At 33.1% G+C, this 72,089-nt stretch overlaps 3 protein-coding genes across 4 annotated transcripts; all 3 read left to right on the top strand.

Annotated features, from left to right (window-relative positions):
• Positions 1 to 33,016: 33,016 nt before the first annotated feature.
• Positions 33,017 to 39,681, top strand: LOC18586954 (zinc ion binding protein). 2 transcript variants are annotated; one of them, XM_018129402.2, is made up of 7 exons: positions 33,017 to 33,396; positions 33,747 to 33,984; positions 34,070 to 34,215; positions 36,422 to 36,512; positions 36,603 to 36,749; positions 38,949 to 39,098; positions 39,177 to 39,681. In XM_018129402.2, exons 1-7 carry the CDS (start codon positions 33,149 to 33,151, stop codon positions 39,258 to 39,260), a joined length of 1,104 nt encoding a protein of 367 aa, XP_017984891.2. In that variant the 5' UTR covers positions 33,017 to 33,148; the 3' UTR covers positions 39,261 to 39,681. The 2 variants fall into 2 exon arrangements, with proteins under 2 accessions (XP_017984891.2, XP_007010628.3); XM_007010566.3 differs by having other exon boundaries at positions 33,020 to 33,396; positions 36,425 to 36,512.
• A 2,912-nt stretch (positions 39,682 to 42,593) lies between these two features.
• Positions 42,594 to 43,515, top strand: LOC18586953 (pre-mRNA-splicing factor cwc-21-like). The gene is made up of 2 exons (XM_007010565.3): positions 42,594 to 43,127; positions 43,215 to 43,515. Exons 1-2 carry the CDS (start codon positions 42,775 to 42,777, stop codon positions 43,336 to 43,338), a joined length of 477 nt encoding a protein of 158 aa, XP_007010627.3. The 5' UTR covers positions 42,594 to 42,774; the 3' UTR covers positions 43,339 to 43,515.
• A 15,708-nt stretch (positions 43,516 to 59,223) lies between these two features.
• Positions 59,224 to 60,136, top strand: LOC18586952 (pre-mRNA-splicing factor cwc-21-like). Its single transcript, XM_007010564.3, has 2 exons — positions 59,224 to 59,743; positions 59,836 to 60,136. Exons 1-2 carry the CDS (start codon positions 59,391 to 59,393, stop codon positions 59,957 to 59,959), a joined length of 477 nt encoding a protein of 158 aa, XP_007010626.1. The 5' UTR covers positions 59,224 to 59,390; the 3' UTR covers positions 59,960 to 60,136.
• Positions 60,137 to 72,089: the final 11,953 nt, after the last annotated feature.

The following is a 72,089-nucleotide window of genomic DNA, read 5'->3' as shown; positions in this document are numbered from 1 at the left end:
GTTATTTCGATATTAAAATCTCATGCAAGTGTTTATAGTATAAAGTTTAATAAAAAGGGAGTTTATCATGATACCGTGATCAGCATTTTGAAAACGATTGGAAATGATCCTTTGAAAACCCACACTGGATTGTTAAAATGGTTTTATTAAGTCGAGAGATTCGATAGTAAGCCGGTTATCACTTCGGTTAAGTGTGACCCTCGTGCATGAGTGAGCTCTAGTTCACCATGCTATTTCGATATTAAAATCTCATGCAAGTGTTTATAGTATAAAGTTTAATAAAAAGGGAGTTTATCATGATATTGTGATCGGCATTTTGAAATGATTGGAAATGATCCTTTGAAAAAACGCACTGGATTTTTAAAATGGTTTTATTAAGCTGAGAGATTCGTGAGTAAGCTGGCTGTCACTTCGGTTAAGTGTGACCCTCATGCACAAGTGAGCTTTAGGTCACTGACAGGCAGTTAGGCATGGCAGGGGCCACGGCCTGTGATATATATACGTGGCTAGGCCACAAGTGATATTCGCGGTTGCGACTACTTGATTTCTCCGATGTCAGCCAACATCGTCGAGACTACCATGGCATGTGGGAATCTGGTGAAAGCAATGCTTTTGGATATTATTACGTGGTAGCAGGACCACGAGCTTTATTTCTATTTCTTACTCGAGAGTGGCATCTCTTTGGGATTTCAAACTCGTATTTCTTTGGATGGTGCAAACTATAAGATTTTCTATAGCTCCCCTATTTATATGATGGTATGAATTTAACTCCTTGTGTACGAAACAATTTGTGACTTGTATATAAGCTTGAAAAATATTTGATTTCGTGGGAGCTTATTCGGTTTTATTTATTCGATTTGAGTAAAACGTCAAATGATTTCAACCGCAAAAATCTTTTACATACACTGGTTTTAATGTGATACTTCAAATGAGTTGATTTGAATAAGGTTATTACTTGTTTCGATGTGGAAACTTTTTGCCTACCCTGATTTAATATACTACTTTAAAAGATTACAACGCATAATAAACTCTCGATTTTTTTTCCCATAAGGCACAAACTTCCTTTGAATTAAATTGTTTATGTAATCTTGCATCTTTAACGTTCAAACTTATCTGCTTTATGCTTGTTTCCCATCTACACTCTACTCACGGAGTCTATGATCACTGAGTCTGTGAGACTCACCCTCTTATTTCTTTTTGCAGATAAGTAAATCGTTCATGTGCACTGTTCAGCACACCAATACTTATTACAGCGTAGGTAATTGCACCTCTTAGCCTTCTATTCTGAGTCCCTCCATTGTTAAAGGTCGAGTCGTAACACTTTGTTATTGATATGTAAATCGAGATTGGTTTTTGATATAAATGACAATTTGGGAGACTTTGATTTCAATGTATATGCTTATTGTTATATGAGTTGAGGATATATTGATCCATTATGCCTATGGTTCAAACCATGACACAAATGTATAGTGATTAAAGGGTATTTCTATTAAGGCTTGTTCGAGACTTGGCGGGTCTCTCTTCTAGAGATCTCGGACGCTGATAACGATCCAAGTGTGGTCATTACACTTCTCCTTCAGTTGAGCTTTTGAACATGTGTTTTTAAGGTTTGGCTCAACTTGTAAAATAGATTTTTAGTTTTTCTTAACAAGTACCCATACCTTGATGGGTCCTTAAAGGTTAGCTGCAATATAGGATCCTTTTGAAACCCAAATCTTTCTTGTTTTCTGCACGCTTCTTTTTTTATAGTAGTCATAAGATAGATGACGAATTCTATCACAATTATAACATCTAAATGAGGCATTATTAGAATTTTTCTTAAAGTATATGTTTCTTCTTGAAGTTTCTTTTCTCACACTCTTAAGAGTAGCATTTTCTTCAATTACTTTTTGTAAAGCCTTAGTTCTACTTTCCAATTCCAATTTTAGAGTCTCAAAATCTATTTTTGAATGTTCTAGTTTCGTTTGAAGAAAATTTCTTTGTTCAAAAACAAAATTAAAATCAAGTCTTATCTTTTCTAAATCTGTCTCAAGAGATACAACCTTTCTCTTTAAAATCTTGTATTTTGAAGCATGTTTTTCGAATTCGTCATAAAGACATTCATACTCTTCTTCGAGTTCATCAATAAAGATATCACAAGGAACTGAAGATACCTTAGATTCATCTTCTCTTGCCATCAGACATAAATTTGCTTTTTCTTCAACTTTTTCTTCTTCAACATTTGAGCTTGAAACATCACTATCTGACCAGGTTACGGCCACCATTGCCTTCTTTGATTTTCTATTTTTCTTGGGTGTTTCTTCCTTTAGCAAGGAACATTTTGACCTGAAGTGTCCATGCTTCTTGCATTCGAAGTATATAACTTCTTCCTTTTTGTTTGACTCATTTTTATTTCTGGTTCTCCATAAACGACCTTGATCTCTTTTGTACCCTTTCTTAGCTACTCTCCTATCTCTTTGCCCATGAGCTTTCTGAATCTTCTTGCAACGATAGCCAGTTCCTCATCATCATCACAAGATAGACTATCCAATTCTTCTTCAAGGATGCTTGCTTTTAAAGCAATGCTTTTTTTCTTTTCTTTAGCTTTTTTCTTGTCTTCTTCTTCCTCTTCCTTAAGTTTCAACTCGTGAGTGAGTAGAGATCCACATATTTCATCGAGGGTGATGACATTTAAGTCCTTAGCTTCACGAATGGTAGTCACCTTTGACTTTGAATTTTTTGATAGGTTTCTAAAAAGTTTTTTGATAATTTCATGTTCGGAAATTGGTTTGCCTAGCTAACTAAATTTGTTAATGATGTTGGTGAATCTGTCTAGCATGCTGGTGATATCTTCTCCAGGTTCCATCTTAAATATAATTATAGGTTAGAAGGGCTATTTTGGACTCCTTAACTTGAGAAGTCCCTTAATGAATAATCTTAAGTTTGTCCCACACTTGTTTAATTGTGGTATAGCTTGACACTTTGTTAAATTTAGTGAGAGTTAAAGCAAAATGCAAAGTGTTTATTATCTTAAAATTTATCTGGGCCTTTTTGGTTTTAGCCTCAGTCCATTTAGACCTTGGCTTAGGAATCATTTCATTGGTCATTACGTTTAAGGTTGAAGGAATGAAGGGTCTATCAGTGATGACATCCCATATCTCCTAGTCTATTGCCTTTATATAGATTAACATTCTAGTACTCCAATAGGGGTAATTTAAGCCATCAAATAAAGGTGGTCTGTTTGTGGACTATCCCTCAACAACTACTAATTTTTGAAGAGCCATTAAGATCTCCCTTAGGATGTTAAGCTTTGAGAAAGAGGGATAGGCTCTGATACCACTTGTTGGTCCCATATAACTGTGCTAGAGGGGGGGTGAATAGCACCTTTTAGCTCTTACTAAAATTAGCTTTAAATTGAGCCCAAGTTTAAGATCAATAATGACTGGTTCGATGCAAAATGAAGGAATGAAAAAAAATTAAAACAGAGCAGATAATACTCAACAATTTGAAGTGGTTTGGTCAAAGATCTACATCCACTACCTTGATTGTTTAACCAAGGATTTTTCAAATCAAATCACTAAAAATGATGGAATTCTCAAACTCTCACCAAGCTTTTACAATGGCTTTTCACAGGCTCAGCCACAACCTTTAACAACGGTTTTTTCCGAGATCAACCCAAACTCAAACTAACTTTTCTAGGCTAAGTTAGAACTTATACACCCAATCAAGCAATTCAAGCTTGAATAGACCCCTTATAGTGACTCGCTCACTCTAAGTATTCAAGGAGAAAAGAAATAAAATAGTATCTATGATCACTAACCTGATCTTAATGGATAGGAGTGAAGTGCAGAAAGAATGCAAAAAGTTTTTGCTATTTTTTTAGGTATTTTTTATCTTGGAAGCCTTGGATCTATTTCTTAGCCGTTGAGAGTGCGTTATATATGTGGAAAATCAACTCTGATGGATGTTTGGTAGTTGCTGATTGTTGGAAACAGTTTGAAGTCAGTTCTAGCCATTAATCTGACTTCTAGCATTCAAGTTCAAGGTGGCAGACAGAGGGCTCTTGGTTTACTAACATACTTCTTAATCGATTAAGTTGATTCTATCTTCTAACCCCAGTTTCAGACAGTGAGCTCTTAGTTGACTAACAATGCTTCTTAGTCGATTAAGTCGTCTTTGTCTTTGAACCTAGTTTCTAGTAGTAAGCTTTTAGTCGACTAACTATGTTTTTTAGTCGATTAAGTTGTCTCTGTTTCTGAACCCGCCAACTTCATTTTTGAATTTTAGTTGACTAACTCCCATTTTTATCCGACTAAGTGGCTTTTGTTTTGTGACTCAATTGTAGCTCCTCATTCTTACGAGATTTGATATTAGCTTTTTAGTGATTAATTTATTATTGGCATACATTTTCATCTTGCACACTCAAGTAGTATAGTTAGACATAAATGAGTGAAAATGTTTTATTATCATCAAAAACTAATGGAGCAATAGCTACAACAATGCACCAAAGGTTGCTTACAAGCAGCATTTAAAATCTCTAGTAAAAATGGAAATAATCTTACTTGGATAGTTTATCTTTCTAATACATGTATATGTCTACTAATCAATGCAAAACTTTAATTTTTGTATTGAAAAAAAAAATAGATCTTAAATCTAGAACCTTTTACAAAATCCTACCTTACAAAAGACCCAAAAGTTATTCCCATGGCTAACCATCCTCCCACAATGACCTTTAATGATGACTTCAGCATCAATGCACCACTCAATAATGCTCCTAATGCACCAAACCTATAGGGCTAAGCTCACAACCACCAGCACCACTGTTAACCTCACCATATAGTTCCATATAAATGCAGCACCAAGCAACGGTATGACAACCCCAATAGCAAAAACAAGCGAAGATGCACCTTACAAAATCATGCTTTGTATATTTTTTTTTATTAATTCCTTTACAAAACCCTTTACAAAATCTCACACAAACTTTAAGTCTCTTAGTTTTCTACTTAAATATAAGGTTCAACAAGGAAATAAACGTATAAAAATTCACACAAACCAAAATCAAAACCAAAACCAAAAATTAAGAACACATAAAAAACCCTAATTGAAAAGATGTATTATAGTACATGAATATATATATATATATAAACTATAAATATTTGGATATTAATATTCAAAAAAAGAGAGTATTTCAAGCCTTGAACATGGATCAAGAGCATCATTTATTGACATACATATTGAAATCCAAATAAACCATAAAAAATTTACTTAAGAATTTTTAATATTCAAGAGAAATACCTAAATGCAGTTTTGAATTTTGGATCTTCTTTTCTCTTAATCTTTGTAAAAACAAAAAAAAAATCCTAAGTTTCACTGTTGCTAGATCTTCTTTTTCTACCTTTAAGAGGTAAATAAGTTGAAAAAAAGTTAAGCCAAACAAACACAAAGTATCTCAAGTTTTTGGATGATTTTGTAGCTATCCCTTTTCTTAGTGTTATTCCCCTTTATTTCAATTGAAATGTCTATTTTACTATTTTAAGATGTTTCAGAATAAAATATATATATTTGTTGTAAAAGAAATAATAGAAATAGGAAGAAAAGAGATATTGAAAGAATGCTCTTTATGCACTACTGAAACAATACTTGGAATGGAAAATAATTGTGATATAAATTGAGGTGGGGTGACTCCCTATTTATAGTTGAAACCCTTTATAGATCAATGGCTATCACAATCTCTTATTAAGATACATTTCTAAATTACATTATCTTTTTGATAAATCCCACATTATCACCTAGATAATATCCATATGTAGATGAATCTTGAATATCTAAAATGTGGATAATACATTTATCATTTATCAGATTTACTCTAATTTAAATTGATCTAATATGGTGTGATACGTCCATATTCCATAACACTCCCCTTTGGACGGAACACTATTATGGTGGCCTAATTGGACGTGCTATTACTACCTTGTTAAAAGCTTTAAGTAGAAAAAACCCAGTGGGACAAAAATTCAAAAAAGGGAAAAGAGTATAGTGTACTAAGTCCATAATTACTCCCCCTCAATTGAGCTATATTGCCACTTCTAGGGTCTATCGCTTCTAAGGCCTACCACTTTTGAGGTAATTGATATTTTTCCACTCCAAGGGTAAATCAATCTTTTGCCACATTTTAATGCAACATACTAATTTCTCAAATGTTGACGTTGGCAATGACTTGGTAAAAAGATCTGCAAGATTAATGGTGGAGTGAATCTATTTAACGTCAACTTGTCGACTTTCCTGGAGTTCGTGAGTATAGAAAAATTTTGACGAGATGTGCTTGGTCTTATCATCTTTAATATATCCTCCCTTGACTTGTGCAACACAAGCAACATTATCTTCATAAATTATGGTGGGAGAATTTGTAATCAATGTTAAATAATAAGAGTTATGAATATACATTATAACGGATCTCAACCAAACACTCTCTGTTCCAACTTCATATAAAGTGATAATCTTGGAATGATTAGAGGATGTAGCTACTAGTGTTTGCTCAGTAGAACACCAAGAAACGGCAATGCCATTATAGCAAAATAAATAATCGATTTGAAAGTAAGCCTTGTGCGAATTAGATTTATATCTTGCATCAACACATCCAACTAAACTAAAGTTAGTGGAATCCTTAAAATAACATAACCCCAAATCTATGATTCCTCAAAGATAACGAAAGATATGTTTTATCTCATTTCGTGTCTCTAGGTTGGCTTAGAACTAAAACATGCCAACAAATTTATTGTAAAAGTGATATTTGGTCTTGTACATTGTGCCAAGTATATCAAAGCCCTAATTGCATTGAGATATGGTACTTCAGGACCAATTATCTCCTCATTAGGTTCTCTAAGACGAAACAAGTCCTTTCGGGGATCAAGGGACCTCAGAACCATAAGGGTGTTCAATGGGGGATCCTTGTCCTTGTTAAAACGTCTAAGCAATCTCTCAATGTATGCTAACTGATGGACAAGTATTCTATGGCTTTGTGCTAAAGCTCTAAACTAAGACAAAGTTTGGTTTTGCCTAAATCTTTAACTTCGAGCTCCTTTTTTAAATATTTAGCAGTTTTAGACGACTTTTCTAGAGTCCCAATCAAATTCATATCATCAGCATAAATTGCTATCATAGCAAATTCAATTTTTGATTTCTTAATAAACATGCATGGGTAGATAGGATCATTCTTGTACACTTACTTAATTAGGTAGTCGCTTAAGTGTTGATACCATATGTGACCAGATTACTTTAACTTGTATAAAGATCTTTGCAACTTTATTAAGAATAAGTTGCAAAGAGCGTATGCTTCAGGCATTTTGAACCCTTCGGGAATTTTTATATAAATATCAGAGTCTAATGAACCATATAGATATGTTGCCATAATGTCCATAAGACACATTTCTAGTTTTTCAAAAATAGCTAGGCTAATAAAAGAATGAAAAGTAATCGTATCCATCACAAATGAGTACATCTCATTATAATTAATCCTAGGTCTCTAAGAGAAGCCTTGGGTTGCAAATTGAACTTGACACCTCACAAACTCTTTTTTTATCTCGTTTTTGGACAAAAACCCCCTTGTATCCAACAAGATTGACATTGTCAAGAGTTCAAGCTATATGTTCGAAAACCTCTTATTTAGCTAAGGAAGCTAATTCAGCCTAGATTACTTCCTCCCATTTAGGCCAATCTTGCCTTTTGATGACATTTGATAATAGATCGTAGTTTATAATCATCGTTCATAATCTCATGAGCCACTGAGAGTGCAAAAGCATCATCGATGATTATCTCATTTTTATCCCAAATCACGTTACAATGTGTAAAGGAAATATCAATATTCCTAAAGTCGGTGATCTTTTCATGGGTTTAAACCCTTTCAAGGGCAATAGGCTCTTTTGAAGCAAGCTTAATACCGAGCTCTTCTGAAGCAATTTCTTGACTTCTACCTCTTTGTTTTCGAAAGGTAATGTCTTGTGATCTTATCAGTCTTCTACGCTTCAAGCGTGGGCCATTTTGATCCATTCCTATTAGCTTTAAAATTATTATAGTTTTGATTATGACAAAATGATCAAATTTGCTTGAACATTATTTGAGAAATCTTTGACAAATTCTTGAAATGATTTAACTCCCATACATTTGTTCTTACATAGACACAAACTTGAATCTTGAAGTTATTGAACTATATCTATAAGCTTGTATAACTTAAGTGTATGAGTGCTTATGATTCTCATCATTAAAGTTTGATTTAAAGATTAAAGGAAAATCTTGATGCACTCATTAAGGAGGAGTTTTGAATATCTTGTTTAATGATGAAAAAGAACAGTGAGAGAAGGAAAACTAAGTTAAAAAGGTCTTCATGTTTAATTTATGTGTGTGATGATCAGTTTTGGTTTTGTTGAATATTATGTAAAGAAAAGTAGATGCATTGACTAAGGGGGAGCACCTCATTATGGATAAAGATTTGAAGCATTCATATTGAACATAGACATTGCATTATTAATCTTGGAGTGTTTTGTGATCATCAAAAATAAGAAATAGAGAATGTTGACTCTATATGTTTTTTATAATAGCAAAATATTCTCATTAATTTGTGTCTAACATTTCTACCTAAGTGTGCAGGACAAAAAGTCATATGGAAATAATAAATCAATCTTCCAATTGTGCACATCAAAGACCATGAAAATAAAGAAAAATGACTGATCAATAAAAATGAAGCTTATATGTAAAACAAGGAAAAATGTTGGCTAACCAAGTTTTAAATTGGAAGAATGGCGGGCTGAAGAGTTTGAGAAACAAAACCAACTTAATTGACCAAGTTAGTCGACTAACTGTTTTCTGCCAAAATCTACAACCTGAAACAGAACCAATTTAGTCGACCAAGTCAGTCGACTAAGAGCTCTCTGTCTGCAACTTGAATCTGAGCACTACAAGACAGATGAACGGCTAGAACTCATCCTTAACTGTTTCCAATGGACATAAAACTGTCAAACTGCCATCAGAGTTGTTTCTCCAAGTATAAAAAGGTCTTCCAACAATTAGAAACAAGTTTTTAGAAGTTTTGGAGGAGATTTGAGCCATATGAGCTAAAAAACCAGAAAATCTTCTCTACACCTCGCTGCATTCAAATGCCAATCTCTTGTATTTGTACTCTACACTCAACCTTGTACCATTTAGATCAACTTGTGATCATAGGTACTTTCTTTTACTTCTCTTTATATTTTTAGAGTGAGGGAGTCACTCTAAGTGTTTGTTTCAAGCTAGGATTGCTTGATTGAGTGTATAGGTTCTAACTTAGCCTTGAAAAGTTAGTGTAGGTTGTGGTTGAGCCTTTGAAAAATCACTTTGGGTTTTGGTTGAGCCCGTGAAAAACTATTATGAAAGGTTGTGGTTGAACCTTTGAAAAACCACTTTGGGTTTTAGTTGATCCCGATAAAAACTATTGTGAAAGGTTTTGGCTAAGTCTAGTAAAAGCCATTGTAAAAGCTTGGTGAAAGCTTGTGAATTTCACCGGTTCATAATGGATTTGTTGTGAAAATCCTTGGTTGAATAATCAAGGTAGTAGATGTAGGTCTTGGACGGAACCACTCTAAATTGTTGTGCATTGTTTACTCTTTTTTTATTTTCTTTGTACTAGAAATTAGTTTCTCATCTTGTCAAGAGCCGATTTGTGCTATTCACCCCCCCTCTAGCACATATAATTGGGACTAATAAGTGGTATCAGAGCTAATTTCTTATTTTTAAGGTCTACCACCCTTTGGAAGGATCCAAATAGCTCTCCAAAAATCCATAGTTGCTAAGGGACAATTAACAAATAGACCATCTCTGTTTGATGGCTCAAATTACCCATATTGGAGTAATAGGATGTCAATATACATTAGGGTAACTGACTATGAGATATGGGATGTCATTACTAATGGTCCTTTCATTCCAATGATTAAAAATTCGGTAAATAGTGAGAAAACTCCCAAACATAAAAGTAGGTGGACAGAAGCTAAAATAAGAAAAGTTCAAATCAACTCTAAGTCCATGCATAGTCTCATTTGTGCACTTGATTATAGAGAATATGATAAAGTGTTCATATGTAAAAGTGCCAAGGAAATTTGACAAAAATTAGGAGAGTTACATGGAAAAATAAATATGGAAAAGGAATTGGAAGACAACTCTTGCGAGAATCAATGCTCAACAAGCAACATGACAAATGGAGACAAGGAATCAAGTGAAAATGTATCCTCAAATCAAATTGAATTATGCTTTATGGCTTTTGAAGAGTTAAAGGTAACTTCTTCATCATGTGAACTTAATTCATGTGCTTTTAATGAATTACATGATGCTTTTAAGGATTTAGCTTTTGAGTTTGAGAAAATGAATATAAAGAACAAGAAAATCATTTCCACACTCGATGTTGAAAATAAATTTTTGATGAAAACAAAAATTGATTTGGAAAAAGAAAATGAAAATTTGGAAAAGGATTTTAAAGCTTACCAAGAGCAAATTGATTTTTTGAGAAAAGGAAATTTTGACATGAAAATAAAATTTGAAGATTTATTAAATGAGAAAGTGGAAGAAAGATCAAACTTGTGCTTGATGGCCAGAGATGATGAATCTGAGGTGTCTTCTACCTCTTGTGATATTTTAATTGATGAGCTGCAAGATGAATATGAATGTCTCTATGATGAGTTTGAAAAGCTTGCACCAAAGTATAAAACTTTGAAAAGAAAAGCTGCATCTCTTGAAAATGATTTGGAAAAGATAAAATATGATTTCAACTCTGTTTTTGAGTAAAGAACTTTTTTGCAAATTGAATTAGAACGTTCAAAAACAGATTTTGAAAATCTACAATTGGAATTGGAAAATAGAACAGATGCTTTACAAGCTGCAGTTGCTAAAAATACTGCTCTTAAGAATTTAAGAAAAGAATCATCAAGAAAGAGCAAAAATTTCATAAGAAATGCTAATGATTTCTCCCTAGATGCTTTGTATGTGATAAAACTGGACATTTATCCTATGATTGCTTTAGGAAAAGAAATGTGCAGAAAATTAGAAAAATTTGGGTTTCAAAAGGAACTTTATGTAACGAGACTAACTTTCAAGGATCCAAAGCAATTTGGATACCAAAGATTAAATGAAAAATGTCTCTTGTAGGTGTGCTAGAGCAAAGAGAAACAATTCTTGAAGAATGAATGCTCTTGAGCCACACATAAAGGAAAATGGGTGATCTCTATTCTAAAACTCTTTTGTTTGTTTAAATGACATTTTTGATTGCTTATTTATTGAATGTTTCATTGATTTAGCTCAATTTCTAAAATTGTTTGCTCTTCTTAATTGAAAACTTTGGTTGCCTATTCTTGCTTGAATATTAAGTGCAAAATTCTTTGAGCTTTATTAATAAATCTTGGTTATGTAACTTGATTTGATATGATACATGCTATAAGTTGCAAGGAAGTATGAATCTAAAGATGGAGTATGTACTTATATTTGATCTTGAATATGTCATTATCCTTATTTTGAGAAAATTGTTTTATTAAGATTGATTGATTATGGAAAATTGTTTCTATAAAATTTCCTCATGAATTATGAAATTGTTTCCATACTACTTCTTTGAGGAAAAATGATTTTTGAGCATAGTTTTGAAACATAAAGGTTGGATAATGTGATAGAAATATGAGCATACTTGATGACTTACACTCACACCTATTCAAGTAGCCTAAAACGAGAAAAATTGAGTTAAAAATAAATTATCCTTGATTTCCTTGTGCCTAACATAGGTTGACCATTTGAACAATCTTGATTTACATTCTAGAACTTACTTGAATAGTTCAAGATGGTTGATAATGAGCTTGAAAGTTTTGACTACTTTGATTGGTACTTTTACAGCAAAATGATCTTACATGAGAAAAATGTTGCCATCCTTTAAGTTTAGAATGATATATGAATTGAACAAGTTTGTTTCATAATGAAAAATACTTATGACTTGTTCTTATTGGATGTGCATGTTTGCTTGTAAGCTTGAATGGTCATAAGTGCATTTTTAGAACATCATTATGAGATATTTGCAAATGACCCTTGACATGCCTAAACATGATTCATTATGGTCATTACACATTTCATAAATCATTTAAAGCATAATTGAACAAAATTGAGTGATATTGAGCTCATGATTTTTCACAAAGCATGTCTAATCTTGAATGTTTCAAGTTGAAAAGTTTGCAAAGAAAGATTAAATCTTTATCAATTAATTTTCTTGCAAAATCTTTTTATCCTTCTTGATTGAAAATGATTTCTTAATTCTTTATTTTTAATGATATAGAATGGTTGAGCAAAATTGATTTGATACATGAATTGCATAAATCCTATTTTGGTTGGTATTTCTCTCATGATTGGTGAAATTGATTGAAAGGGATTTCTTAAGCATGATTTTGAGTGTGATAATTTGGCATTGATGGCATTTTTCAAGCAAAGGAACAAATCTTCTTGTAATGCTTGAGGCTATAATGATTTCAATGATATAAAACTTGATCAAGTGTGCCTTATGTTGAAAATGCTATTATAACTTGATCTTGTTACAAATGATTGCTTGTATAACCTCAAGGGCATTTTTGTCCATATTCTGGAAAATTGTAGAAAATGGTAAATTTGATGCTTATTATGCTTAAACATTGTTTAAATACTTGTTATACATGTTCTAAGTCATAGTCACGTATCATGATGTAAATTGAATATGTTTGAGCATATTAAAGGCATGATTCTTCAAATGAGCATTTCAACTTTTTACACTTGTGAACAATCAGCAATAAAAGCCAAAATTTGAGTTCACATGTTTTTCTTGAAGAATCTTTGATCATACATATCTAAAATGATGTTTTAACATGGTTGAAATGAAATTCTAAATTGTTCTCACACAAATCCATGTTTTGAGATCATTATACCTTAAAATATTGCATGTTTTGCACCTTTCTTTGGATTTTCAATATGTACGAATCAAGCATAATTGACTCTTCAGCATTGCTAGTAGACTATTGTATAACAAAATACAAACAATGCTGCTGGACCCAAGGGATATGTAGTTGACTCTTGAGTGCTCTAAGGCCAAAATGGACAGGTTTTGAGTTCCAAAATGTCTTTTTACTTTACATCTTGTCCATTACAATATTTTCTTCCCTATATTTCCTTTTTCAAAGATGATTCTTGACTCTTAAAAACATGCAACATGAATACTCTCATGATCATTTGGTGCAAGTACATGTTCTTGAAATTGCAAAACTTGCTGAACAATGGGAAATCCTTTTTGATGAAATAAATCTATCTATTCCCAAGCATGACACGAATATTGATTCCATAAATTCTCATGTAGTTGCAATGACAAAATAGAAATATGAGAAATTGTTCATAAATTCTTGAATTTGTTAATTCGATTGGATTTTCATGTGCTTATATAGAAAATATCTTCTCATGAAAATTGAAATGTTCAAATGCTAATCTAGGAACAATTCTTGAAATATATTTTACGTTTGTGCTTAAATAATTGTTTCAAAATTGATTTCTTGATTACGCATACAAACTTGATTAAGATGAACTCATGAAACTTAATCAAAATATTCTTGGTTCATCTACTATATTGGTCAAGACACATGCTTATATGATTTTTCTTTATGCTTGACCTTAAGGTTTGAAATCTAAAACTTGACTTGAGCTATGCATTTGAATATGAATTTAATTGTCAAGTTTGATCATGGCATATATTGTGAGTTGACATAGTTGAAATTTATTTTGAATATGCATTTAAATGTTAACTATGTCTTCATTGAGACTTAACGTTTACATGATCTAAAGATTTTGTGTGAATCCAATTTTAGCTTATAGGTCACCATAAACAACTTGACATGTGAAATAAAATATGGCCTATAGCTTTAGTTAGCAATGAATGCCTAATGTGCTTTGATTAAATATATCTTTTTTTGAATCTTGTTAATTGGTATTCATTAATGATTGAATGTTCACTTTGAATATATTCATGAGTTGAGTGCTTTACTTTCAATATTCTATAACAATTGATATCACTCATGAATTATGAATTATTGAGAAATTGCATGTACCTTGAACTTTAATGGTTGCATATTTTTTCAATGGGTATATGTCTGTATTAAACTCATGCTTGCATTTTGATGAACAAAATTGGAATCATGATTAAGGAAGATAGCCATGTTATTTCTTGTAACCATGTTTTGTGCTTATTTGATGATAACTTTTATACATGATTGCAATAAATGAAAAATGCCTTAGTCATGCTTCATTAATAATGATATGCCTTTTTTTTTTTTAAGTTCTCCTTGCATTGACAATTTCATATATAATTTGGAGAATACATCTTGCTATGCTTGCTTTAAAATGACTTGGATGAATGAACACTTGAAAGTAATTTGGAAGAATACTCACTAAAAATGCTTAATGATGATATTTTTTTTCTCTTTGAGTTGCTATTTTCATATATGAATTAGGGAATTTCTTAGAAATGCTTGAGTGATACTTCTTGGCTAATTGATATTGAGAATAAATAATGAATGTTTGTTGATGATTGATAATACTTGATGATAATTGAGAATGATACTTGAAGACTAATGATACCTTAGAAATGCCTAGGAACTACTTTGCAAATACTTCTTGAAAATATGAGTATTTGATGCATATGTTGAACATCCATTCAAATGCTCATACTTTTTAGTTCCATAAATACTTGAGTATTAGGGAAATATTTGAATATCCATTTGAATGCTTATTTATTCTAAGCTCATGATTTCTCTCTTAATACTTGATTTATTGAGAATCTTTAACAATTTGTGTTGAGCTTATGATTTCTTAAGGAGGAGTCAATCATTGTCCTTGATATCATAAGGAATTAAGATCTTCAACAATAAGGTTTGGTGAGGTTCAACATTTGGTGTTCTTCACTACCGATAACATCTTTCTAAACACCAAAATAGATATTGTGCCTTATATCGCCCCTCACACAAACTTGAATGTTGAAATGCATAATTGGTATCAAGCCTTAAGTTTTCTCAATTGGTATCTAGCTTTAAAATTAGCATCAAGCTTTATAATTGTCTCTTTTCTCTTGAGCTTTAAATTGAACATATCTTTCTTAAATGTTTTGAACCTTGAAGTTGATATGCTTGAAATGCTTAGTGATATAGGAAGTCTTGACTAGTGCTTTACCGATTGATATAATGAGCTTTAAAACGATTCCATCTCTCATAATTGATATTATGTTTTTACAAAAGGGGAGATTTTACTTATATCTATCAATTGGTATATTGAGCTTTAACACTTGGTATTGGAGTTCAAACATGGGTTATGTGCTTATTGAACATCTTTATGATCATCTTTGTTAGACTTCATAATTGTTATGCGCACATTTTGCTTATAGTATATATTCAAGCGGTTAAGTACATATATACGATGACTTGGTGACTATATGGTTACATATTCATGGTCTTAATGCTTATATTCTTGATGGATTTTGCTAACCATTATTTCTTGAGCTTAAATGTTTAATGCTCACTCTTTTTACTCTTTTTGATATAACAAAAAGGGGGAGAAAGTTTATGAGCAAATTTAATTTTATGCATATGTTGAGGGAGATTTTAAAATCATTTCAAATGCAAATTATGCTCATAGTTTTGTCATATCAAAAAGGGGGAGATTGTTAGCTTTCAAATTATTATAGTTTTGATTATGACAAAATGATCAAATTTTCTTGAACACTATTTGAGTAATCTTTGACAAATTCTTGAAATGATTTAACTCCCATACATTTATTCTTACATAGACACAAGCTTGACTCTTGAAGTTATTGAACTATATCTATAAGCTTGTATGACTTAGGTGTATAAGTGCTTATGATTCTCATTCATTAAAGTTGATTTAAAGATTAAAGGAAAATCTTGATGCACTCATTAAGGGGGAGTTTTGAATATCTTGTTTAATGATGAAAAAGAAAAAGAGATAAGAAAGACTAAGTTAAATAGGTCTTCATGTTTAATTTATGTGTGTGATGCTCAGTTTTGGTTTTGTTGAATATTATGTAAAGAAAAGTAGATGCATTGACTAAGGGGGAGCACCTCATTATGCATAAAGATTTGAAACATTCATATTGAACATAGACATTGCATTATTAATCTTGGAGTGTTTTGTGATCATAAAAAATAAGAGATAGAGAATGTTGACTCTATATGTTTTTTAGGGGATTTTTTTTTTAGCCCTTATAAATAACGTGTTTTTGTAAATAACAGTTGGGATACTTTTAACTTTTTTAGCCACCAGAAAAGATTTTGGGATAAAAACGCCCTTAATGAGCCGTCTTCGTTAGTGTGCACTCTCAAACAGGTGAAAATGAGAGAAAATAAATAAATATGCAAAGATTGGTTGTGCAAAATATCCAAATTTTTTTTCGAAGGTTGTGCAAAACAAAATAATGTTGCATGATATAGGTTTTCAGAGATTTGAGACATGGCATTCAGATAATAGGATAAGAGAGATATTAAATCGAACGAGGTCGTCATGAATGGAAAGCTTAGCTAATGATGTGAAACCAGAAATCCTTGATACGGTGGTGAATTGAAAGGAGAAAGATGTGAATCCAAAGCAGGAAATGGTCCTGCTATAGCAGGCCATATGTTAGATGGCTGTCGCAGGGCAGGGTTTAGAGTTTGTGAAACGTCATGTTGGGAATGTGTGACACGGCACCACTCAGAGTTGGTGAGACGCCATGGAGGGAATCTGTGAGACACTAGAGTTAAGAGTTGGTGACATGCCATGGTGGGAATCTATGACATAGCAGCGTTCAGAGTTAGTGAGACGCCATGGAGGGAATCTGTGACACGCCAGATTAAGAGTTGGTGACACAGCATGGAGGGAATCTGTGACACTCAAATGTTCAGAGTTGGTGAGACGCCATGGATTGAATCTGTGAGATGCTAGAGTTAAGAGTTGGTTACACGCCATGGAGAGAATCTGTGACACGCCAGCGTTCAAAGTTGGTGAGACTCCACGGAGGGAATCTGTGACACGCCAGAGTTCAGAGTTGGTGACAATCCATGGTCATGTTTAGAGTGTGTGACACGGCATTGCTTGAAAAGCTGATACGCCATGGTCATGGTTTAGAGTGTGTGACACGACAGTGCTTGAGCAGCTAACACGTCATGGTTTGAAATAGAGAGAGGAAAAAAAATGAGCAGTTAACGTGGTAATCATTTGGACTTCCACTGAATTAATTCCCTTTTTTCAGAATAAATAAGAATATTATAAGGCCATTTTTCATTTTAAACAGTTATTATTCAGAATTCGTAACGTCTGTGTGATTCATTTCTCATTCCCGTCGGTACCGGAGTGTTCGAGAAGGCTCTTTGCAAGCGGAACGAAACCACAGCACCAGTAAAAATGTCGGCCATGAATGAAGAGGTCAGTGAGTCTCAAATTCTCAACATTCTTGTGTTCGTTAATTTTTTGATTTTTTCCTAGGTTTGTTTGATATGTTTGGGTTTTTTGTTTTGCTTTGCAAATGTTTCGATTATGTTTTCTTGCTGGTTTGATGGTTGTTGTGGTTAAGCCGTAGTGGTTTTAGGGGTTTTGGGTGTTTACCATGTGACGCCATTGTTATTATAGTTAGTTATTGGCGTGTGACAGCATTTTACTTGATATGCATAGCGTGTGACAGCATTTTACTTGATATGCATGGCGTGTGACAGCATTTTACTTGATATGCATGTCGTGTCACAGAATTTTACTTGTTATGCATGGCGTGTGACAGCATTTTACTTGATATGCATGGCGTGTTATAACGTTTAACTTGTTATTCATGGCGTGTCACAACATTTTACTTATTATACATGGCGTCTCACAACATTTTGATTGCAATGCATGGCATGTCATAACATTTATTCCTTATTTATGTCTTCAGTGTACCTTGTTGCACATGACTGCTTAACTCACTAGTGCATGTGTGCCATGTTTTGCAGATCCAACGCAAACAATATGAGAATCTTGACAGTTTGTTGATCATGCCAAAGGAGAAGTGGGTGTTCAACGTCTCAATTAACACCCACTGTAAGTGGTCGCAGCTGCATTACATCACAAAAACTCTCCAACAGAAGGGGGAGTACGATCTAGTTAAGCGTACCTGCTTTGGAATGCTCCTAGACGTCTATCCACAAAGGTACTTTTACGTCGGTCTCTTGCACAGCATCATGATTCGCCAAATACTGAGAGCCAGTCAATGGACCACGAGCTATGGTTTGCCATTGGCAAGAGTAAGGCGCGGCTATCAAAGCAGGAGTTCTGCCTCATCACTGGGCTGAAGTTTGGTCCAATGCCCGATGTGTTCAGATGACCATATGAGGTTGCTGCGGAGGGAATTCATGCAAGATACTGAAATGAGTAGGACAACGTTAAGCTACAGGCTTTGCTTAATACCTTTCACGGGGGTAACTTTTAGCCACCAGGAGACGCGACCAAGATGGCATTCATCTTGATCGCGAATAACATTTTATTTGATCAAGACTACCGTAGACGGGTGACGCCTTGGTTGCTGTCATTGGTGGAGGACATCGACGCTTGGAATGTCTTCCCATGGGGGCACTATGTTTGGAAGCTGACCTTGGACTACCTTTTGAAGGGGTTCAAAGTTCTTAACTTGAGCGTGACAAAGGAAACCCGGTTACGCTACAACATTTACGGATTCGCATGGGTGATACAGGTACTATAACGTAACATTTTTCAGTTTCCTTTCGAACAAAAAATTTATGGGTGTAGTCGTTTATGATCGACGGTCTGATAATGGTTACATTTGACATGCAATTCTGGGCAATTGAGGCAATTTCGACCCTCCAAAAAATAGTTGCCCCCTTTAGTCCAAAGGACAACGTCCACCCATGAATGTACAGATGGGATTGCAATCAGAAGCCAAAAGACTTCTACAAGGCAATTCAGAAGTTAGAGTCATTTGACCAAGTGAGTGAACAGCTGCTAATTTTTACGTTATATTTGTAAAATAATTTTCCCTATTCGATAATGACAACATTTTATTTGTTTATTTGCAGTTGTGGGCACTGGAGATGTTGGAACCCACCACGGATGAGGCCTTTCGGGAGTATTTTGTGGACTTTGATGTCCCGTTATCGAAGGGCCACGAGTACGTGCCAATAAGGCACATAGAGGATCGGTCGGATTAGGGCTTGGTGCGAGGCAAAAAAAGAGAAGCTTGAAGGAAAAAAGAGCCTCTGGTGGCACGAAGCGGATGCACGCCTCCGCTGCTTTAGTTGATGAGTTGATGGATGAAGGGGACGAGCATGGTCAAGGTAGTGAACAGCCGGTAAGGACAATTGTAACGGTTTTGTGTTCTCCAATTCCATTTGTGATTATTGAATAACATTTCTGTGTTTGCAGTTGGACCATGGGCCTGCAGCTCCAGAACCACCCACCGGTCATCCTCAGATGCAGAGTGGAAATGACCCGTCGGTACAAAAGCGACGACAGGTCCACAAGCACCGATCGGTCCGACACCACCACAGACAACTAACGAGTCGGTGGTAAGGATATTAAAGTTATAACAGTTCATGTTCAACAATTCCATACATGATTATTGAATAACACAGTTATATATCTAATTGCAGCATGCAGAAGTGATGATAGGTCCTCAAGCACCGATCGGTCCGGCTCCACCACAAACTGCTAACGAGCCGTCAGTTAGGATATTAAAGTTATAACGGTTAATGTTCATCAATTCCATATATGATTATTGAATAACACAATTTTATATGTTATTGTAGTTGACCTAGTCGAGAACAGTCAATGACGGAGCAGTCACAATCCGCCAGCTCCGACGGATCATGCGCAAGCATGAAAAAGAGATGTTGGAGCTGAAGGCTTCAATTCAGTCATTGAGTGTAGCAATGCAAACGTTTAAGGACTGTATCGTTGCTCGGATTCTTGACGGCCTTAAATCACAAGTACGTTATTCTATCTTTGCTTGTATTTTGATGGTTTACATTTAACAACTATTTAGACTATGTTTTCTTGATGGTTTGATGGTTTTTTGGGTTAAGTGGTAGTGGTTTAACTGGTTTTTGGTCATTAGCGGGTCAAGACATTTGTATTATAGTTAGTTATTGCCGTGTCAACTTTAGCATGTCACAATATTTTACTTGTTATTCATGGCGTATCACAACGTTTGATTTGACATGCATGGCGTGTCAGAACATTTTGCTTGTTATCCTTGATGTGTCACCAAGTTTATCTTGTTATGCATGGCATGTCACAACATTTTACACATTTTGCATGGAGTGTCACAACATTTTCCTCGTTATCCTTGGCGTGTCACCAAGTTTATCTTGTTATGCATGGAGTGTCACGACATTTTACTTGTTTTGCATGGCGTGTGACAACATTTTACTTGGTATGCACTGCATGTCACAACATTTTACTATTTATGGTTTGTGGTATATTAAAAGCTAACTAACGATTTTTCCAATTTTGTAAGATGGTCCATCTCACGGTGCTGGTCTGGAGCACGATGATGCTGATGATGGACAGCATCATGAACCTGGTGTTGACATTGACTATGACGTTCTTGGTGCTGACAGAGAGCACGTAACTCATGTCGATGATGTCGTCGAATAAACTGTGGCAATGGATGTCACCCTTCAGTCAGATGATGCTGAAAGAGAGCATCTTCCTCCGATCGATGCATTCCTCGACGCAGCAGCAGGAGCTATCGTTCTTTATCGTGGGAGCACTCCTGATGCAGTTGAGATACGGTCGTCGTCACCAGAGTCATCTGTTGTCCATCATGGTGCAATAGAAATTTCAGACCCAACTGAGCGGGCACGGCTGAAAATGGCGAGCAAATACATGGCAAGCTCATTCGTCGACCCCTTAGTGACTCGTCGAGATGTGAGGGATAAAATAGTAGAAAACTACGAAGCTCTCAAGAAAGAGGAGTCCGCGAGGTAAGCTCGTAAATAAAATTGCAAATATTGTTTTTTAATGAAACAGTTATCTACCAAGACTTATGAAATTCTTTATGTTACATATACAGGCGTAACGTCGACATCTTAGGGGATCAAGGGGCTGACTTTTTCATAACCTTAGAGGATCCCAATGAGGAAATGACAAGTGAACATATCGACGCATGCCTCAACCTACTCTGCAAGCGAATGACAGGGCCGAAGTCGAAGTTGTAAACTACCCATGCATGCATGGTTGACACGATATTCTTCGTAAGTTTATTTGAAAATTGTTCAATTTTATAAATACTAAGTTTTTGATTGCATGAAGTGTAAGTGTAAGCTAATGTTTACATGTTTCACAGGACACCATCTGTATGCTACACACCGAATTTCCAACAGAAGATGCCCAAGCCACAATGCAAATTCCAAATGGGTTACGGGGCTATGTGGAGGGTGAAAGGCCAACGTACGCCAAAAAATGGAAATATGTGGATTTCATCCTCGCGCCTTGCAATGTTGGTGGGCATTTGGTGGTTACGAAGATCGACTTGGTGAGGTGGATGATCAAGGTGGTGGACTCAGCAAGAACTTCGGATGCTAAGGATAACAGAGTTCGTGCGTGTCAAATGACACCCTTGACGATAATGATGCCATTCATCTGCCACCAAGCCGGTTATTTCAACAACATACGTCGGAAGAGATGGGATTTGACGCCAATGCCATTGGATATTCATTTACCAAAACCTAAAGTTCATCGGTAGAATGATAGTGTCAGTTGCGGTATGTTCATGATAGGGTACATGGAGCATATTTTGCAATCAGAAAAGATCGGAATTAAGCAGAATATGATTGCAAAAATGAGTCGGCAATATGCTCTGAAAATTTTTTCCAACAGTTTTGAGAGCGAACCCTGAACATATAGGCCTTTGTCTATACAATTTTTTTGGTATACAGAAATTTTTATGTACAATTCATTTTATACACATTTTTTGTATACACAGTTTATTGTATACAATTCATTGTAAACAGATATAATTCTTTCTGTATACACAATATACTCTGTACAATTATTTTATACACAATTAATTTTTTTGCCTATACACAATTAATTTGATACTAAGAATTTTTTTCCTTTTCTATATACAATATATTTAATTTGATACACAATCGCAAGAAGTCAGCGTGTGACGCCATAAACATGATACCACTCAGCGTGTCCCCACATACATTTGCTTGCACTCTGCGTGTCACCCCAAAAATCTGCAATAAGTTAGCGTGTGACGCCGTAAATCCACTAACACTCAGCGTGTCAACCGATAAATCTGCTTAAACTCAGCGTGTCAGAACAATTGGGTTGTGCCGTGTCATGCCATAAATCTTCAGATACTCAGCGTGTGACGCCATTAATCTGCTTTCAGTCGACGTGTCATAAGGATTGGGCCGTCGCGTGTGACCCCACGATACTGCATCGAGTCTGCCGTGTAACGCCATAAATCTGCTTGCACTCATCGGGTCACGACTATGAAACAGCAAGGTTAAGAATTTATGACACACCACGGTTAGAATATGTGAGAAGACTGTGACACGCTACTGCTTCAACAGTTGACACGCCATGGTAACCGTTTCGAATTCCACTGAATTTTTTAAAAAAATCATTTCGACTTCAACTGAATTAATTCCTAAACCCTAAACAACTTAATGGGAATATGCTAAGGCCAATTTTCATTTTAAACACTTATTATATATTGTAAAAACCATAAACAAAGGCGTCAGGATCACTTTAGGCGAATCTGATTCGGACGGTGACATATATAATTCCCATTGATCAGAATTGGTAACTTGTAATTATCCCCTGGTCACTCTGATGGTCTCTGCACTCAACCCAAATTGGCATTAATTAATTTTCAGGTTCGTCATCTTTCTCTTCCAGGCACGCCGACTGCACCAGCCCAACATTACATTGATTAACATTGAATATATAGATTTTTCCATCCATCTAATTGCTTCCAGTATGAAATTGTTCTGTATCCATTCTCCCTTATTTTTTCAGTTGTTTCCAGGCCAAAATTCTATCCTACCATTATAAAATAGTACGTCTAAATTTACACACCATAACTTATTATGCATGGCGTGTCAGCACAATTTACTTGTTATGCATGGCGTGTCACAACATTTTACTTGTTATGCACGGCGTGTCATAAAATTTTTCTTCTTATGCATGGCGTGTCCAAATATTTTATTTGATATGCACGGCGTGTCACAACATTTTACTTGTTATGCATGGCGTGTCTCACATTTATTCCTTATTTATTTCTTCTATATACCTTGTTGCACATTATGGCTTAACTCACTGGTGCATCTGTGCCATGTTTTGCAGATCTAATGCATACAGTATAAGGATCTTGACATTTTGTCTGCTCGGTCATTCTATGAGCCACTTCTAGTTACAGACTTTGTTGCCAAACATTTCAGGCAGATAAACAAATACATGGCTCTTGTCTGATGGAGATTGTAATCGGAAACATTTTTACAAACAATGTGAGAATGTACTTTAACAAGATCTTGATCACATAGAGGCCTTGACAGGCTTATCTGCCTGAAATGTTTGGCAACAAAGTCCGTAACTAAAAGTGCCTCATAGAATGACCGAGCAGACAAATCCGTAAAGCAAAACGAATTCAACTACAATTTTCAGACACATTTAGTTAGGCAGTCAGGCTGTCTTCATTCACAACACACCCTACATTTTCAAACATTGTCCTTCGTATTGGACAATTATTGTGTGTGTGACCGGTTTGTCTGCAACTTGAACATGCTTTGGGTCGGCGCAGTCTTGGAGTCACCGATTGACTTGAAGATGGTGCCGAATTTATGGATGGAACTGCAATTGGGGATGGGCAGTTTTGTCTGTTATGCCCGTACCTCTTACATTGTGAACATCTCCGTGCTCGACTGCCTTCACCAGCTGATGGAATCCTTCTCCTCCTAGGTCTTCCTGCTTGGCCTCGCCAAGGTGGGGGCAAGACGATAATTTGTTTCACATGAGGGGGGATGTCCCACTCACTAGGATGCCTTACCGGCCTAATGGATCCTGAATAACCCTCCACGAAAACAGTTGTCTTGTAGTAGTCAGTGCAGAATTCAATGGTTTCACGATTGCATTTACTGAAAAACACTAAAAACGCAATCTTCAAGCACAATGTAAATGCTATGTCAATTACGGTTCAAATAAGAAATAAAGATATTTTGACCTTATTGCTGCAATGGCATGGCTACATGGCTGTAAATCTGTTTGGAACTCACAACATGAACACGTCTTCTTGGACAGGTTTACAAGTCCATCCATCTTTCCGTCTTTAACTTCAAACTCCACTCGATTGATAGGCTTAACTAAAAAGTGATGTGCATCATTGAACCTTTTACTCAACTGCCTGGCAACCCAAGGGCTGAAGGGCGTGGTCACCTTGACGGCCTCCTCATACCGTTCATGGAACCAACGCTAGAACATGTATCTGATGAACTCGATCAAAACAGTGATCGACATTTGTCTTGCATGCTTCAAGCATGAGTTAACACATTTCGCAATGTTGGATGTCATCATTTGGTATCGCCTTACCGGTGAACATGCACGTGCCCATTTCTCAGGCCCTATTCTCATAAGGTCCGTGTGGGCTTCCAAGTGAATCTGCTGTATCTGGTTCATATGTCTGTTGAAATCGGCCACCTTATAGCATTCTTGAGTAAAGGTGAAAAGCATACAAACATCGTCGCGCTTGAACTTGTTTTTAAAGTTTTTTTTCAAATGGTAACCGCATAAACCATGGTGCGCTTCTGGGTATACATTTTGGATTACTTTCTTAATGCCAAGATGCTGATCAGAAATGAGCATAGTGCTTTCAGAATAACCAATCGCATCACGCAGCTTGCTAAGAAACCACATCCACAAGTCTTCGTCCTCAACATGGCCGATGCCAAACGTAACTGGATATACGCACTCGTTCGTATCTTTGCATACAGCGACAAACAGAACACCCTCGAACCTGCCTTTCAGATGTGTCGCATCAATTGCAACCGTAGGATGCATTACATCCTTAAACCCCCGAATACAAGCCCCGTATGACTAGAAACAATATTTGAATCTCTCTTCCTCATCAGTAGCCACTGCAGTCACTGTGCCAGGATTTTCTTGTTCCAACATATAAAAATATGAGGGTAGTAGTTGAAATGACTCCTCCGATGGACCGAAAACAAGCCTCTCCGCATACTTTTTCGCTTGCCAAGCCTTACCATACAAGCATTCCAATCCCCACTGAACCCTTATCTCACAAATTATGTCCTTAGGTCTCAATGCTACTCCATTAGCCCGAATCTTGTGTGACATAAGTTCACCAATCATCTTCGCACTCGTAGTTAGAAATCGCCCTTGCAAACCATCAACGGTATATGTGTGTACTTTATGGAATGTTCAAACTTTCCAATATTCTCCTCTATCAAGTAACTTCATTGCACGAACATTGAACTTGCATGCCTTGTCCTTACAACCAACCTTATAACGAGCTTTACATGACCTTTTTACTCTTATCGCAAACTTCTCTTTTATAACCAACATGTTCAAAACTCGTTTCAACTCGACCTTCGACGAAAACATTCTTCCTTTGTATAAGCGATCTTCGGCACATGTCGACTCCTCAGTGGTAATTGTTTGGAAGGAGAATCTATCTGCAAATACAATTACCCACGTACAAGATATCCCTGCATTTCCCCTTTCCTGATCACTGTCATCGAGCAATGTATCAAGGGAACGAATCCCGTTCTCACCAACAATGGGGTTATTGTATATAGGGTCATCACACTGAACATCTCCTACATCAACACCTCCAACAGGTTCCGTTTCACCTTCAACATTATTGCAAATTGGAATGTCACTGTCATAAAGGCAGTCATCATTTGAACTGTCATCTTGCGATTGTTCAAGCTCATCATCTAAAGTGTGATCAAATCTATCTTTATCGGCAACGAACAAATCCTCATTTCCCTCATCAAATGCAGTATTATACTTCAACGTCACAATGTCACCCTTCAACCTCACATTGTTGTCCTCAACTGTCGTATTCTCATTTGACAATGGCATTACACACTCTACAGTTTCACCCGATCGTTGCATTTGTTCAAGAGAAGCAAGAAATTGGTTTAATGCACATCCTGATCGAAATTGTGAAGCCAACTGTTCTGTAAATGTCGTCCGTCTATCGGGCTGCACTAACTCTTGTGAATACCTCAATTGCCATTGTTGTGGGTTACGGATCGAATACTATAGTATATGTGAAGCATTGTAAATCTCATTTTGATTGAGCTGATTACCATGTTGTCCAACTTCTCCATGTGACATAACATTTGTTTGGCATCCCTTAATGCTGACATACACAGCTGGAACATTCCTCTGTTCTAGTAAAATTAATGCAACATCCTCATCGTCCTTGATAATTGGCCGTGATAGCTCTCCGGGTGTACTGATCAATGCATGTAACTCAATCTCGTCAATTTCTGAGTTTACCTCAACAACATCTTCAACCAGCTTCATCAAGCCCACAAACGACAAATCACTCCTAACTCCCTGCATTCGTGACTCACCACCCTTGTAAATGTCATCCACCCACTGACCACCGTGTCTTATCACAAGTCGCACAATTGGAACCCCACTAAAATTTTGAAAAAAAAAATATTGTCAATCATTTTACACAATACATGCCGTGATCAAAAATTTGTCAGTCGTGTTGTTACACGCCATGCATATAACATAAAATGTTGTAACACGCCATGCATATCAAGTCAAATGTCGTGACACGCCATGCATCAGTATTGTTACACGCCATGCATCACTGTTGTGACACGTCAATCACTGTAATTACTAACTGGTTACACCAACAGCCGTGACACACTAAAAACCTAAAAAACCAGTTAACCCACGATACACCAGGAACAGCCGTGACACGCTAAAATAACTCTAACTCATGTTATAGATGCATGGCGTGTACTCTGGGCAATGTTTCTAATCCATCTTATCATTTATACCAAATGTTTCAAAAATTTAAGTGTGTTGCAGAAATAAACCCAATAACAGGTACCTTGATGTCATCTCTGCTATAGGGTGTGTTAATCTACGACAATATGGCTAGATGCCGAGAGATAGACCACAGCCCGATGACGATGGTGCTCAACAGAGAGTTGACAGAGCTCATACAGTTCAGAGATCTGAGAGAGCTGACAACGATGGTGCTCAACAGAGACTTGCTAGAGTTGAGACAGAGAAAGATGACCGAGCCCAAACAGCTGCTCGCATTTATTTTTAATGTTTTTCATTTTCTCTCAAGCGAGAGGCAGATAACTCAAACAACTGAGCATTTATTTAAAACGATGTTTTTAAGGGTATTTTGGTTTACTCATGTTTATTTTTAGCTGGAAATAGATAACTTTATATAAGTAGTTATTTCTAAAATCACCTTATCACGAGGTCTTTTTCTCACAATTTCCTCTGTTTTTTATGATAGCAAAATATTCTCATTCATTTGTGTCTAACATTTCTAGCTAAGTGTGCAGAACAAAAAGTCATATGAAAATAATAAATCAATCTTCCAATTGTGCATATCAAAGACCATGAAAATAAAGAAAAATGATTGATCAACAAAAAGGAAGCTTATTGGTGAAATAAGGAAGAATGTTGGTTGACCAAGTTTCAAATCGGAGGAATGCTGGCTGAAGAGTTTGAGAAACAAAACTAACTTAGTAGACCAAGTCAGTCGACTAACTGCTCTCTGCCAGAATCTGCAACCTGAAACAGAACCAACTTAGTTGACCAAGTCAATCGACTAAGAGCTCTTTGTCTGCAATTTGAACCAGAGCACTACAAGACAGATTAACGGCTAGAACTCATCCTAAACTATTTCCAACGGACATAAAACTACCAAACTGCCATCAGAGTTGCTTCTCCAAGTATAAAAGGGTCTTCCAATAATTAGAAACAAGTTTTTAGAAGTTTTGAAGGAGATTTGAGCCATATAGAGCTAAAAAACCATAAAATCTTCTCTACACCTTGCTGCACTCAAATGTTAATCTCTTGTATTTGTACTCTGTACTCAACCTTGTACCATTTAGATCAACTTGTGATCATAAGTACTTTCTTTTACTTCTCTTTATATTCTTAGAGTGAGGGAGTCACTCTAAGTGTTTGTTTCAAGCTAGGATTGCTTGATTGACTGTATAGGTTCTAACTTAGCCTTGAAAAGTTAGTTGTTGGGTTTTGGTTGATCCTGTGAAAAACCATTGTTGTAGGTTGTGGTTGAGCCTTTGAAAAACCACTTTTATTTTTGGTTGAGCCTGTGAAAAACCATTGTGACAAGTTGTGGTTGAGCCTTTGAAAAACCACTTTGGGTTTTAGTTGATCCCGGTAAAAACTATTATGAAAGGTTTTGGCTAAGCCTGGTAAAAGCCATTGTAAAGCTTGGTGAAAGCTTGTGAATTTCAGCGGTTCATAGTGGATTTGTTGGGAAAATCCTTGGTTGAATAATCAAGGTAGTGGATATAGGTCTTGGACCGAACCACTCTAAATTGTTGTGCATTGTTTACTCTATTTTTATGTTCTTTGTTCTGAAAATTAGTTCATCATCTTGTCAAGAGCCTATTTGTGCTATTCACCCCCTCTAGCACATATAATTGGGACCAGCAATTCCAACATGTCTTTTAGGAATAACAATCCTAGCTGGAGCATTCACAATGGAAATATGAGACTTCATGACCTTGGTAGTATCATTAAATGTGTCAAGAAATCTATTAGCAATAGCTTGTAAATGGATTATATGTTGCACCTCATTTTCACATTTAGGAATTCTTGGTTCTAAATGGGATAAATTTTTTTCATTCCAAGAAAAATTCTTAACTAGTTTATGTTTCTCAACCATGGAAGCCTTAGGTAACCTAATTGATGGAAACACTATCTCATCGAAATGGCAATCAGCGAATCTAGCGATAAAAAGATCACCCATCATTAGTTCCAAGAACCTAATAATGGATGGTGAATCAAACCCAACATAAATGCCTAAACGGCGTTAAAGGCCCATTTTAATCCTTTTTGGTCTACAGGCACCTGTACAGCGTAATTAAAGGTATGTAAATGTGAAATATCTGGTTCATAGCCTAAAACCAATTACATGGGAGATTGCATGAAGTTAATGGTGGGGTGCAACCTAATTAGTGCCAGGGCATGCAAAACAACATGACCCCACACTGAATAATTGAGATTTGTCCTTAATAAAAGAGTACAAGCGATAACTTGGATGCGTTTAATCAAGGATTTTGCCAATTTGTTTTAAGAATGAATATGTGGAACTGAGTGCTCAACCTCGATTCCTAGTGAAGCGCAATACGTATCAAAGCTCTTTGACATAAATTCACTAGTATTATCCATCCTTATGCTCTTAATTAGATAATCAAGGAAACGTGCCCAAGGCTTTATAAGCTGAGCAAGTAAATGTGCAAAGGCAACATTGCACGTAGATAACAGGCAAACATGAGACCATCCGCAGGATGCATCTATTAATATAATAAAATATCGAAACAGCTTACTTGCCTATTGTATTGGTCCACAAATATAACCCTGAATACTTTGTAAGAATGAAGGGGATTTAAGATCAACCTTTGTTATAGAAGGTTTAGTGATGAGCTTTCCTTGTAAACAAGTTTCATAAGTATAATCCTTGGACAACAAAACCTTTTGATCCTCTAAAGGGTGTTTTCTAGTATTTTGGATTATACTACGCATTATCGTAGCTCCCGGGTGACCTAAATGATCATGCCCAACTCCAAGCTCATCAGGATTTATTAGTCTTCAGGACATGGTAGTGTAAGATTCAACAGCTCTAATAGTAAAGCTTCCAGCTTCTCATGGATGGTGTTATAGCCCATCTTATAAAAGGTGATGTAGATACATTCCTTATTTTGCTCATAAATTGTCCTAAAATGGTACTCATTACAGCATGCTTCTTTGAAGTTAAGTAGATTCCTTTTCGATATATTATTTAGCAATGCATCGTCGATATGCAAGTGCGCATTTGGTCTAATGGTATAATTCTCACTTAGGGTGCCATCATAAGGATTTGGGCAAAAGTAATACTAAAATGGGTGACCTCTTGGGAAGTCCTCGTGCTGATAATATGTTGTAAAAGAAATAATAGTTGTAAAAGAAATAATATAAATAAGAAGAAAAGACTCGTGCTGATAAAATGTTGTAAAAGAAATAATAGAAACAGAAAGAAAAGAGAGATATTGAGAGAATGCTTTTTATGTATTATTGAAGCAATACTTGAAATGAAAAATAATTGTGATACAAATGAGGATTGAGTGACCCTATTTATAGTTGAAGCCCTTTACAAATCAATAGCTATAACAATCTCCTACTAAGAGCCTGTTTGGCCTGACTTTTTTCTAACTTAAAAGCTATTATAAAGCTTTTATAAAAAATAATAACTTTTAAAATTAAGCTAAAGTTGTTTGATAAATTTCTTTTTATAAGTTATAATTTTGGTAAAAATTATCATAAAGGGTATTTCTTTTTTTGAAAGGGTAGTATTATAATTATATTTAACAGATGAGGATATTTTTGAAACAAAAATAAAAATTCTCTTGCATTTTTAAAAGAAGAGAAGAAAAAGCTCCTCATAGGAGCTTTTCCAAAAGCTCTTTTTTTCAAAATTTTATTCTTTAAAAAAAAGTTACTTTTTTTTAAAAGCTTTTCAAAATTTATGTTTGGTCTGACTTTTACTTTTAAGAGGTAGATAAGCTGAAAAAAAAAATCAAGCTAAACAAGCACTAAGATACATCTTTAAATTACATTATCTACTTGATAAATCCTATTTTATCACTTAGATAATATCCACATGTAGATGAATATTGAAATATTTAGAATGTGGATAATACATTTATCAAATTTACTCTAATTTGAATTGATTGAATGTGGTGTGATATGTTCATATTCCATAATAATATTTTAATATTTGTATTTTATTAAAATATTAATTTTAGATGTAATTCTTTAGCTTTTATATCACTTTAAAATAAAATTTGCAAAGTTAAAAAATAGAATATCACAATTCTAAAATTGTGTGCCATTTAAAAAGTGAACATATAATCAAATCTAATTGATTGATGAAACTGATATGAAAATGGTAAGTATATATATATATATATATATATATATATATATATATATATATATATATATATGTGTGTGTGTGTGTGTGTGTGTGTTTTATTTTAAATTCTAACTTAAATATAAATTAATAACAAATAAATTAATATTTAAATTAAAAGACAATCTGAATCTAAAATAAAAAAATCTCAAATAATTAATTTTTTAAGTCGCTCAACCAATTAATTTATTGATCTTTTATTGAAGAAATAATAAATGAGTGAAGATTAGTTATTATATTTACTTTAAACAACTCAATTTTGATAATCTAAAATTTAAACTCAAAAAATATTTTAATCAATTCCTCTTTAGGGTGGATAAATATCTTGATGTGCTATATCAACTTGGCCATGATTAAAATCATCACAAGATGTTATAGTTTTCAGTGATGCTTGATACAATTCAAGATGTACAACAGATACATAACCAATGGTCTTTCATGCCACATCAATTACAATATGTTTTCTATATTCCTCCTTTTTTTCTTTTCATTTTTGTATTTTCATTATTCATCCACTTCTGGTAGGTTGAAAGTATTCATCCACTTTTTGATGGGTTATTCATTTCTGGTGAATAGTAAATTACGATATTCATCCACTTTTGATGGTAAAATTATCCATCTATTATTGGTGGCAAAATTATCTATCCACTTCTGGTGGCAAAATTATCCTTAGATTCTAATAGTAAAATTATTATCCACTTCTTGTGGTAAAATTATAATTAGAATTAAAATAGTGATAGTGTAAATTATTATAACGACCTCTTCTATATCCATGATCATAATTATTAAATAATATGGCGTTCACTTTAGGGAATAGATAGATTCATGACCATGATCATAAGTATTAAATTATGTCGCATTCACTTTAGAGAATGAACAAATTTATAATTTTTTTTATTAGTAGCTCGTTTGTCACATTTACTTCAGGGAATGGACATTATGATTTTTCATTAATAGCTATATAATAGTAAATTCACTTTTCAATCAAGGGACAGAATATATATATACTATATGATAGTAATTTATATTAAAGTTGATTTTTAGAGAATGAAAATATTAAAAAGATATCAAGTCACTTATTTGATTTATTACAACCAAAACAATTAAAGATCAACCATTGAAATTCTTTCAAAGCTTGGAGATGATGAAAACAAAATAATAGCCTCACTTACCTGATTTGCTAAAACTATAAATCAAAACCGAATCGTTGAAATCCTTTTGAAGTTTGAAGATGATGAAAACAAAATAATTCCAAAACTTAAGAGATCAAAGAGGATCGTGCTGATAACGTATTATGAAATAAATCTTAAAAGAACAAATAAAGATAACTAAAAGAAAGAACAAATAAAGATAACTAAAAGAACAATTAAAGAGAAGAAAGAGAGTATTTAGGGGAGAAAAGAGATCTTATTGAAGTATATATCTTTTACAAATGAAGTGAAGGGGTCTATTTATAGGTTAATAAACCCTTGAATCATAGTCCTAATCTAATTCTATCTAAGAGTTCAAATTATATTACATTTCTTATATCTTACCTTTTAGGCTGTTTGATTTGTTCTATACTTCTTGGGTCATAATATAATAGATATTCACATATTTATTCATAACATTTAAAAGAAATATCAATATCTTGTCCCTGAGAGAGAGAAAACTTCATGGGGTTTTCTAGAAATAAGAGAAAATGTTAGATAAAGGAAAATATAAACTATATAAAATAAATATAGATTGTTTCTGTTCCCAAGAGCATGAGCCGTTGAGGTGAATACGCGTTGCAGAAGCAAAAGTGAGCCATAGAAACAAAGCAAGGATTAAAAACGACGTCATTTTCGTCTCCAATCCAAATATATTTAGCCTTCGAAGCTCCTTCGTCCCCTGACTTCCATTCTTTCTTCTTCTAGAGAGAGGATGACCACCCCGGTTTGCCCATTCGTCAAAGCGGCTCGACCCGACGACGCTGGTTCTGCCAAAAAAGCCGCCACCGGCGGCAGCGAAGCGGCAAGGAAAGACTCCGGCGACACCGCTACCGTGTCTCCCAAATGTCCCTTTGGTTACGATTCCAACAACTTCAAGCTTGGTCCTCTCAGTTGTATGATCTGCCAAGCTCTTCTCTTTGACTCCACCAAATGTATCCCTTGTTCTCATCTCTTTTGCAAGTAATAATCAATTTTCCCCTTGTTGCTTTCTCTAAAAATTTTGGGTATTTATTACTTCACGGTTTTTTTTTTCTGTTTTCGATGATAATTCTTTAATGGGGTTTTCTTAATCGCCTGTTTTATGCTGCCTCTTTATCCTTGATGGGTTTTCTTATTTGATGGCCTTTTTTGCTGCTTTTTTTTTTTCATTTTAATTCATCGATGCATTTTTCTTGTTTGACTGTTTTTTGTTTCTTTTTTTGTGGGTTTTTTTTCTTATTTGACCCCTTTTTTATGGTAATAAATCGTTTTATGTGCTTGGCGTAATTGACCCTTTTTTGCTTATTGTGTTAAACTTTTATCCTTTTTAGAGTGTGTATATCACGGTTTAAGGATTGCCCATTATGTGGAGCTGACATAGAGAAATTGGAACCTGACACCAATCTTCAAAGCATAGTGGATCGGTTTATCGAAGGACATGCTAGGATCAAGAGGGCTCATGTTGACACCAATGGAGAAGGAGAGCAAGTTCTGAATGAGGATAAAAAGGTAATTTATGAGGATGTTTCGTTGGACAGAGGTGCTTTCTTGGTGCAACAGGCCATGAGGGTAAGTTACCTGCTCCTTGCTTTATTTCCTCATTTCTAGTAGCTATTTGGGTTTTGTGAAATAAGTTTCTGCTTGCTTTGTATAGGCATTTCGTGCTCAAAATATAGAAAGTGCTAAATCTAGACTCAGTATGTGTGCGGAAGACATCCGAGATCAATTAGATAAAGTGGGCAACACATCAGAGTTGTGCTCACAGCTTGGGGCAGTCCTTGGTATGCTTGGTGATTGCTGGTATGTTTCCACACGCACTCCTCTCTTCTCTTGATTGTATATATTTATTTGCACTCGCCTGTATGTAGACACATGTTGCACTCAATTTAGATGATGTTGTCTGCATAGACTGTAGGTTTTTAATTTTGATAGACAACAAGAGCACAATCAGGTTTTATTAAGTGTTTAATGGTTAGCTAAATTATTTTGGAGTTTTTGAGGTTATATTAGCATCAATGTTTGTTTTTAACTTTTTTCATCTAGAATTGCAAGATTGAAAATTTCTGTTACTAAATGTGCATTTAAGGTTTTAAGATGTTTGAGCTGTGCCAATGTGATTTAAAAGATAACACCCTATTGTTAAGGGAAAAGGGTAGATCATAGACTTTTATAAAGGTTGTAAAGGGGTGTAAGGTGGTAGACAATGCACGTCAGCTATGAGCTTGCAATTTGTGGCTGAAAATGTTAAGGAGCAAGAATGCACTGCCAAGTTTTGAATAAACATGGGCTAGAGGATTGTGGTTTGGGTCAAGCCCTTAGGTTAGGTATGCATTTTCATTTTAAGGGATAAGCTTGGTTTGGTAGAACACTTCTGTTCTTCTTCTTCGAAACCTAGTTGTTTTAAAATTTTGTTGCATTTGTGAGACCTTTAAGGTTGAGCTGGAGTGAGCTTGGCTTTGGTTTGGGGACTAAGTTAGACCTTTGAGATTGGTTTTCAAGAGGTGTATTAGTTATAGCCTAATCTGTTCTAGCAGGTCTATTAGTTGTAATAATGCTGTTCAGACCACTCTAGGGTACTGTTTGCAGCACTTCAGAGAAGCATTTATGTTTTGAATCAAGAACTGTGTGCGCATACTAGATTTCTTTTGAGTCTTACTTTTTTTTGGATTCTTATGGCGTCTGTATTCTATGTTGATAGTTTATAATCATTGGTGCATCAGTTTATTTCCGAGGGTCAAGAAAAATTGTTAATCAGGATTGTTCACCGAGAATTGTCTAAGTTTATCCAATCGTTTAATATGGGCTTTTATTACTGCTATATCTGTTTATCCAATTATGCTAAGGAACCTGGTTTAGGACTTTTGGCCATATTCTTTTTATTTGACATTAGGAAGTGGTATTAGGAGATTTTAGACAGTGGCTAAATCTGCATGTGATGTGTTACTGATGGTTGTTTTAGAGAACATAAGTATATAGATGTTTTTCGTCAAATCTGGTAAACCATTTGGATGTTGATTGTCGGACTTCAATATTGCACTGTAGTCCAGTTGATCAACGGATTAAATGTTCTACATGGGCTCAATTGGCAACAATGATATATGGGCCATGATTCAACGATTTAACTGTTATTTGCTGCAAAGTCCATGGCTACTCCCAGTCTGTTGGACTCAGTAGTGACTGTTGGATACGGTATGTGTCCATTATGGATATATTCAATTTTTTCTAAGTTCTTCCTTATATTTGGAGGGTTGGACCTTCATACCCACGTCCAATGGATGTGTCAACACGAGTACTTCTTGGAAAATGAATAGTCAGAGCAACATAACTCCTGGTATAGATGTTAGAAATGAGTATTGTTTAAGATAGGATCATGTGTGCTGTTGCAATACTGCTGTTAAATTGCAGCTGAAGCTTCTGCAGTCTTAAACACATAAGATAATGCTGGTTGTGCCTGATTTGGTCTGGGTTTCTTTATTTCCTATTTCTCTTTTTATGTTTTTGAGCTTTGCCTCATTTTAGAAACATAACCAATGAACTAATTAAAGAACTAGTAATAAAAGATTAATAACACAAATTTCCTTGGGCTACAATGCAGACAGGGATATTGTTGTCCTGAGAATTGCATTCAGCTCTAAAAAATAATAATTTAGTGGACAAGTTGGTTGAAGTGTTTGAGCTTTTGTAAGAGTTTGGAGTTTCCATCTGTGTTATAGTTTTATTTATACTGGATTAGTTATCTGGTAGGATTTTTTGTTTGTGTAAGTTTTAAGTTGTTATCATTTTCTTGAAATAAGTAATCGAAGTTATATTAGTTTGCTATTCTTATTATAATCTTGTTTATGAAGAGAAAAAACAAACGGATCTTTGATGTGAAGATTGATCTCATTTAAAACATGATGTGGAAAACTTAGAGGAGAAGAATCAGTGAAATAACCTTATTGGGAACAAGAACTCTTTGTAATTGTGATGCAAATGTTTGAGTAAATCTAAGCATTTAAGGTTCTAGCAGTCGAGCAATGGGAGATGCTGGTGCTGCAATCAATTATTTTGAGGAGAGCGTTGAGTTCCTTACGAAATTGCCAACAGATGATTTGGAGGTTATTCCACTGTAAACTTTGCTTTGTGATATTGCCTTTATATTCTTCACTAATGAGTCACCATGATCATTTCGAACCTACTTTTTACAGATCACACATACACTATCTGTTTCACTTAATAAAATTGGAGATCTTAAGTATTATGACGGAGATCTGCAAGCTGCAAGGTCTTACTACTTTCGCTCTTTGGGTGTCCGCCGTGATGTTATCAAGCATAATCCTCGTGTTTCTTCTCAGGTTAGCAATTTGGTTTTTCTTTTCCTCCCCATTTTTTTACAACTTTTTAGCTTAGCTTGATATTATCATCACGGTCTCTGTTATGAATGTGTTTATGCGTGAATCATATTATGTCTTCTAATGACGTGTATCTTTTAGCATTAATATTTGAATTTCAGTTTTCACCATATTCAAAACCGACTAAAATTTAACCCCTTTGTTGATCTGGAATATTGCATTTGGATATGTACAACTTAATCGAATCAAAGACATTGATAGCAAAAAGTGTACTTTCCTGGTCTCTTATGGATTCTCTCAAGTTTATCCAGTGAGGTCTACGATTGTATCTTGGCATTGTATTGCTATCAAAATGGTATTCAATGAGATGCTTGCGACATGCAGTATTTGTATAGATCTAAATCGCGCTTTCAAGTGACAGTTAATCAGGTGGATCAATTGAACTGGTCCACTAATTTCTTGAAGGTTTTAGCTTACGTTCTATAATTGTCGGCAGGAATTCTTAGGGATGTTTCCTGAGTAGTAGGGACATTATATTGCAGCCATGGTGGATTAAGTATTCTTATTCTCTTTTTGTACCACAGTTGTGTACGAAAAAGAAAATTGCATATATAGTTTTGTGATTAGCAATTATAGAAGTTCTATTTGGAGGGATAGCTTTGTAATTTCTTGCTACTTTTACCAATCAGCCTATCTACACTTTAAAATTTGAATGTTCACCCAATCTACATTTAAATTGAAAATAAATCAGCCTATCTACACTTTAAAAAAGGTGTGCTAAAACTTTCACCCCTTGATATGCAATCTGGTTGGGCCTCCTGTCTGTTCAGCTAGTTGGATAGCCTGCTTGGGCTGCTGACATGCTTGGTTGTTAACCAATGCCTATTTACGTGTGACACAATACCTATTTGTTAGCTTCATTGTTACTTACATCAAACTTTCTCTTTGTAAGATATAAATCTTGGACCCTCCAAAGTTTCTGTCAGTTCCTGTCAATCAAATCCTCCAGCTTCATTACTTCTTGGTGCCACACAGGAATTTCTCACATTATACAGTTTCAGCCACTGTTCTGCTAATAGATTCCTATCAAATTAAACTGTAATGCAACAATTAACACTAAACCCCTCTTCATAATCATAAACTCTTAAAATCCCTAATTTTTTTTGTTCCCAAAATTTACAACTAGTGAAGTGTGCAGATTGTTCAAATCTTTGCATTATGTTCGAGATTATAGAACCCTTGACATTCTGAAAAAGAGCAACTCTTAGATGACGTTATATGTCTGCATAAACTCATCTTTAGTGTGATTCATGGGTGATTGGTGATTGTAATGGTTATTAGCAGGTCGTGAGGTGCAGGGATTGGTAAAAGAGAGCAGGTTATGCCTCCACGGGATCTGTGAGAAATATGCAGTTTCTTTTTTACATCTTTTTTAATGTTTCCTGAAAGACAACATATTAACAAAATATTGCCAAGAGTCGTGGTATAAGAACCTTCCTTGTGCATATACCTGATATATGGCTGGTGTGTTGGCTTGCCGTTAAGGTGGCTTTAGCTGTGTCTGCTGACCTGTTGCCAGTTGCATTTAGGGCAGAGGACGCATACTAATAATTAATTTGTAAATGTTGGGCCTAAGGATTCAAAATGAATTAACAGAGGCTTCGCTCAGGGTTGTCCCCTCAACCTTTTCTTTCTTGCTGTCTAATCTGAGAAAGGAAAACAAATCCGAATGAGTTAAACTTTGTTAAAGTTTTTGTGACAATCAATGCTTGTGAAACAAATGCCGTTAAGGTGGCTTTCGCTGTGTCTGCAGACCTGTTGCCAGTTGCATTTAGGGCAGAGGATGCATACTAATAATTAATTTGTAAATGTTGAGCCTAAGGATTCAAAATGAATTAACAGATGCTTCGCTCAGGGTTGTCCCCTCACCCTTTTCTTTCTTGCTGGTCTAAATGTAACCTGAGAAAGGAAAACAAATCTGAATGAGTTAAACTTTGTTAAAGTTTTTGTGACACCCAATGCTTGTGAAACAAAATAGAGTAGATAGTTCTTATTAAATATGAAACTAGATCAGAATGCTATGTGTTTACAATTGAAATCCATTCTAGTGCTGGAGAAGCTTTGTTGGTCTTCCTATATAGATGCTTCTGTTGGTATTGAAGAGTGTAGCATTGTTTTTGTTCTGTTGATTTTGTATTTCAGATTCTGGATGTAGCTGTTTCCCTCGCTAAAGTTGCAGATGTGGACAGAACTCTCGGAAAAGATGATGTGGCTGTTGATGGATTTCAAGAAGCCATAACGATGTTAGAATCTTTGACTTTGAAATCTGAAGAAACTGGTCTCCAGGCTCGGGTAAGTTTTCCTTCGATATAGCTATGATGCTAGTTTTATCTCTTGGAAAATGATTTCTCATTTTCTTTTCACTTGCAGCGTCATTCGGTGCTGGAATTCCTAAAAACTCAACTCGCTGAGAAACAATCAGAGGCAACTGTGAGTTCGGTGCCCCCTCAATGAAAAAATGTGAACTGTAACAAAGGAGCCTGTTTCTGTACATATACACAAGCTTCAGGTTGCCAGGTAATGAATTCAGTTTAGGAAGAGATGATCCATGGAGGATTAAGATGTGCCAGAGTTGTGAATATTTTGGTTAAGTCCTTGGGACACGAGTGGTAGACAATCATGCTTTACGTTTATCTGCAAAATCTTCACCCGACAGCTATATGTAATCTTAAAATAAGAGGCAGACAGCATCACTTTTTAGCACAAGTCAAGTTTTCACTTTTTCTTTGTGTTTTTCCCAGTTCCTTTTAAATGTATTAATAAGGATGTGACCATGATGGGATAATGGCATACCAATTAGCTATTAGATTTTAGTTATAATGCGGACATTTTAACATCTTCTACATAAATGCAAGCTTTTTTCTTTCTTTTTTAATTTATTTTTTATGGTACTTGCTTATAAAATTAAAAAAATATATTATATTGTCTTAAAAAGTTTTGGAATTATTTAAGAAAATTCAAATAAATTTTTATTTTACTATTACATTCATTTTTATTTTAAATCAAATAAAATAAATTTTTATGATTAAGGGTTGATTAATTGTTATTAACAAAAATGTTAATTTATCATTTTATACTTACTTGACCATAAGTAACAAAGACAATAGGTGGTTTTATTTGCACACATCAGTATTGAATAAACTTTAAAATTTTGTTCTCATTTTGGTAGATTTTCATAACTTTATTTACTCCACAAGAGTCACTTGCTGCTTTTACTCCAAACTAATATAGATAGGAGGTTTTTCTTTTCTTTATCTATTTATTGGTCAAGAATCAAAACTTGGATTGAGGTTTTTTTTGTTAAATTTATAATATTTATATTTATTTCTATTTATAAAGTAGAGGTCTAGCGAAGAAGACGAAGATTCGGTATATAATAATTTTTTGTAAAATTTACAATACCTATATCTATTAATAAAAAATTTATTATGGTAAGTTTTAAGTATAATATCTAAAAAAGTTTTTAAATTATCTTAAAAAATTTAAATAAGTCTTTATAATTTTATTACGTTTATTCAAGTTCTTATACTTTTATTATTGAGTCAATTAAGTTTTTATTATTAATTATTGATTTAATTAAAATGTCATTTTATGTCGTGTAATGTTAACTTGACATATTAACATATTATAATTGATAATAATATAGCATGTCGATATATTATAATTGTTAACAACATAATATATTAATTTGACATGATAACATACCACATGGATATAAAATGACAAGTGATATTTTGATCAATGTTAATTAGTCAATCATCAGTCATAAAGGTTTATTTGATTCAAAATAAAAATATAAAGATTTGATTGAATATAATAAAAAAATAAAACTTTATTTGAATTCTCTTGAATAATTTAAGGATTTTTTTTAATATTATACCTTTATTTTTAGGGTAAAGTATCTCCATTTTCCTAAGTTTGAATTAGAATTTTAAGTGAATCCATTAGTTTTTGAAGTAAACACTCTTACCATTAACAGAGATTATGAAAGGATTAGAATGCTCTTTCTTTTTTTATTAATTTAAAAAATTATTATTATATATTTTTTAAAAAAATTACAAAAATAAAAAAGCACTGGTCAATGCTCCCCAAAGCCCTAAGAAAAGGGAGCACCAACCGATGCTCCGAAGGGAGGGGAACACCAAATTGGGCTCCCCAAGGGAGCTTTGGTGATCCCTAGATAAGGAGCTTTTTTTTAATTAATAAAATTATATAATAATAATTTTAAAAAATTAATTAAGGGTACAATTATTTTTTTACTCTTGCTACGTCATCAAATTGATGAAAACACAACAGTTGACTAACGGTTAGATTTATGAGACGGAATATTTTTTTTTTAAATTAATGGATTTGTACTTTCGATCAAAACTTAGAGAGATAAGGGTATTTTACCCTTATTTTTATATTGATACTTGTGATATCAGTTATTTTATTTTTCGTTTTGATTAATTAGCTTGGTTTATTATCTTGTGATTATTTGAGCGTTATGTGTAAATTTTGTATAAAGTATAAGTTTTGATCCTTGTTTGATAAACAAAATTATCACAATGATATGAGAATTTAGAAGATTTCTTTTTTATACATAAAGAATCTAATAGGTTCATTTCAGGAAGAATTAACTTTCAACCTAAAAAAAAAAAACTCAGATAGCTAAGGACATCGTATTATTGGTTTGAATATGGTACGAGTTTCTTTCAAAACTCTCGATTTATTTTCAGATAGGGTAATTTGCAGAAAATCAATTTCTTGTTTGTTATTTATAAACCTTTCAAAACTTTATTATCATTTTTTAATAATTTATTATTCTAATATTATCATTATCATTGCTTTTTTTTTTTCATTATTTCATAATTCAATCATTTTATTGTTTATTACTTGAATGACTCATTATTTATTTATTTTCCTTTTTTACTTCCATTTTAATTTTTTAATTTTTTATTATTATGATTTTAAATGATGGTTAATTGAATTGAGAGAAAATTTTATGAACCTCTCAACACTTTGATGGGATCTTAATTTATACATAAAGAATCTAATAAGTTCATATTGAGAAGAACTAACTCTCAAGTTAAAAGAAAAAAAACCTCATATGGCTAACGCCGTCGTATTACTGGTTTGAATATGGTACAAGTTTTCTATCAAAGCTTTTGACTAATTTTGAGATAGGGTGAGTTGTAGAAATTGATTTCTTGTTCATTATTTATTCTTTCATTATATTACATTTTTAAAACCTTTCAAAGCTTTATTATCATTTTTTAATAATTTATTATTCTATTATTATCATTATCATCACTTATTTTTTTATCATTCAAAATTCAATCATTTTATAGCTTATTATCTGAATGATTCATTATTTATTATTATCCCTTTTTTATTTCTTTATTTTTTATTATAATTTTAAATAATGATTAATTGATTAATTTTGTCATTATTTATGTCTCACTCTAACAAAATTACTTTGGAATCGTGTCTTTACACATTCCAAGAATTTTCTATAATTTAGATTAACTCTAATTTATCATAATTAGGTAACTTATTTGGTGCAAAATACACTAATAAAAATATAAAGAAAATATAAAAAAGGGTCCAAAGGCTTATCTCCAGTAGGCTGGTAGAAGCCCAATAACTCATTGGACTTTGTCTGGTGGACTCCACGGGCTTGAGCCGCTCCTCTTCCTCTGGTTCTTTCCTTTTTATTTACATATATTTTTCTTTTCTCTCTATTAAACGGCACCGTTTGATGCTGCTCCCGCCAACCCTTAACTATTTAAACTAAAGCAAACCCTTTCCCTCTGTATTTGCTCCGATTCTTTTGTTTGGCTGATTGTGGTTTAGGTTTTTGTCGTTTTCTAGGGATTTTGCTCTTGTGATTTGGGATTTCTCTCCCTTCGAGTCGAAGGCAGTAACGATTCGTATCTGTTTTTACGTTTCCTTTGGTATATCATCTTAATCGAAGTTAGGGTTTTGAATGTACAACGGAATCGGACTCACCACCCCTCGGGGGTCGGGCTCCAACGGCTATGTCCAGAGCAACAAGTTCTTTGTAAAGCCGAAGACGAATCGGCTAACCGACACTACCCGGCCTTTCGAGGCTGGTCAAGGCACCGCCGGCCTCACCACCAAGAAGCCCGACAAGGACATCCTCGAGCACGATCGCAAACGTCAGATTGAGCTCAAGCTTGTGATTTTAGAAGACAAACTCACTGAACAAGGCTACACCAACTCTGAGATCGCTGATAAGCTCGTCCAGGCTAGGAAGGCTCTCGAAGCTCAAGATGAGGAAGAAGGAGAAGTTATACCCACCCCTGCTCATCAGAAAAAGTAAATAATCATGTTAATTTTCTTTTCTTTTCCGTTAATTACTTATGGATTTTTATTTATTTATTTGTTCTTTTTTTTGTGGCTCAGGGTTTCGGATACCCAGACTCACCAAGTTGCTGTGAGGAAGGAGAAGCAGATGGAGACCTTGAGGGCTGCTCTCGGGATTGAGATTGGACTTTCTGAATCTGCTGCTCCTTGCCTTTCTGGATAGATATTCCCTGTAAAACTGATAATATTATGTATAGAGTACAGGTCTGAGTGAAGAAAATTAGGATTCCATATATAATTCTTTTTTCATATATATAAAGTGTAAGTTTTGATCCTTGTCTGATAAACAAAATTTATCACAATCATACAAGAATTCAGAGGAGGTTCATCTTGGGAATAATTAACTCGCAGATGCCTAACAACTTCTTATTATTGGTCTGAATACGGTATGGGTTTCTTTCAAAACTCTCCACTTGTTTTCAGATAGGGTATTTTGCAGAAATCGATTTCTTGTTTATTATTTATTCTTGCATTATATTACATTTTTAATACCTTTAATGGAAGTTTTTATGGAAATTATTCCGATGCATGAGGCTGGCACCTTATTGTATGTGTCAGTTTCTTAAAGATTAGGTGGTGGATTGAGTTTTGCCAAATCATTTTTCTGAATCAGAGATGGGCAGTAAGAGTTTTGGCAGCATGTTTTAGATTGGGTTCTAAGAAAAGATGAAAGCATTGCACAAGCTAGTGAGGGTTTCTTTTTGAGGGGTTTAACGTTTGTGAGGATATATAGAAAGAGGAGTCATGCTGATCCTTCTCCATGGAATTGCTGTTAATTTTAGAAAGTTTGTTTCAGATTGCTCTAGCAGCATTGGCTCCATTTGTGCATTTTTCTTTCAGATTGAGATAGGAGAGATTTGGCCTCTTTATAGTAGTAATATTACAAAGATGTAGTGCTGCTGTTCAGACCACTCTAGGGTACTGTTTGCAGCACTTCAGAGAAGTATTAAAGTTTTGAATCAAAAACTGTGTGCGCATAGTAGATTTCTTTTGAGTCTTACTTTTTGTTGGATTCTGATGTCGTCTTTATGCTATTTTGATAGTTTATATTTGTTGGTGTATGAATTTGTTTCCGAGGGTCAAGAAAAATTGTTAATCAGGATTGGTCACAGAGAATCGTCCAGTTTTATATGGGCTTTTATTGCTGCTATCTGTTTATCCAATTATGCTAAGGAACCCGGTTTAGGACTTTGGCCATATTCTTTTTACTTGAAATTAGGAAGTGGTGTCAGGAGATTTTAGACAGTGGTTAAATTTGGATGTGATGTGTTACTGATGGCTGTTTTAGAGAGAACATAAGTATATAGATGTTTCTCACCTTTTGGATGTTGATTGTTGGACTTCAATATTGACTGTAGTTCAGTTGATCAACAGATAAATGGTCTAAGTGTATATCTTTTACTAGTTTGTTTCATGGATTAGATATGTGAGTGATAAAGAATGTTTTACTTGGTTATTTATATATATTTTTCTATAAAATTAAATGTTGTAATTAAGTCAAACTCATCTGATAGATTTATGTAGTAAGCCAAACATTTGGCTTAGTTTCTTACACATAATACTTAACCTTTCTGTACATCAAACTGGGCTGTATTCTTTTGCTCTATCTGTTTCACTAACAAAAAAAAGTATTGCATTGTGTTCGGTTGCTTTAAATCAGGCAGTGTTACTGTATTCTTTTTCCTTTTTTGCCTTTTATTTTCAGTGGTGGATGTACAATTGAAATTCATTGTACTGCTGGAGAAACTCTGTTGTGTTTCTAATACAGATGCTTTTGTTGGTATTGAAGAGTTTAGCATTGTTTTCGTCCTGTTGATTTTGTATTGCAGATTCTGGATGTAGCTGTTTAGTTGCAGATGTGGGCAGAACTCTTGGAAAAGAGGATGTGGCTGTTGATGGAGTTTAAGAAGCCATAAAGTTGTTAGAATCTTTGACTTTGAAATCTGAAGAAGCTGGTCTCGAGCTTTCTTTGATGTAGCTACGAGGCTAGTTAATCTCTTGGAAAGTGGTTCCTCATCTGCATTTCACTTGCAGCGTCTTTCAGTGCTGGAATTCCTCAAAACTCAACTGGCTGAGAAACAATCGGAGGCAACTGTGAGTTCAGTGCCCCCTCAATGAAAAACTGTGAACTTCATAAAGGAGCCAGTTTGTGTACATAGAAAAGCTTAAGGTTGCCAAGTAATGAATTCAGTTTAGGAAGAGAAGATCCTTGGAGGATTATGATGTGCCAGAGTGTGAATATTTTAGATAGTCCTTGGAACACAAGTGATAGACAACCATGCTTTACATTTTATCTGCTAAATCTTACTTTCTGCTTGAGTTGCCATTCTCTCTACACCTATATGTAATCTTAAAAATAAGAGGCAGACAGCACCACCTTTTAGCACAAGTCAAATTTTCTCTGTTTTTTGTTTTTTCCCAGTTCTTTCTAACTGTTAAACATGGATAGGAAGATTGTGTAGAATATTGTAATAAGCATATGTAGAAACAACTGTATTTTATATATTAACAAATCTAATTCTTGAATGTATAATAAATATGTTTATTCTTTTAGTTTTATAAAAAAATTTTAAAGCCAGTTTCAGGGCTCAGACAAATTTAGCGTTGTAATGTATTAACGCTAGTGTCACAATAAATATTGTAGCAGCTGCTTCAGGTTACAATCTTTTTATGTATGAATAGAATATAAGATTAATTTACATCAATAATAAAGATAATTGTATATAAAAGGTCATTACCATAAAGATCAATTTATGATGAGGAATTACCATGAAGTGGAGATAAATTATTTGATCTGTAATGTGCGTGGAGACTTCTTTCTTAAAAGGTCAAACAAATAAAAAAAGGGTTAATATTTGATGCACTTCTATACACTGTTCACTAAAATATGACATTTCATTAATGAGTGAAAATAAACAATTTTTAAAGACTAAAAATTAAATATTAAAAAATTCATAATAATTAATTAAACAAAAAAAATATTTTCACTTTTTTATTTCTCTCAGTTATACTTTTTCTTGTTCTCATCTCTTATCTCTCTCCAACTCCATCATCTTTTTCTCCTCTTTGTCCATTATCTCTCCAACACCATCAACTTCTTCTCCTCTTTTTCCATTAAAATTAAGTTTTGCAATATTCTACAACTTCAAAGAGTAATTTTTAGATTTTTTTCTTATATTTTTTAGATTCTTTTCTTATTCTTTTTTAAACATATTGAGAAAACATATCTTAAAAAAAAAAAATGAGAAAACAAGATTTAAATATGTAAATCTTATAAGCAAAATTTTATTAAGTTAACAATTTTGCTTCTAATTAACAAGATTAAGCAAAAAATTGTTCTTTTCTTAGAAGCCATATCACACCTTCCTCATGGTATTGCAAAGGGAAATTCACTTTCACTCAAGTAATTGATTTTGAAACCCTTTTAAAATGGTTAGTAACATCCCATCAAATATAGCTAATTTTCATTCAAAAGGTTAAAATTAAAATGTTTGTATAACATATATATCATATGAACAATGATTTTGGTTTAAATACCAACAAACATGTGATTTAGTTTAACATCTTAGGTTTGAATTTATTAGTATTTTGGGTTTTAGTAAAATGGTAAAGTAATACCTCAAAAGAATTTTAGTTTTGATAATGATTTGGAGTTTTATAAGTGCATTCTAAGGAAAAAAAAAAACCTAATGCTTGTGGAAAAAGAACAATTTTGGACTTAATGTGTTATTTATAAGTAAAATTATTGACTAAATAATTTATACTAATAAGATTTATTTATTTGAATTTTGTTTTCTCAATCTCTAAAGAATAAAAAAAGAAACTAAAAATTAGTCTTGAAGTAACAAAATTTTGCAAAACCTAATTTTAATGGAAGAAGAAGAGAAAAAGAAGATGATAGAGTTAAAGAGATATAGAAAAGAGGAGAATAAGAAAAAGAAGGATTGAAAGAGATTGAAAAGCGAAAATATTTTATTTTTTATTTAATTAATCAATATAAAATTTTAATATTTAATTTTAAGTTTTTAAAAATTTTTTATTTTACCTCATTAATGAAGTGGCATATTTTGGGGAGCTGATAGTATGTAGAAATTATACACTGTCAGTGCATCAAATATAAATCCATAAAAAAAATATCAATGTAAAATCTCAAAAGCAACGATAGAAAAATGACATATTGCATAAAAACTACTAACTACAAAAAAAAAAAAAAAACCTCTAAGGGAAAAAAATTCATTGAAACTTAAAAAATTACAGTTACAAATTTAAAATATGTCAAAATGGCAACAATGATATAAATTGTTATATGTAAATGTCTATCATCTTCATCCCTCCAAAAGTTACTTAATTATACATTTTTTACATTATATCAATTTTTCGCATAAAAAGGTATTTAGTTCATTGGTATTTTTAGCATAAAAAGGGAGTTAAAGACTTTAAATCAAAGGAGTATCCATGACTAAGGAGTCAATTGAATTCAAACAGAAATGCCAGCGTACTTCAAAATGCTTCCTCTAGTACTTCAAACAATGTGTCCATTGCATTTGAGAATCTATGAATTTCTATTTACCAATTCAAAGTGTCAACCAAAGCTTCATATTAGCTTTATCAATATGGTTACAATAATATACAATTATAAAGTGAATGGTTGATAAATAAATTTTGTAAAATACACTTACCTATAACATTCTTGAAGAATCAAAAGGTAATTACAACAAAAATGTCAAATGAGTTGAAAGATAAACATACTATAAAAAAAAAATAATGACAAACATGTTTATTTCTAATAATGGACTTATCTTTACTCAAAAGATAATTGAAATTAAGAAATAAAAGAAATTTGAAGCTTATATGATGCATATGAGATACGATAACATGTAAAAGAAGTCAATAATTTATATAGCATTAGCAAAGATGCAATTAGATTATTGTATACAATAGAAAAGTATAACCACTCACCTAATTAAATGCGATAAAACTCAAAGAAAGTAAACTTATAAACTTACATGAAAGGCTTCTGGTTTCTGTAAAGAAATAGTAATGTTATAAAAATAAAAATAATAAATAACCCAAATTAATAATAAAAGCTTTTAAACAAAAAATCATGAAATAAAGAAATAATTTAAAAACAATAATTAAAATACTTGCAATAATTATATTTGGAAGTCAACTTAAACTTGAAAAAAAAGCAAGGTGGTAAAAAAAAGGTAATACTAATCAATCACATTTTAGGAAATTAATCCAAAAACCACATCAACTTATCAAATAGAAAAATTCATGCATGAAAAAAATCAATAACAATGGGTAGTTGCCATAAAGATAAGAGAATTTTCTTCTTTATTTGTATGACAATTTTTTTGAAAAAATGAAAAAGAAGACAAAATTGCGAATATAATCAGTAAATAAATCTATAACAGTAAGTGATATTAAAATTAAATATTAATACCAAGATGTTTACAAAATCATTGTCAAGGTCTTAGCGAATCGTCTGAAGAAAATAGTTGGTGAAGTCATAAGTGAATATCAATTTGCTTTTGTGAAAAGAAGACAAATACTAGATTGCGCTCTTATTGCCAACCAAATGGTAGATGTAATGCGAAAAAATCAAATTGGAGGATTGCTATTAAGGGTAGATTTTGAAAGGCATTGGATAGTGTGAGTTGAGGTTTTCTGGAATTGACAATGGAGAAAATGAGTTTTAGGGTGAAATGGCAAAGTTGGATTATGGAATGTGTCTCAAAGGCATCGATAGCAGTTTTGATTAATAGGTCTCCTACAAATAAAGATGTAGAGAGGACTAAGACAAGGGTGTCAGCTATCCTCATTTCTGTTTAATATGGTTATAGAGGTTTTCAGTTGCTTAATGAAAAGAGCAAAGGAGAAGCGTATATGTAGTGGTATCCCTATAAGAAAGCAATGTATGTTGTTATTCCATTTCGAATATGTAGATGATACCTTATTATTTGCCAACCTAATTTGGAGTCCCTACTTAATATGAAGAGGGTATTATGACGTTTCCAGATTGTCTAAGGTTTGAAAATAAATTTTTAGAAAGCAATCTCATAGGTGTTGGAGTTAATTCGTTGAATATGGATAGATGGGCAACTAAAAAAAATTGCAAGGTAAAGGTCTTACCTTCTACATACTTGGGATTACCTTTGTGTGCCAATCAAGCCTTGCAGAAAATGTGGGGACCAGCTGTGGAGAGGTTTGAGATAAAACTAGATAATTGGTAGTCTAAATTGTTATCTTTGCGCGATAGAGTTACTTTATTGAAATCTATGATGAGTAGTCTGCCAATATTCTACATGTCTTTATTTAAAATGCATCAATCGATTTAGCATGAATTGGAGAAAATTCAAAGATGATTTCTTTGGTCTGGAAACAAGCAAAATGGGGGAATTCACTATTTTAGATAGGACAGAGTTTGTGATTATAAAGAAAAAAGTGGGTTGGGGTTGATTGATCTAAAGATTAAAAATATAGAGCACTAAATGGCTATGGAAGTTTGGGAATGAGTGGGATATAGCTTATGAAGGGATTGTGATAGCTAAAAATGATTACGATCTGCATGCCCTGTTGCCTAACTCTAGTGGCACTCATAAATGTTCTAATATTTTGCAAAATATTATATCTCCACTTCTGCCTACTAATAAATTCTTTTTATAGGTTTCATCTAACATGGCAAATATTATAAGAGATGGAAAATCAGTATCCTTCTGGGAAGATGAATGGCTTAATGGAATGTTCCTTCAAATTCCTAGATTTTATGCATTATCGGATAACAATGAGGGTAGATTGTGTGAATTTGGAGAATGGTCTAATCATGAATGGTAATGGAAAAGTGAACTATGTCAACAATTGTTTGGATGGGAATATCAGTATTGGACGAGATTATGGAGTTTTTTCAGACATTATACTTTAAGTGAAAGACTACAAGATGGGATAATCTAGAAAGCGACAACAAGTAGTATGTATTACTCTAAATCTTTTTGTTGACTTGTACTCAATTCTCACGGAGATATTAGTGAGCTATGGAAAAAAGGTTTGGATGGGATTGGCACCTTATAGAGTTGACGTTTTTGTTTGGCAATTAATGTGGGAGAAAGTTCTTGTTAAGGATGAACTTGCTAAAAGGCGTTTAATTGGTGATTTAGTGACATTGAATTTGATTCCAAGCTAGGAAGAGTTGTACGCCAAGTATGAAGTACGACTCCAAGCTAGGGAGAGTTCTGATTATACCATGCTGCTATCACATACATGCGGACATCCAAGACATTTGGGTATTAATCATGTGTCTAAGTCTTGGATATCTTAATGCACGTTTTCGGGTGTATTGTGGATGGCTTTAGGTATCCTCGTAGCCTAAAGCTATACATTATAATGGGGTTATTTCCATTTGTTATGTCATTATACTTTATAAGTGCCATGGCTAATTTTAGGCCATTGACATTTAGCTTTAATAAAGCATAAATTTCAAAAAAAAAAAAAAAAGCCTCACAATAAGTATTGATTAGTAAAATAAATTCCTCAATAATTCCAAACTTGAGATATTATTGCAACACATTGAAATTCTTCAGTCAAATATTGTTAGTCTACATAATCCATACAGTGCTACAATCAGTTGTAACTTTCTGTTCAATATTTATTGCATAATATATACAAATTGATATCTTGTTTGCCTGAGTTGCTAGTGACGGATATATTGGATATTCCAATAGAATGTAATGCTGAGGATGTGGTTCTCTGGATATACTCTCCTAATGGTAACTTCATTACCAAGAAGAGTACATGGAATTCTATTGGACAAATGCAACCTGTGACTAATATTTTTTCATTAATTTGGCATAAAAGCATTCTTTTATCAATGTCATTTTTGTTTTGTTGAGTGCTTAATGATTAGATTCCAATTTATATGCACCTAAAGGCCAAGGGCTTCCAATTGGTACCTTATGGAGGAAGATTTTGACAGTTAAAAATGATTATGATCCGCATGCCTTGTTGCCCAACTCTGGTGTAACTCGTAAATGCTCTAATATTTGACAAAATATTATCTCCTTTTTTGCCTACTAATAAGTTCTTTTTGTAGGTTTCATTTAACATGGGAATTATTGTAGGAGATGGAGAATTAGTATCCTTCTAGAAAGATGAATAACTTAATATAATGTTCCTTCAAAAGGAGTTTTCTAGACTTTATGCATTATCGATCAACAGGTAGATTGCGTGAATTTGGAGAATGGTCTAATCATGAATGGCAATAGAAAATTGAACTAGGACGAAAATGGTTTAGATGGGAGTATCAATACTGGACGAGACTCTGGAGTTTTTTCAAACATCATACTTTAAGCGACAGACTACAATATGGGAAAATCTAGAAAGTGACAATGAGTGTTATGTGTTCCTTTAAATCCTTTTGTCAGCTTGCACTCAATTCTCATGGAGATAATAGTGAGCTATGGAAAAAAGGTTTGCACGGGATTGGCACCTTATGGAAAAAAGGTTTGCGTGAATTCAAGTTCTAAACTAAATTCGGAGATGCTAGATAGATTGTGAGAGTTGGCCAAGTTTGATATAAATGGAAAAAGAAGAATGCTGAATTGAGCATTGAATTTTGTTCTACACTTGAGATGTTATTGCAACAAAGTGAAATTCTTCAATCACACATTGTTAGTCTACATAGTCCATACAGTGCTGTAATCAATTGTAGCTTTCTGTTCAATATTTATTGCATAATTTATACCCTGTTTGATGACTGTTGCATTTGATTTTTTCAATGCTTTCACTATCTTTTCCTATTTGGATTGGTTGAACTATATAGCGTATGTCTTAATATATGACATGTCTTCATGATATTTGTCCTATTCACCAGCAATTATCTTGGAAATTTATTATATAAAAATAAAAATAACAAGAAATTCAAATAATAAAAGCTTTAATAAATAGAAAATCATGAAATTAAAACTAAAGTAAGAACGATATTTAGTACTTGAAATAATTATATAATTGGAAGCCATCTTAAACCTGTAAAAAACAAGATTGTACAACAAAATAAAGCACATCAACTTAAAAAACATGAAAATTGATGCATAAAAAAAATTAACAACAATGAGTATTTCATGCTTACTTGTATGGCAATTTTTCTGAAAAAAATAAAATAAAATTGTAAATGCAATTAGTAAAAAAATTAAACATTAAGAGAAAGAATAATAAAACATTGAAGAGAGAAAAGCTAAACAAAGAATTCAATCTCAAAACTCACTAAAAAAAATACTCATCCATTTTTATTCCAATTTTTCCTTTTCCTCTGTTTTTCTAACGGGGAAATCATACTCCCCACTGTTTTTTTTTCTCTCAACCCAAATAATAAAGGTTTGAATGAATAAAAAATCTTGAAATTAAGAAATAAAGTAAGAATGATATTCAAAAAATATGAGATAATTATAATTAGATGCCATATTAAACCTGTAAAAAAACAAGATTGTACAACAATATGAAGCACATCAACTTAAAAAACAGAAAAATTCATACAGAAAAAAAATAACAATGGGTAGTTCAAGGGAACATATGAAAAAGGTAAAAGAGGTATTGTCTTTTACAATACATAAATATATAAATATAAAATTTTTCATACATAAATTTTAATTTTAAAAATGTCATTACAAAATTATGACTCAAAGAACAAAAAGAAAACTTTCAATGTCAGGAATTTCTTTACCTCTCACCAGTCACCATTATCAGCTAAACTATAATTTGAAAAAGTTCAAAGCAATTAACGGGCACTAAAAATTTGTTTTCTACCAACCAAATAATTGAAATCAACCTATCCCAACTCCAAAATATTGTTAGCAAGCATCAATAATTGAAACTGCAAGCTAATATTGGAATTTCGTGCCAGTTTTCAAGATAAGGTAAAACAACCAAATATACTAAACCTCAAAAGATTAAAGATCAAAGAAAACAAAAAAAAAAATAAATGAAACAAAAAAAATCAAAAAGAGAAGCCAAATCCCAATTTCTATCACATTAAGAATTAAAAAAAACAAAAAGGAAATTGGACATAGAAAAACAAAAGAGTAAAGAAATCAAGAAGTACATCACCTCAACAGATTTATAAAGAAGTCATGAATGATAGTAGCTACAAAGGAAAAGAGAAGATAGTTTGCACGTGAGAAGGATTATACTTTAAATTAATTAGTTAGACTGTAGTTAGCAATATCAATTGGTCTAAGATATACTAAATTTAGGGTCGAATTTAGGTGTTTTTTATTTATTTTATTAGTTTAGTTTAATTTATATTTAAATATTTATTTTAAGCTAATAATGTTAGTTTTATATTATTTATATTTATTTTTATGTTTTTGTAGGAGTAGGATAAAAAATAATTTCAATTGGTGAAGAAAGGTGCATAATGGACTGGTGCTTTGTTTGCATATATTTTAGTTTTTCAATCATATCTCCTACTACAAAAGTCCAAATGATATGATTTTTAGACCATTAGAAAGCTAAGAGGCAGGGCTACAACTTTGATATTTACCACTTTGCTCACTTTTGATCAGAAGGTTATCAAAAATTTTGTCAAATTGAAAGTACTGCACCAAAAGAACAAAAGTGAGCAGAAGCTTTGAGAGCTGCGGCTCTGGAAAATGAGAGCCGCGACGCTCACCGTATTTTTCAAAAATAACAAGTTTACGGGATTTTGGAAGTTAGGGCTTTTAGAGGCTACTTAAGGGGCCTTTTTCAAAGGTTTTTGGGAGGAGACAGCAAGCAATTTCTCTGAAGAAAAAAAGCCAAAAACAAAGTAAGAAAGCAAGAGAATTAGAGGGAGAATCAAGATCATAAAGTTTCAACTATTAGTTTTCTCTTTCTACTTTTGTGTTTTTCTTATTTTCTTTTACTTGGATTAATGGCTAATTTTTTTTTGATGAAGTTTTTATTAGATATTATGAACTAAACTATTTTTCTAGGATTGCAATTGAACTTACATGCAATTTGAATTTTTAATCTCTTTCTTGCTTATCTTTAATGGGATTTGAATTGTTTATTCTAATTTGTTCTGAATGCTTTTAATTGCCTAATCTCCAATTAAATTGATTTAGGAACCTAAACAAACTTGAGAAAGGGAGTTTAGTATAGATCAAAATTAGGATAGCATATGATCATATTAATTGATTTGCGTATAAGATAGAGATATACCTATAAACTTTATGTAGCCAGATTAAAGCTTGAACTTAATGAGTCTTATTTTAATTTCAACTCACATAGGGATATAGTGTTTTGGTTAAAATAAATATTTTTATAAGATGAGTCCGGAGAACCTTATAAATAATTTAGGACTCTAGGTTAGCAATTCGACCCATTGAAATAAGTTAAAGAAGAGAGGCAAGATTTAGATGAAGTGTGAGGGATATTGTAATCCTAGGCTTGTTTGATTTGCTGTTTACCCACTTATCTTGTTGCTTTACTTTTTAATTAAATTAGTTTTAGTTGAATAATTTTTAGTTTAATTAGAATTCAGATTTTAATTATTTGAATAAAACTAAATTGTTATAATTTTTGTACTTAGTAAAATTTTAAATCAATTCTCTGTGGCATCGATACTTTACTTGTTTATATACTATCTATTCGATACGTATACTTGCGTAGTAGAATTTTAACTAAAACATTCTTATCATCTCAAGATTTTTAAATTTCTTAGAAAAATTTTTAGAGTCTAATTCACCCATTTTCTTGACATTCTTGTGACTTACTTAATGAGCTAACACCTTCTAACAATATCCATAAAAAATGCCTATTATATATAAAAAATATATATACCCATAATTAAATGAAAACTCAAAATACCCTCACCAAGTTTAATAATAGATATTGAAATTTCACAAAATACGTTCATCAAATTGAAAATGCCTTACGTATGAACAGCTAGCTATACCACATGTCAAGAAATTGACCCATACACATGTCACTAAATTGGCATATCCAAGTGTCAACCAATTGCTCTATATGAAGACAACTTATATAGTTATAAATGTTGTCATTTTGACATCTTTTACATAAGTGGAAGCTTTATTCTTTTTTTAATTTCCTTTTTATGGTAATTGCCAAGAAAATGAAAGTAGATGAATAATGTTTTAAAAAGTGTTCGAACTATTTAAGAAAGTTTAAACAAAATTTCACTCATCTATTGCATTGAATCAAATTTTTGTATTTCTATTTCAAGTCAAATAAGTTTTATGATTAATGGTTTATTAATTATTATTAATCGAAAGAACAATGATGAATAGTTGAAAGAATAATTATGATGATAAGCACAAGCACACCTTTATGGATTGAGATCTTTTTTTAGTTGTTGTTACTACTACGGGTGTGGATGGCCTAAAGGTAAGGAAGGCAAACAACAAAAAAAGGCAAAGTAGTTGGAGATGACATGAACAAGTCAAAACAACAGAAAAAGAACAACATGGGTAGTGAATTTCATTCCGATTCCAAATAGAACAAGCTAGGGTAAAAAAGAAAATTTTAAGAAAGGTCATCATAGATGATACAAAAGACGACAGCAATTTTGATATCGCAAGTGATGAAAAGGTAAAAAAGAGTAGGGTAAGAGGTAGAAGACATGATTCTAATGATGATGAAGATTCTAAGATAGGAGACTGGTAAGGCTATTGCACCAAAACGAAAGGTTACTCAAAGATTGGTCTCTTTGATAGATGATAGTTATATAAGTTCTAATGTTGAGAAATCTTACAATAGTAATCAAAAGCAGAAAATAATTAGCAAGAAAAATGCCGTTGACAAAGATGAAAAAGGGTATAGGGTTGATGCAAACAATTGTGGTGATAGCGGTATTCATAAATACAGTCAAAAAGAGGAGGAGTTTGCATCTAATGTAGCCAAGAATGATAAGACAATGGGAAGAACCCTAAATGAGACTGATAGATCAAAGAGATTGTAGAAATCAAAGAATGAAAAAGAAATGATGAAGGGCAAGACAAAGTTTGATGATGAATAAAATGATGTGCTGCCAAAATCAAAGTTAAAAAGTCAAACTTAGGAAAAAAGGCAGAGTATGAAAAAAATATCCAAAGGATACCAAGTTTGAGTGCAAAAATTTTTTCGTATTCCATCTGAATTTTTTCTTTTACATGTACATGAGATAGCTCTTTTTTCTCAAAATCTCAAAGTTATAAGTTTTAACCATTTTTTTGAACTTAGTAACTCCTTTCTCATGCGATGAACAAATCCTATAACATCATTTCTACCCAAAAAAAGGAAAGACTATTGAATAAACTCTAAAATTTTGTCCCCATTTTAGTAATTTTTTTTATCATTTTATTTAATTGACAAGAATCACTTACTAACATAGAATTTGCAAAATTTATATCCCTTTACATCTACTTCTATAAAATTTGTTTCTCCGAACTATTACAGATAGAGTTTTTTTCTTTATCTATTCCTTGGTCAAGAATCAAACTTAGATTGAGATTTTTCTATAAAATATAATATCTATATTTATAAATATCTACAGAGTAGAGGTCTGAATGAAGAAGACGAGGATTCGATACATAATTTGCTTTGTAAAATTTATAATATATGTATCTATTTATATAAAGTTTTGTATTGTAAATTTTATATAAAGCATAAGTTTTGATCCTTGTCTAATAAACAAAATTATCACAATCATACAAAAATTTAGACTAGGTTCATTTGGCGAAGAATTAACTTTCAAGTAAAAAAAAAAAAAAACTCAGATGGCTAATAACGTCGTAATATTAGTTTGAATATCATACGAGTTTCTTTCAAAACTCTCAACTAAGAAACTGATTTCTTGTTTATTATTTATTCTTTCATTTTATTATATTTTTAATACCTTTGAAAACTTTATTATCATTTTTTAATAATTTATTATTCTATTATTATCTTTATCATCACTTATTTTTTTATCATTCATAATTTAATCATTTTATTGTTTATTATGTGAATTATTCATTATTTATTTTTATCATTTTCTTTACATCCTTTTGTTTCTTTATTTTTTATTATAACTTTAAATAATGATTTAATTTACTAATTCGATTATTGAGATAAAATTTTAATGACCTCCCTAACTCTCTAGTGGGATCCTAATTTATGTCTCACTCTAAGAAAATTACTATAAAACCTCTATAATTTAATATCCCTGGGATCATGAAAATTTATTAATTAATTAAGATATTATTTAATCAATAAATTAATAATTTATTAATTTATACATTAATTAATAAAAAATTAATTTATCCAGGTCTTTATTTTTGTTTCCAAAACATTTAATTTAATACATGTATTTTGTATTGTGATTATACGAATATTGTCTAATTTTCGAAGTATGTGGATCAGTCAATATGAAGCTCATGGTGAGCAATTTGCAATGCATAATAAAGAAACTGGATCAATTTGCCATAAAAGATGTTTTTAGTATGGATGAAATAGGATTGTTTTATAGGCCACAACTAGATCCTTCTATTGCAACAAAGCAACTTGAAGGTAAGAAACAAGACAAGGAAAGACTTCCATTTGTTATTTGCTGTAACGAGGATGGTTATGAGAAAATTTCTTTACAGTTCATTGGCAAGTATACTAAACCACGATGTTTCAAGAATGTGAATTTTAGCAATATGTATTGTGAGTATCATGCCAACAACGAGCATGGATGATTGGAATTTTATTCCAAGAATATGTTTGCCAACTTGATAGCAAAATGGATGGTAAAAAGGTTCTCTTGCTTGTTGATAATTGTTCCACTCATCCAAAAACTATTGAAGGTTTGAAAAATATTGAATTGTTTTTCTTGCCAACCAACACAACATCAAAGATTCAACCTTATGATGTGGGGATCATACCAGCTTTCAAGATGCATTATTGTCATTGATTTTATCAAAATCTTTTTGAGGGTTATAAAATCGAGATCCCAAATCTAGAGAAGAAAAATGTTTCAGATGTAATAGATCTTGCAATCTCGGCTTGGACAATAGATGTTGAAACAAGAACAATGGCAAATTATTTTTGACATTATAAAGTTAGGTCTATGGATAACGTGGCTTCATTGATCTAGATGATAGAGTCGTTTAACAATTGCATGTTTTAATCAAAGAGTTGAAGTATCGTGATACAATGGATATTGAGTACCTTTTGAACTACCCAAGAGAAAATGAGGCAATTTCAAAGTTGTTGAGTGATGAGAAAATTATTGAGAATGCCATGGGAAATGATGAAGAAAATCAAGTTAAAGATAATAGTTCTGTAATGGAACTTGTCTCACACAAAAATAAACTCAAAATAATAATCACATTAGATAATTTTTTCTTACAATATGAGAGCACTATACCAGAGCTTCTTAATACATTAAGAAAAATTATAGATGAGATCCAAGAATACGTCAGTTTCAATAGGAAACAAATAATGCTGGAGTTATATTTTATAAAAATCTTTTAATTGAGTCATGTACATATATAATTTTGATGTATTAGAAGATTATTAATTTATATATGAAGTGAGACTTAGGTTTATTTTTTTAAAATGTATTATCTTATTAATTTAGAGAATTATTAATTTACCATGTTGGTTCTAAGTAAGGCGTCTAAAAATATTATTTAATCAAAGTTATTAATTTATTGAGTATTAATTTATAGAAGTTTGACTGTACTTTTGAATTGTGTCTTTACACATTCCAAGCAAGTTCCTATAATTGAGATTAACTCTAATTATCATAATTAATTAACTTATTTGGTGCAAAATACACTAATAAAAACATAAAGAAAATAAAATGGGCTCAAAATACAAAAGGCGTCCAAAGGCTTATCTCCAGTGGGCTGGGTAGAAGCCTAACAACTTCTTGGACTTTGGCTGGCTGACCACCACGGGCTTGGGCCGCCTGTCTTCCTCAGCACCTTTTCTTTTTCTTTTTATTTATATATTTTTTTCTTGTCTCTCTATTAAACGGCACCGTGTGATAAGGCTCTCCCGCCAACCCTTAACTATTTAAACTAAAGCAAACCCTTTCCATTGGTTTTTGCTCCGATTCTTTTGTTTGGCTGATTGTGGTTTCCGTTTTTGTCGTTTTCTAGGGATTTTGTTTTTGTGATTTGGGATTTCTCTCCCTTCGAGTCGAAGGCAGTAGCGATTCGTATCTGTTTTTACGTTTCCTTTGGTATATCATCTTAATCGAAGTTAGGGTTTTGAATGTACAACGGAATCGGACTGACCACCCCTCGGGGGTCGGGCTCTAACGGCTATGTCCAGGGCAACAAGTTGTTTGTAAAGCCGAAGACGAATCGGCTAACCGTCACTACCCGGCCTTTCGAGGCTGGTCAAGGCACCGCCGGCCTCACCACCAAGAAGCCCGACAAAGACATCCTCGAGCACGATCGCAAACGTCAGATTGAGCTCAAGCTTGTGATTTTAGAAGACAAACTCACTGAACAAGGCTACACCGACTCTGAGATCGCTGATAAGCTCGTCCAGGCTAGGAAGGCTCTCGAAGCTCAAGATGAGGAAGAAGGAGAAGTTATACCCACCCCTACACATCAGAAAAAGTAAATAATCATGTTAATTTTCTTTTCTTTTCCGTTAATTACTTATGGATTTTTATTTATTTATTTATTTGTTCTTTTTTTTGGTGGCTCAGGGTTTCGGATACCCAGACTCACCAAGTTGCTGCGAGGAAGGAGAAGCAGATGGAGACCTTGAGGGCTGCTCTCGGGATTGGGATTGGACTTTCTGAATCTGCTGCTCCTTGCCTTTCTGGATAGATATTCCCTGTAAAACTGATAATATTATGTATAGAGTACAGGTCTGAGGGAAGAAAATTAGGATTCCATATATAATTCTTTTTACAAATATATAAAGTGTAAGTTTTGATCCTTGTCTGATAAACAAAATTTATCACAATCATACAAGAATTCAGAGGAGGTTGATTTTGGGAATAATTAACTCTCAGATGCCTAACAACGTCTTATTATTGGTCTGAATACGGTATTGGTTTCTTTCAAAACTCTCCACTTGTTTTCGGATAGGGTAATTTGCAGAAATTGATTTTTGGTTTATTATTTATTCTTGCATCATATTATATTTTTAATACCTTTAATGGAAGTTTTTATGGAAATTATTCCGATGCATGAGGTTGGCAACTTATTGTTTATGTCCGTTTCTTAAAGATTAGGTGGTAGATTGAGTTTTGCCACATGATTTTTCTGAATCAGAGATTGGCTGTAAGAGTTTTGGCAGCACGTTTTAGATTGGGTTCTAAGAAAATATGAAAGCAGTGCACAAGCTAGTGAGGGTTTCTTTTGAGGGGTTTAACATTTGTTTGAGGATATATAGAAAGAGGAGTCATGCCAATCCTTCTCCATAGAATTGCTGTTAATTTTAGAAAGTTTGTTTCAGATTGCTCTAGCAGCATTGGCTGCATTTGTTCATTTTTCTTTCAGATTGAGATAGGAGAGATTTGGCCTTTTTATAGTAGTAATATTACAAAGTTGTAGTGCTGCTGTTCAGACCACTCTAGGGTACTTTTTGCAGCGCTTCAGAGAAGTAATAAAGTTTTGAATCGAGAACTGTGTGCGCATAGTAGATTTCTTTTGAGTCTTACTTTTTGTTGGATTCTGATGTCGTCTTTTATGCTATTTTGATAGTTTATATTCGTTGGTGCATGAGTTTATTTCTGAGGGTCAAGAAAAATTGTTAATCAGGCTTGTTCACTGCAAATCGTCTAGTTTAATATGGGCCTTTGTTGCTGCTATATCTGTTTATCCAATTATGCTTAGGAACCCGGTTCAGGACTTTTGGCCATATTCTTTTTATTTGACATTAGGAGGTGGTGTCAGGAGATTTTAGACAGTGGCTAAATTTGTATGTGATGTGTTACTGATGGCTGTTTTGGAGAGAACATAAGTATATAGATGTTTTTCACCTTTTGGATGCTGATTGTTGGACTTCAATATTGACTGTAGTTCAGTTGATCAACAGATAAATGGTCTAAGTGTATATCTTTTACTAGTTTGTTTCATTGATTAGATATGCGAGTGATAAAGAATGTTTTACTTGGTTATTTATATATATTTTTCTATAAAATTAAATGTTGTAATTAAGTCAAACTCATCTGATAGATTTATGTAGTAAGCCAAACATTTAGCTTAGTTTCTTACACATAATACTTGACCTTTCTATGCATCAAATTGGACTGTATTCTTTTACCCTATCTGTTTCACTAACAAAAAAAAAAAGTATTGCATTGTGTTGGGTTGCTTTAAAGCAGGCAGCATTACTGTATTCTTTTTCTTTTTTTGCCTTTTATTTTCAGTGGTGGATGTACAATTGAAATTCATTGTACTGCTGGAGCAACACTGTTGTGTTTCTGATACAGATGCTTCTGTTGGTATTGAAGAGTTTAGCATTGTTTTTGTCCTGTTGATTTTGTATTGCAGATTCTGGATGTAGCTGTTTAGTTGCAGATGCGGACAGAACTCTTGGAAAAGAGGATGTGGCTGTTGATGGAGTTTAAGAAGCCATAAAGTTGTTAGAATCTTTGACTTTGAAATCTGAAGAACCTGGTCTAGAGCTTTCTTTGATATAGCTATGAGGCTAGTTTATCTCCTGGAAAGTGGTTCCTCATCTGCATTTCACTTGCAGCGTCTTTCAGTGCTGGAATTCCTCAAAACACAACCCGCTGAGAAACAATCAGAGGCAACCGTGAGTTCAGTGCCTCCTCAATTAAAACCTGTGAACTTCATAAAGGAGCCGGTTTCTGTACATAGACAAGCTTAAGGTTGCCACGTAGTGAATTCAGTTTAGGAAGAGATGATCCATGGAAGATTATGTTGTGCCAGAGTTGTGAATATTTTAGGTAGTCCTTGGAACACGAGTGATAGACAATCATGCTTTACATTTTATCTGCTAAATCTTTCTTTCTGCTTAAGTTGCTTGAGTGATATACTTCATGTTGAGTTGGTTACAAATAGTATCAGTAGTAGGTCTATATGATGCGTTTTCAATTTTTTTTTTTTTGTTGTTGTTTCCTTGCATTGTAATAAAAAAGAAAGTTGTAATATAATTAAAAAATCAATTTAATTCCAATATGTATAGCACAATTCAAGAAAGACATCGTAAGATATAGAATTTCATACTTTTCTTTCTAGCAATGAAAAATAGTGTAGCAAATTCAAAACTTGTCACTTGTTAAGAGAAAGATAACGATGAGGAATTACCATAAAGAGGAATAATAAATTATTTGATCTGTAATGTGTGTGGAGACTTTTTTTTTTTTTAAAAGGTCAAACAATTAAAAAATATCAATGTAAAATCCCAAAAGCAACTATAGAAAATGACATATTAAATAAAAAATTACTAACTTTGAAAAAAAAAAAAAAACCACCAAGGGAAAAAAATTCATTGAAACTTAAAAAGTTACAGTTATAAATTTAAAACACACTAAGATGGCAACAATGATATAAATTGTTTTATGTAAATGTCTATCATTTTCATCCCTCCAAAAGTTACTTAAATTGTTATATGTAAATGTCTTAGCAAGGCTTAAAGGCATTCAAGCTAAACTGGATAAAGGTCTGAATGATTTCTGGCAAAACCTTGAGATTGTGTTGGTAGAAGAATACAACTCGATACTATATCAAGAGGAAACCATGTGGCGGCAGAAGGCAAAGATTGAGTGGCTACAACATGGTGATGCCAACTCTAAATTTTACCATACTATAGTCAAAAGGAAAAAGACGGAGAAAGCACATTGCAGCTCTCAAAAAAGAGGATGAGACCTGGGTGTTATGATCAAATCGAAATAGAAGCCATGGCATTGCAATTTTTTCGAGAGCTATATAGGGATGATGGTATTCCTGAATCCTTACCAAAAAGATCACATTGGAGACTGGATGACAACGAATCAACAGATATTTCTAAGCCTATCATTGATGAAGAGGTTAAGAAGGCTTTGTTCGATATGAACCCAAATAAATGTCCGAGTAGTGATGGATTTCCAGCGGCTGTTTTTCAAGAAAATTGGAAAAAATAGTTATACCAAAGGTAGAAAAGCCTGAAAAGATCTCCCACTTCCGTCGCATTAGTCTACCGATTGCTTTGAAGAACATTAGTAAGATCTTAGTGAACCGTCCGAGACCTCTATTGAATGACATTGTTAGCAAGAATCAATGCAGTTTTATCCTTGGCACACAAGCAATAGATAATATAATCATTGTCGAGGAAGCAATCCAAACAGTGAGATGGAAGAAAAGTAAGGAAGGAGCACCTGCAATAAAAATAGACTAGGAAGAAGCCTACAACCGCTTGAAATGGAATTTTTTTACAAGAAGTACTGGAAGAAATTGGTCTCCCATCTGCTTGGGTGAAACTTATAATGTTCATTGTTAAAAAGCCCACTTTCTCTATTATTTGGAACAGTAAATCAACAAGTGTTTTCACTCCAGCGAGAGGAATCCAACAAGGTGATCCACTCTCACCTTAAATTTTCGTTGGCTGCTTGGAGAAGCTATCTCATCTTATTGAAAATGCTGTAAATATGGGGAGATGGAAACTGCTCCAATTAACTAGAAGAGGCCTTACTCTCTCTCATGTTCGTTTTGTAGATGATCTAATGTTGTTTGGAGCTGCCTTAATAAAACAAGTGAATGTTATGATGCAGATTCTAGACCAATTTTGCAAGGCTTCGGGACAAAAGGTTAGCCTCGCTAAATCAAGAATACTGTTTTCTTCGAATGTGTGTAGTGCAAGAGTGAATTTACTAAGTAATACTACCAAGATCCCTTTGACAATGGATTCTGGGAAGTATCTTGGCGCATCTATGATCCATGGAAGAATCACAAGGGAAACTTATTCAGAACTAGTTTTCAAGGTCAGACAAAAGCTGGAAAAATAGAACAATAAGAACCTCTCAATGGCAAGAAGAATCTCTTCAGTACAGTCAGTGACTAGCACCAGGACATCCTATTTAATGCAGACATCCTTTATCCCCGAAAAGCTATTCAGGAAATTGATCGACTAAACCGAAATTTCATATAGGGTCATGTTGGAAGTTCTAGTAAAATACATGCATTAAGTTGGAACAAGCTTTGTGCATCAAAAGAAGATGGGGTTTGCAAATTCGAGATTCCAGGAAATTTAATCTGGCTTTATTTGTGAAACTTGGTTGGAATGTATGGCAGAATAAAAAAAGCTTCTAGGTGGACATCCTGAAGGTGAAAATTTCTTCGAAACAAAGATTTTATGATGGTGGAAGATAAGTCCTATTATTCTCACGTATGGAAGAGTATTCGAAAAGCAGAACAGTTTTAGAGAAGGGACTAGGGAGAAATGTCGCCAATGGACACCAAACAAAGTTTTGAACAGACGTTTGGCTTAGTTGTGGATCACTAATCAGTCTTGCAACCATAAATCTGCCAGAGATTGAAACGGATTTACTTGTAGCGAGTTATTGTGATGAATTTGGTAATTGGAATTGAGATCAAATTAGACAAGTTCTTCCCTAACACATCACATTGATGATTGTTGCAATAATGATAGATCCTTGTAGTGAGGAAGAAGACGTGGGCTTATGGCTTCTAACAAGTTATGGGAATTTTTCAGTTCGGTTGGCCTATGAGCTACAAAAACGTGCAACGGTACAAAGCCAAGTTACTAGCAGCAAGTATGGAAAATTCCAAGCTCAAGGAAAGTGCGAGTATTCATTTGGTGAGCACTACATGATTCGTTGCCAACACAGAATGGTTGTCGAGAAGAAACATGGGGATATCAACATCTTGTCTGCAATGTGGAAATTAAATAATAACCATACTTCATGCAATAAGGGGTTGTGAACCTTCAAGAAATGTTTGGTTGCAGATAGACCCAGATTCAACTTAAGGTAATTTTATTCATCGTGACCTGCAACATTGGATGACGGAAAACATGGTATGTAATGAAACCTTGAATAGAATACCCTGAGGCGCAATATTTGTGCATATTGTGTGGCTGTTATGGTATTAGAGAAACTTAACTCTCTTTGATGCTTACTTTGTTTGGCCTCATAATGCATGGCAACAAATTTGGACCAAAGCAAAAGATGCTTGGGACAATTTAAGTAGAAAACATTTCAGAATAAAGAAGGGAGTCATGATATCTTGGAAAAAGCCGAAGTATCCTTTTGTCAAACTCAACGTTGATGAAAGTGCAAAAGGGCAACCAGTCATGGCAGCAGCCAGTGGGGTAATTAGAGATGAAAATGGAAATTGGTTGGTGGGATTCACATATAAAATAGACAGCTCTTTTTCCTTAATAGCATAACTTTGGGCGTTATACTTGGGATTAAAGCTATGCTGGACTAGGGGATTCAGGAAAGTACAAGTGGAATCGGACTCTTTGCTAGCTATCCAAAAGTTAACCAACCAGAGTTCTCCGTTAGACCCCGAATGCTCATCTTCTCAAGTGTATAAGAGAACTACTCCAACAGCCTTAGGACTGCACCATATCTCATGTTCATTGTGAAGCTAATCAATGCACCGATTAGATCGTCACATACCATAAAGACTTAACCCTTGGGTTACACAATTTGACTCTCCTTCAACTAGTATGATATCACTTTTATTTGCAGACATTTTGAGTGTTTTATGGCTTAGAATGATGTAGTTAGATTATATTTTATCCCATCTTGTAAAAAAATATAGATATTTTACTTTACATCAATTTTTCGCATAAAAACATATTTAGTTCATTGGTCATTTTTAGCACTAAAAGAGAGTTAAAGACTTTAAATCAAAGGAGGGTCCATGACTAAGGAGTCAATTGAATTTAAGCAGAAATGCCAGCATACACTAAAATGCTTCCTCAAGTACTCCAAACAATTAATGTGTCAATTACATTTGAGAATCTATGAATTTCTATATACCAATTCAAAGGGTCACCCAAAGCTTCATATTATTTTATCAATATGGTTTCAATAATATACAATTATAAAGTGAATGGTTGACTAATAAATTTTATAAAATACATTAGCCTATGACATTCTTGAATAATCAAAATTGAATTCCAACAAAAATGTCCAATGAGTTGAAGGATAAACATACTGCAAAAATAATAATGACAAACATGTATATTTCTAATAATGGACATATCCTTACTCAAAAGATAACTGAAATTAATAAATAAAGGAAACCTAAACTTATATGACACCTATGAGATAAGATAACATGTAAAAGAAGTCAATAATATATATGGCATCAACAAAGGTGCAAGTAGATTATCGTACACAATAGAAAGTATAACCACACGCCTAATTAAATGTGATAAAATCCAAAGAAAGTAAACTTAGAAACTTGCATGAAAGGCTTCTGGTTTTTGTGAAGAAGTAATAACATTATAAAAATAAAAATAATAAATAACCCAAATAATAAAAGCTTTTAAACAAAAAATCATGAAAAAAAATAAAATAGAAATGATATTTAAAGTACTTGAAATAATTATATTTGGAATTCAACTTCAACTTGTAAAAAGCAAGATTATTAAAAAAAAGGTAATACTAATCAATCGCATTTTGGGAAATTAACCCAAAAACCACATCAACTTATAAAAAAGAAAAATTCATGCATGAAGAAAATCAATAACAATGGGTAGTTGCCAAGAAGATAGGAGAATTTTCTTCTTTACTTCTATGACAATTTTTTTGAAAAAATAAAAAAGAAGACAAAATTACGAATGTAATCAGTAAAGAAATCTATAACAGTAAGAGATATAAAAATTAAATATTTATACAAAGTGTTTACAAAATCATTGTCAAGGTTTTAGTGAATCATCTAAAGAAAATAATTGGTGAAGTCATAGGTGAATATCAAGTCGCTTTTGTGAAAGGAAGATAAATACTAGATTGTGCTTTTATTGCTAACGAAATGGTAGATCTAATGCAAAAAAAAAAAAAAAAAAAATCAAACTGAAGGATTGCTATTAAAGGTGGATTTTGAAAAGGCATATGATAATATGAGTTGAGGTTTTCTAGAGTTGACAAAGGAGAAAATGGGTTTTTGGTTGACATGGCAAAGTTGGATTATGGAGTGTCTCAAAGGCATCGATAACAGTTTTGATTAATGGGCCTCCTACAAATAAGGATGTATATAAGACTAAGAAAAGGGTGTTCACTATCCACATTTTTGTTTAATATAGTTGCAGAGGTTTTCAGTTGCTTGATGAAAAGAGCAAAAGAGGAACGTATATGTGGTGGTATCCTTGTAGGAAAGCAAGGTATGTTGTTATCCCATCTCCAATATGTAGATGATACCTTATTATTTTCCAACTCAATTTGGAGTCCCTATTTAATATGAAGAGGGTACTATGACGTTTCCAGATTATCTGAAGTTTGAAAATAAAGTTTCAAAAAAGTAGTCTCATAGGTGTTGGAGTTAATTCATTGAATATGGATATATGAGCTACTAAAATACATTGCGAGGTAAGGGTTTTACTTTCTACATACTTGGGATTACCTTTGGGTGCCAATTAAGATTCGCCGAAAATATGGAGATTGATTGTGGAGAGATTTGAGGTAAAACTTGATAATTGGAAGTATAAATTGTTGTCTTTAGGTGGTAAAGTTACTTTATTGAAATTTGTGCTGAGTAGTCTGCCAATATTCTACATGTCTTTATTTAAAACACCTCAATGGATTTAACATGAATTGGAGAAAATTCAAAGAGAATTTCTTTGGATAGGAAACAAGCAAAGTGGTGGAATTCATTATTTTAGATAGGACAGAGTTTATGATTATGAAGAGAATAGTGGGTTGGGGATAATTGATCTAGAGATTAAAAATAGGGAGCATTAAATGGCTATGGAGGTTTGGAAATGAGTGGGACAACTTATGGAAGGAGATTGTGACAGCTAAAAGTGATTACGATCCGCTAGCCTTGTTACCAACTTAGTGTCAATGGTAAATGATTTAATATTTGGCAAAATATTATATCTCTTTTTTTGCCTATTGATAAGTTCTTTTTGTAAGTTTCATCCAACATGTGAACTATTATCAGAGATGGAAAATCAGTGTCCTTCTAGAAAGATGAATGGCTTAACAAAATGTTCCTTCAAAGGGAGTTTCTTAGACGTTATGCATTATCGGTCAACAAGGAGGATAGATTATGTGAATTGGTAAAGTTTCTTGAGGCCTATTGTTCATGTCATTACTAAGTTAACTCACATGTGTCTTAATATTTCTTAGTGAAGCTTCTTGACTTTGAATGATTGCATCTATATTTGCCATGTATTGCATAAACCTCTTTTCCAAAGTTAACTTCTTCTCAGGTTTAGGGGCTCTAACTTGTGACTGAAAATCATGATGGAAAATAGGCTATGATGAATATGTATGACCTTGATCATTACTCCATGAAGAATTATTCCACCCTAAGTTGTAACTGTTGGAGTGTAAATTGTTTTGCTGTCCATTGAAGTTTCCATCAAATTGCATTAACTCATAATAAGCTGGATAACAATCACTTGAATGCTCATCTCCACAAAGTTCGCATGTCACAAAAGGAATCTAAAAAATATTAACACTCCAAGTGTCAATTCTTTGAGACAAATCATTTACTTGGACGGTTAAAGCACTTATAGTCAATTCATAATCACTAGCAACCCTCTTAGGCACAAATTGTTCAGATGACCACTAGTAGTTTTAATAATTCATCACCTTAACCAAAAGTACTTGAAAAATAAAGAAAGAAAAACTCAAATTATGATTAATCTTTGAATATTAGTATTAGAAAAATAAATAGGAAACACAAATCCCTAGTAACAGCATCAAATACGTGTTGTCGATTTTGTACATGTAAGTATACGTATCGAATTAGTAATATAGACAGTAAGTCTAGAATTATATTCCACAGAGATTTGTTCTTAATTATTTCAATAAGAACCAAAATTATGACAAACTAATCTTATTCAAATAACTCAATTTTGTATATAATTAATTAAAACTAAATTAAATCAAACACCAAACTAATTGATAGAAACTAAAAATTCAATTGAGAAAGGTAATAGATTAAAACCTAAGATTATGAGTTCATTCAACATTTCATTTAATACCAGCTTCTCTTATTATTTACATTCATGGATGGTTTATTAACTTAGATCTAGTTTAACTTAGCCTAATTAGATATTTAATCTCTCATTAAATAAACGTATTTGATGCACACATTAGACTCAATATTTCCACAATAGGTTTTATTCTTTTATTTATTAAGGTCTCATGTTTGCATGCATAGCATTTATCAAATCGCATAAAATAAATCTATCACATGTATACTACTTTGCATTGCATAGCATTAATTAAATCATATAAAATAAATCTATCACATGCAAACTACTTTAGATGATTGTGAACTTTAACTATACTAATTTCTTTGAGCCATCAAAGGAAATTAGCTTTGTCAAACCTAAAGGATTACATACAACATCTTTGAAGTCTACCTGTAATCTCCTTGTCTTTCTTGTTGCCTTGGTTCTTCATCTTTGATTTTACAAAAATTCAATTCCTAATCTGTCCTAATTCTAATTACATATGAATGTAGAAACCTCAAGTTACATTCGAGGGGAGTATGATGAGGAAAGAATTTTACAAACCAAGATAAAGAGTTAAGGTATGACACGCAGGCCATATTTAAAAAATACCAAGAATTTACATTCAATCAAAATACAATTATATTGGGCCTAAGTCCATAGTCATCCACATACATTCATCAATATGAATAAAATTTAAAGATATGTCTCAGTAAAATTGTTAATTATATGAGGTATTTAAGATTAATAATTTTTTGATATTTAAATTTGCCAATTTCAAAATTTGGATTAACTAATTAATTGTATACACGAAACCTTTTTTCTATACGGAAAGTATTACTAATCAAAGTTACAACTTATCCCTTCTTAATCTTATTATGATTAGAATTTCCATAACAAATTTAAACAATTTTAATTTGCATTCTTAAACACTTTAAATAATCAATTTAATTAAAATTGTATGTCGTCTATCACCTATTCTCATTAGGTAATTAAGATATAAGATAATAATAATTGTAATTAATCTTACAAGTTCAAATAATTTTTCAATTTTTCTCCCAAACATTTTAGGTAGCTTATTTTACTAATCAAATCTAATTAAAGATTGCATGTCTTACCTAACCTTATTAGGTTATTTAGATCAAAATCTAAGATAAGATAATCTTTAATTAGTCTTAGTGTCTTATTCAAATTTCCTTCCTTAATTAAAGGAAATTTATTCGTAATAAAAGTGAAATACCCCATACTTTGATATGGTGATAAATAAAGTTGATCGAATGCAAATTGAGGTCAATTAAAATGTTTAGAAGTGATAAAAGACGAAAGGAGTAGTTTGGGATAAAATATTTCGCAAGTGAGAAAATAATAAAAAAATAATAATAATTTTATCGGAAGAGAATTTGTGAGATAAAAGGCGATTCGGAAGTCAAGTGAGGCATAATAAGGTATTTTGGGTGCCAAGGAGACAAGATAAAATTTTTAAAATAAAATAATATTTTATTAATGAAATAATATTAAAATATTAATATTTAGTCGGATATAGAAATCAGTCATGAAGAAGGATCATATGGTTGATCCAAGTGGGGGAGAAGATGACAAGCCCGACTCTATAAAAATAATTGTCATAACATACATGTGATGGATAGCATGTTTGCATGCTAAGAGAGTCCCGAAAAAAATTTACAAAAGTCGGTATTGTACCTAGACGTACAATAAAGTTGATCTAATCCTCGAACTAGATCAAATAGAGAATTCACGATGAAATTAAGAATTTTAAAGTCCCAGAATGGTTTAATATGGTGATTCGGAGTTCGATGATCAATTTGGAGTCAAACTGGAATTTTCGCTATCTAGAGGCAACATGGTCATTTGCCACCTGGGGACAAAATGAAAATTTTAGAAAAGATTTTTTTGGCCCCATTTAACTTATTGGGGTATAATTTGACTTATTGGAGTAAGATTTGAGGTTTAGAAGTAAAAAATTTTAATTTCGGTATAATTTTGGAGTAAAAGGGTAAAATGGTAATTTTGCCACCCCAGGGGTAAAATTATAATTTTCCACCACCAGGACATTTTTTCAACACATGGTCTTCCTTTATCCTCATTTTGACCATTGACTAATTGTGTGGTGGAGACAAAAAGGATTAAAATTTTAAAATTTTATCATCACTCTCCCATTCTGATTCCTAATGCAACTTAATAAGTGTGACCCACTAGGTTTCTTACATGTTAGAAATGGAATTAAATTATAATCTTTATTAAATTAATTAATTCAATTTCATAGATCACGATTGACATCTAGCAATGTATCATGACCACTCAATTGTTAGGAAAGTCAAAAGGTTCTTTGACAACCTTTAAATGTATAGTTTGTTAGTGTAATTCATTCTCTCATCATGTATCTCGAAAATGATAAGATCATGGTACAGCGTCTATTCTTATTGATATCCATATTCGTTCTTGAAGTTAGATCATTAGCTTTATAAAGACTTATGAAACTCTTTCATAATCTCTAAGTCACCTTGGTCAAGGACTTCAATAAGCTAATATCAACTAAGAACTATAATGATATGTCCCTTAAATCAGTTGGGGTGATGATTGCTTTCTTGACCATGCATTTGCCTTCACATGCTTCATGCTACAACCAACCATACCCTGTTTTGGTATCCTTCGTAGGACTCATAGGGATATGATCAAATATATAGCACTCACATATAAGACAACTTGGTGTCTTAAGTCTAAGGAGTATTTACACATCTGACACATAAGAAATATTTTCATAGACATTAAAGTGAGATACCAAATAAATTTCTCATGTTGGGTCATATTCAGTGAACTTGTTCATGA

Source organism: Theobroma cacao, chromosome 10, assembly GCF_053813885.1.
Source record: "Theobroma cacao isolate CCN51 chromosome 10, ASM5381388v1, whole genome shotgun sequence".
NCBI classification, from domain to species: domain Eukaryota; kingdom Viridiplantae; phylum Streptophyta; class Magnoliopsida; order Malvales; family Malvaceae; genus Theobroma; species Theobroma cacao.
This window is presented reverse-complemented; position numbering and strand designations above follow the sequence as displayed.

Excerpts from the sequence above, each read along its gene's own strand:
- LOC18586954 (XM_018129402.2), top strand. The coding sequence starts at position 33,149 with ATGACCACCCCGGTTTGCCCATTCGTCAAAGCGGCTCGACCCGACGAC. Across the intron at positions 33,397-33,746 it reads TGTTCTCATCTCTTTTGCAA|AGTGTGTATATCACGGTTTA; the intron begins GTAATAATCAAT and ends TATCCTTTTTAG. Across the intron at positions 33,985-34,069 it reads TGGTGCAACAGGCCATGAGG|GCATTTCGTGCTCAAAATAT; the intron begins GTAAGTTACCTG and ends TGCTTTGTATAG.
- LOC18586953 (XM_007010565.3), top strand. The coding sequence starts at position 42,775 with ATGTACAACGGAATCGGACTCACCACCCCTCGGGGGTCGGGCTCCAAC. Across the intron at positions 43,128-43,214 it reads ACCCCTGCTCATCAGAAAAA|GGTTTCGGATACCCAGACTC; the intron begins GTAAATAATCAT and ends TTTGTGGCTCAG.
- LOC18586952 (XM_007010564.3), top strand. The coding sequence starts at position 59,391 with ATGTACAACGGAATCGGACTGACCACCCCTCGGGGGTCGGGCTCTAAC. Across the intron at positions 59,744-59,835 it reads ACCCCTACACATCAGAAAAA|GGTTTCGGATACCCAGACTC; the intron begins GTAAATAATCAT and ends TTGGTGGCTCAG.